Genomic DNA, 72,089 nt, shown 5'->3' with positions numbered 1-72,089 from the left:
CATCACTTGAACTAGCTTGCTTGGTAGATTTAGGAACCCACTGTTGTCTCATCTGCTTCCTAATGCTATTAGATTTTTCTTTCTTTTCATCTTTAGCTCTACCTATATTCATGCAATTCTTAGCTATATGACCAAGTTCAGTACATGTGTAACATCTTAGGGTAGTATCCTTTCTTCTCATGTGATGTCTAACATAATTTATGCCAATGTATCCATACTCTCCACAATAATGACATCTACACCAAGTATTGTAGGCCCAACCAAATATTACCTTTACAAATTATTCAGCTAGATTGAATGGTTTAGATCTGCATTCAGATGCCTTGTGACCTTATTTCTTGCATTTGTGACATTTACCTTCAAACTTTGGTTTCTCCTTGCATTCATTAGCTTTATTACCATGTTGACTACAATTGTAGCATTTTCCATTGAATTTTGCCTTTCCATTACTCCAACATTTACTATCTTACCACAATAATTGCAAGCAGGTCTTTGATTCCTTTGAGCACCTTGTTTGGAGGATTCACCTTCTTCTTTGTATCCAAGTCCTGCTTTACCTTTTTGCCTATAAATATTCTACTCATTTTGCTAATTCAATTGATCCATGTTTTCTTGGAATTTCATTATTCTTTCATTGAGTTTCTTCTCAAAGTTTAGATCAATTCTCAAACTTTCATTAATTTTCTTTTCAGTGTTTAAATCATTCCTTAACCTTTCATTTTTAGATCTCAAACTCATGATTTCTTCATTTGCATTGGAGAGTTGATTGATAAGAATTTCTTGCTAAAGGGATTGGTTTTTAATTTCATTGTTTCTTACCTCTAAGTCTTCTTTTACTTTAGTTCTCTATTTTGAGACTTCACGCAATCTTATTGATTGAATTTCTTGTTCTCTTAACAATTTCCTTACTTCTTCTTGCAGGGAGCCATTCTTTCTTTGATTGCATCATTTGCTTCATCTGAACTACTTGAGGGGAAAAATTCTTCAATCTTCTCTTCAACATATTGGTGGTCATTCATCTGATTTGCAAGTTCCTTCTTTTTAGGGATTGGGAAATATGCTCTTTTCCTTTCTTGAGTTGAGCTATGGCCATCTCTAGATCTAGTTTTTCATTGTCAATGGCTTTATCAAGTATGAATATCTCCATTTCCCTTGATCTTTTCTCAAGATGTCAAACTTTATCCTAAGAACCACAAAGCTATGATACCAATTGTTGGAAATAATCAAGACTAGCTAGGTTACTGAGAGGGGAGGGGTGAATCATAACCTCAAAACTTTTGACAAATTCAGCACTTAATAACATAATCCAAATATCATTAATAGATCTAATCTACTGTATTCATGAGAAACTAAAAGTACAAAACACTTTTAACACAATATTTGGTGACCCAAAAACCTTCCGAACAGAAAGTAAAACTGGGGTAGGGATGATACCCACAAAACTTTAATACTCAAATATAAAATTGGCCTGTTAAGGCTTACAATGATCACTTCTAATGATCTACCCTAATAGGAGCAATTAGGACTGCTAGGTCCACCTTGTTAGAGGTTTTACAAACATAGAATGAAGTATGCAATCGGTAAAGAGATTTAAAGAAAAGACTGTTAAGTCTATCTTGTTAAAGGATTTGAAGTTGATTCACTTGTTAGGATGAAATAGTAGATCTGACTTACAACTGAATTGTTGATTAAGATCTTTGAAGTACTGATCACCTCTTTGTGATAGATGTAACTTGATTGCTCTTGATTTGACCTTGCAATACACTTTGCACTACTACTGATTCACATTTGCATACTTTTCATTTCATTCACATTCACTCTTCTCAAAAAACCATTACTGCTACAATTTGGTATGATACAATACGTTACATATATTCACATAATTACAAGGTTGACCAATACACAAGTAAACACCAATAATACTAAGTTAGCCTAAACATAGAAACTCGGGTTCTAAAAATTGAGTTGGTGACTTTCTGATACACAACGTCCACTGCATTACTCGGCATCATCATGCACTCAGTAGAAGTAGAGGCTCAGTCCATACTAATCACTCAATGTAGTTTCAAACTTGGTATACACTGGAGACTTGGTAGATATTGTGTCACTTAGTAGAAACTAAAATCCACATTTACTATGCTTGAACTCAACAAACACTAATCATCCCATCACTTGGTTAACACTTGCTTCACATCACAAGAACTGATGACTCGGTAGACATTGCAAAGATCAGTAACCACTAAACTTATCGGTAAGAACTATTGGACTTCATACTACATGAATTTACTTGGTAACCATTGGAATGCTAGGTATGAACTATGAAACTTGGTAACCACTGAATTTCTCGGCAAACACTAAATATTGATTGAAGAGCTCAGTAGCCATACAAAATTTGAATAATTGTTGTCACTAATAAAAAACATAACATAATGCCAATAGAAGCTTGATAGACTATATAGCTCTTAAAATTCATACAATTATTATAGTTCACCCATAGTATTTTAGTCACCCAAAAGTATGATTGATTACACTTATAAAATGAATTAATTTAATCTCCTTGTTAGATAGATGGTTTAAAATTTGGCATACCAATGCATTCCCCTCACACTCAATGGATAATAGTTATTATTTTTTTGGCAATGGCTATTTCTAATGACCATTTTATAGAACTCTACTATGTACTTCACTATTATCTCTTTGCATCAAGATTTGGATATTTTTAGAATTCTCAACTCATTGTCAATACATGTATGTATTGAATCTTCAATTACACTTGTAAATTTAAACATATTTTTTGATGTGTGATAGTCTAAATTTTGATGATTCAATGTTGAAAAACATCATTAGAATGTTTTTGAAATTTTGACAAATTCCACTACTTTCAATTTATCGATGGTCCTCTCTATCAAAAATCATCAACATCTATGCCACATGGTAGCATTAGACAACTAGTTTGAAACATCAAAATATCAACATCATTTAGAGATGATTTGAAAAGTTTGCTATACCATCGATGAAAAATCACATTAAAATATTGACTCCCAACAGAGATGATTCGACATCACACTACATAAAAATATTGATGACAATGAGAGATGATCATTCAATGAGCTTATCATACCATCGACGATAGGCTGTATCAAAATATCAACTACATCAAGAGTTAAAAAAAAAAAAAAAATAGTCTAACTGTATATCAGGCTAATAACAAACTAATAACATCATTACTAGACATTTTTTTATTGTTCACTCTTTTTTGGTTTTTGATAGATTGTTGTTGTGCTAAAATTATAATAGTGCTATTATTGTACTATTAATTGGTCAATAATCTATTCCATGAACCAACACCCTCTTACTCTTTTTAATGATCTAACAAAACATGACTACTTGACTCCTATCAAATATTAGTAAGTTAATTGAATTTTGAACTCTATTATTTATTAAGTTTTCAATGATTAGTAGATAGTTTGATTAAGTGACACACAAATTTGATGATCTCAAAATATTAATGATATGACCGTGCTTTGTCCAATCTCAAAAAAATTGAAGAAATAGTGATTGGTGTGATCAAGTATCCCTCTAGTTGTGCTCATATGACTTTCACATCCTTTATATAATTAGTCTGTCAAATGTAGGATAACCAACAAAACCAAAATAGAAAACAATGATGGGCAAAATTTTTCTAGGCAAAATCTTCTATTACAAAGCATTGTATCAACATGGAGAACAATGTAGATTTACAATTTTAAAATATGGTATATAAGGTATTAGAAAATTTTGGGGTTAGTAATTTTTTTCATACCACACAATCTCCATTTCTATTATGAGGATAGAGACTGAAAAATTGATTAAGAAGTTACAAGTAATGCTGAAGAATTTGTAATCAAGTTTCTCCAATGAATTAGGTCATAGAATTATGATAACAGTCGTAAAGTAGAAGAACTCTATGCAATAGTGGTAGATTAAAATATTAATGTACACATCAAAATGGGCAGTGACAACTTTGATTCAGATAAAATTCTTAAAGTGATGTAACATACAAATTACACAATATAATTAAATGAGGTCCTACAATCAAAATATGAATGCTTGAATAGTAACGTAACATGCCATATAGAAATATAAGAAAATTGTTGTTGTAGTTGCAAATACTAAATTGCTAATTACTAATATCAATACCAAAAGCAATATTACCTTCATTAAAGAAGTTGATAAATAAAACATGTCTATAGATTAAATGCTAGGATTGTAGAGGGAGAGAATCAAATGGGTTCCTATTACAAAAATTGAGAAGGAATTAGAGAGAAAATTAAGAAAAGAATAATGTAGACAAAGATTACCCTTTTAGGGCAATTGGAATTTAAAAACCTCTTATTTTTACCACTTTTTGAAGCTCATACTATGTTATCCGTAGGTTAGAGGTAGATGATTGCAGTTGAATATAGCATGCAACTTCAATCTCTAGTACAAATATCAATCCCGAAAAATGAACATCCCAATAGCTTTATTGTTATGGTCATTTTAAGGCATTCACCTGGAATTAGGTCTCTTTTAGGCCTAAAGTGTAGAGTTCAAATCTTGGAAGAAGAATAGGTTTGGGAACCTTCATAGTTTGCATCCAAATGACTAAGAATAGGAGCTTGAGGGTCGACCCATGCCTAAAGTACTAAATTCTTGTTTTACTACTTAGCGGAGAGGAGTATACACTCAAGGGATAATGATCTTTGGATCTTGTCATATAAATAGTTAAGGGATTGAACTTTGAGTCTTGCAATCTAAAAGAGGGCTCTATAAATTTGTTTACATCTGAATTGGCTTCAAGAATTGTTGGGTTTTGAGTTACCATATCAAGGGGTATAAACCTAGTTGCCTGTTTAAGCATGTTTGAGGGTCCATTACTCAAGTGCACATAATCTAGTCTGATTATCTCCTCATCACTACAAATAAGAGTACATAATTTTGAAATGAGCTATATAAGAACATAAATAAGTTAAGGATAGGCTATAGTTAGGCGTGATGTGGCTATATAGCCTGAGATAGAACTTCCTGTTGGCTATGGATAAAAATTCTACCCAAAAACAAGTATGAAACTAGCCATATTAGTAAAACCACCAAATAGACATTTAGTGAGGTTTGTTATAGGACTATTGATAGTCCATTAAAAAAGAATCCATGGTCACAAATCTTTAAAACATAGTGCATGAAATATTAACATAGCCTTACTAGATATAGAAAATCTTTACTTGGAGAAAAAGCATAAATATAATCAAATTCTTATTAATGTGTAAGGAAAAAATGTTTTTTTGTATAGTGCATATGTCCAAATTAAAACAAAAATCCACATAATTAGATTATACCAACAAAAAATTGATGAGATCTCTCCAGAACTCTCAAGAATTGAAACCTAGCTTCCCAAATTGACCTTTTCCTACTAAACAACTTAAATCTTGAACTTTTTATCACATCATCATCCCAATCTGCTACTTGAATTTTTATAAACTCACTCACTATAGTCCCCATTAATGCCAGTAAGGGTAAAACAATTCAATCTTTGTTTTGTTGATAGTTTCATACCAAATTACTAAAATTCACTCCAAAGCCCTTTCTTCTTAAGCTAAATTAGATTGAGATATGAATATATTGATTAGAGCACAAATTGACTGGAAAGATTATGAACACTTGTCTTCATGATTTCATTTCTTAGCCTTCTCCACTAGTTTTGCAATCGTTATTGATGCAAGGAGGGCTGAAATAACTAGGTCCAAAGGCACACCTAGCTGTCCCACCCACCTTGTAGAGTAAACACAATGGAAGTAAACAATAGAGAAAAACCCCAAGGAGAGAGAGAACATAATACTTTATTGATTCATCAAGTAATCAACATGCATGCCCAGCTGTAAGGCCTTCTTAGTTATGACTAGATACAAAATAAAATTCTAGATCCATGATCCAACTTCAAATTCGCATTTCCAGACACATATGCATTCCACCTTTAAAACCCTTTTAGTTCTCCCTATTAACCTAAGCCTAAGCACTCTATTTATACTTGCCAAAATGACTTACAAAATATTCTAGAACATTACATCAAAGAAAGGCTGACCCCAAAATGGTCAACACTCATCCCTAAACAAGATCCTATCATTAAATTCACAATCCAAATTAAATATGCAAGTCGGCTCCCACTAAGAACCAAAACACAGACAACTCAACTAAAGAAGGAACCAAGCATCAAAAAATAATAGGCTCACTCAGCATACATTGGATAACTCGGCACACACTAGATAACTTAGCACATACTAGAACTTGGCAATAACTATAAACTAGAACTTGACAGCAACTAACACTCTGCAGCAATTGGTACTCGACAGTAATTGGAACTCAAAAATAATAGGTGGAATCAACAAAAGGTGTAGGATTACAAGGGAACCTAAGATGCTCCTGCATTAGACAACTAAGGTTGAAAGAAATGATTCTCTTGAATCATGCAAGTGCCACAACCTGAGTTGAATCAAACACAGATTGACAAATCCATGTAGCATCTTCAACTGGTCTATTCTTCCACTTCATCAAATACTTGTAGTAATCTTTTCCTCTTGTAATTTTTCCAACTCTTTGATCCAATACCTATTCAACTTCTTTAATTGGCTTCTTAGGATAATCATCTGATATAGCAACTTAATTATTTTAATCATGATACTTATACAAATTAGCAACATTGAATATAGGAAATATATCTATGTCATCACATAGCACAACTTCATAACCATCACTACTGTCAAACTTCCTCAAGATATTACAAGGTCCAAACTTCTTCATCTTCAACTTACTCTATGTTCCAATAGGAAATCTTCCTTTCATCAAATCAACCATCACCTCATCACCAACTTCAAAAATATGATGTCTTCTAGACTTATCAGCATTCTCTTTATACTTCTAATTACTTTGTTCCATCTTCAAATTTACTTCCTTATGCAAAGACTACATAAAATTAGGAAATTCTTCCCTTGCAACACCTCTCTTTTCTTCATCAGCAACGTCCCTCAAATCTGATACTCCTTTAGGTTGTATTTTTTTAACAATCTCAAAAGGTGTTTTCCCTATACTCCTATTTATAGAATTATTATATGCAAACTATGCTTGTGCCAATACTACTTCCCAATTACTTAGCTTATCTCCAACTAAACATCTTAGTAAATTACCCAATCCTCTATTCACAATCTTTTTCTGTCCATCTGTCTATGGATGGAATGTAGAACTAAACTTCAACTCAATACCCATCTTCTTCCACAAAGTCTTCCAAAAATAACCAACAAACTTACTGTCTCTATTAGAAATAATACTTCTTGATAATCCATGCAATCTCACAGTCTCTTTGAAGAAAATTTCAGCAACATGCTTAACATCTGATGTCTTCTTACATGGTATAAAATGAACCATCTTAGAAAATATATCCACAACTAAAAATATAGAATCATACCCCTTCACTGTTTTAGGAAATCCAAGAATAAAATCCATACTGATGTCACTCCAAGGTTTCTTAGGAATAGAAATAGGAGTATACAAACTAGCATTTTGACTTACTCATTTTGTAACTTGACAAACTCCCCAACTCCTTACAAATTTTTGAGCATCCCTATACATTTTTGGTTAGTAATACTTATCCTTCAATAAACTCAATGTCTTATTAATTCCAAAACGTCCAACCAACCCACCACTATGCTTTTCTTTAATCAAATTAACTCTCATAGAACTTCTAGGGTACACAACTAAATTCCTTTGAACACCATACCTTCTTGAATGAAATATTCATCATACTTACTTATGTGATCTCTTAGATTTGGTGCTCTGCATTCTCTTCATGCCTTAGAAAAATCAAGATCAGTACTATACAACTCTTTCATTTCATCAAAACCAAGAACTTCAATCTTCATCTCAGTCAATAAAGAATGTCTTCTGCTCAATGCATCAACAACTTTTTTAGTAACTCCACTCTTATGCTTGATAGCAAATGTGAAACTCTAAAGTACTCAACCCACTTCATATGTCTCTGGTTTAATTTATGTTGACTTCCCAAGTACTATAATACAGTTTTATGATCAATATACAACACAAACTCCTTAGGAATCAAATAATGTTTTCACTTCTTCAATGCTTGAACAATAGAATAAAACTCTTGATCATACACATAATACTTGCTTTTAGCATCATTCAGCTTCTCACTAAAGAAAGCAACAAGTTTACCTTCTTGACTTAATACAACTCCTATTGCACTACCACTCACATCACATTCAACTTGAAATACCTTATTGAAATCGACAAAAGTCAATATAGGCAACTCAGCAACCTTTTGTTTCAAAGTATCAAAACTCTTATCTACTCCATGTGTCCACTTGAATTCTTTTTTATCTCCCCTCATTGTCTCAATCATAGCATTACAAACATAAATGAAATTCCTTATAAACTTCCTATAAAAACTAGCCAAACCATGTAATGATCTTACCTCACCCACATTCTTAGAGGTAGGGCATTCCAAAATTGCTTTAACCTTCTCCAAATCCATGCTTAAACCATCAACTAAAATCACAAATCCCAAATACACAATCTCCTTTTGCATAAAATAACATTTTTTTAGATAAATCATCAACTTGTCCTCTTTCAATCTCTATAATACTTGTCTAGCATGTTCTTCCTTAGACTTAATGAATATCAAAATGTCATCCAAATAAAAAATCATGAACTTACCCAAGAATCTTTTTAGAACTTCATTCATCAACCTCATGAAAGTACTAGGTGCATTAATCAAACCAAAAGACATAACCAACCATTCATGCAAACCATCTTTTGTCTTGAAAATAGCCTTCCACTTGTCACCTTCTTTGATTCTAATATGATGATAATCACTCTTTAAATCAATCTTGGTAAGATACTTTTCTCCACTCAAACAATCCATTATGTCATCCATGCTCAGCATAGGAAACCTATATTTCACTATGATCTTGTTAATAGATTTGGAGTCAGTACACATTCTCCATTCTCAATTCTTTTTAGGTGCTAATACAATAGGTACAACACATGGACTCAAAATTTCTCTGATCAAACCTTTCTACAATAACTCATGCACTTGTCTATTAAGTTCTTCATTCTTTGTAGGTGTCAATCTATATGGTGCTTAATTTAGCAAACTAGCTCTAGGAATTAGATCCCACAATAATGGGTTCCACTTTAGTGGGATGAACAAAAATAAAAAAAATTGCAAAATGGGAAATTGAGTTTACCATGAGATAAATATGTTCGTGAAAACATGATTTGCATGTTCACGCGAACATATGTTCATGCGAACATGGAAAACATGTTTGCGCGAACGCCATGTTCGCACGAACATGCAAAAACACAAAAATTTTAACCTTTTTTTCTTTTTTTTTTGTTTTGCTCTTTTGACTTCCATAATTGTAGGAGAATGATCTCATACTGTAAAATAAAAAATGCCAAAATGTGCTGCTCAGAGAAAGCTTTCCAACGACTATAATTTTAATACATAATTTAATCATTAAGACTTTCAAATATGAGTTTAAGTCATTATAGGTTCATTACCGATTGAACATCAATCGACTTTGACACCTCGGGAAAATTGGTAAATTAGGTCAATTTTTTTTTGAAAAATATGGAGGCATTGGCTTATTGAGATACCTTTTTATTCAAAAATAAATAAATTGGTTTATGATAAATTGACTTCAAATTATCTGTGTCAAACGAAACGTATGTCTGAATTACGGTTCATGTCACTTCAAAACTTCATAAACTATACAATATTCAACCAAAATAAATCAAACCAAATGCATCCTCTGGATATTGATGTTACAAATCTAATGTTGAAAGAATTACTTCATTATCATTTCTAGAAAAAAAGTTATGTGTGTCAAACGGACTGTCACTTTTTAAAATATTGAATTTTATTATGTACCACTTTTCAGAGGAGATAAAAAAAATTGACATAATTTTTTTTTTTTTTTAGATTAAAAAATATGGTTACAAAGTAGGAACAAAGTACTCAAAATCATTAGTTTATGTCATCTTGAAATTATTTATAGTTTTGGAGATATAGTCACTTGAACGTGACGTTTGCTGCAAAAATATTGATTTCAGTGTCAAAATTGGTCAAAAAGTGGAACCCATTATTGTGGGATCACCATTTGACTTAGACTCCTTAATAGAGGCAAACCATCAAGTATATCCTCTGTAACAATATCTTTATACTCATTCAACAAGTTTTCAATTTCTACTAGTACTCGGCCTCTACCAGTTTCTACTATCACTTGGTCATTACCACCAAAAATCGGTCCTTTAGGAATTATAGCAAAACAAACTTGGCTTATTTTCATTTCTTTTTCAAATTGTTTCCCATTGACCATGCAAATCTTCACAGTAATACAATTAACCTCATCTGGATTTTCAATCAAAGGTAGCAATATTTTCTTTTTCTCATTTACTCAAAGAGTATGTTGATTCAATCTTCCATTATGTATAGCATATCTATCATATTGCCAAGGTCAAACCAATAAAATATAACAATAATCCATTGGCATAATATCACATAGAATGTCATCAAAGTAATGTCGAATCATGAACTTCACAATACATTGTTCACTTACCAATATCTTATGCTCATCCTTGATCCATGAAACATGATAGGGTTTAAGATGCTTTAGCCTCTGCAACTACAACTTTGTAACCAGCTCTTCTAATCCCAAATTTTTAGAACTTTCGCTATCAATTATTACCTTGCAACATTTTCCAGCCATCTTACATCTAGTTTTGAAAAGACTTCTCCTTAGGACAAGTTCCTCATCACTTCCCGTATTGCATAAGGTTATTCTCACCATCATATTTTCTCTCGCCTCAGGTCGACTTGGTGACCCTCAGTGTCTCCTTGAATCACAACATTTATGTTACCTTACCCATTTTAAGAAGATCTACATTCAAAGGATCTATACCCTTCTTTACCACATCTGAAATAATTACCACAAAATCCAACTCTAGAATATGAATTACCTCTTCCTTGGTAAGAACTAGTACCTCCTCAGTAAGAATCACAACCTATCCACTCAGTCTTTCCTTTGTCATCATTCATCCATTCAGATTTACCCTTATCTTGCATAGAATTGTCAGATCTACCACCTTCTGTCTCTTTTGAATCTACCACCTCTGCCTCTTTGTCTTTGTTCATGCTTCTTTTTCAAGATATCCTCAGCTTTCAAGTCATATTGGTATACTTCTTCCACTCCAATTTCAAAAAACTTATCTTGAATTCTAGATCTCAATCCATTTATGTACCTTGCAATTTTCTCAACATCATCATCCACATGTCTAGATCTGATGTCCAATCTATAGAATTCCTCAGTAAACTCCTTCACAGTCATGTCTCTTTATCTTAAATTCTACATCTTTCTCAACAAGCTAACTTGGTAATCAGGAGGAAGGAATTGGTTCTTGACCTTGTTCACCATCTTCACCCAAAATCTGATCTTCTCCTTTCCTCTCCTTTTTTTTATTAATTTACAAATGCTCCCACCATAGTGAGGCATGTCTTTTCAGCCTAGTAGCTACAATCTTCACCTTCCTATTATTAGGAGTGTTTTCATAGTCAAATAACTTCTCCATTTTAGAGATCCAAGCTAACACAAATTTGGTATCCAACTTTCCATCATAAGGAACAACTTCTAAAATAGGCTTTGAATTTTCCCTAGATAATACCCTCAATAATCTTGCCTCATCTTTATCTTCTTCAGGTTCTAGATTAGGGTTTGGTGAGTTACTACTTCATCACCACTCACATCATCAAGATGTGCTCCTCTCCTCTGGGCAGTCTCTATAGTATCTAATCTGGCTACAATATGACTCAATGCATCCAATACTGCATTATCAACAATTTCCTCTACCTTGAACTATCTTTTCAAATCAAATTCTTGCAAGATTATAACCCTTTGCAAGTTGTAGATCAAATCCTTAGATCTTCTACCCCACAACCAAATTCACTTAGGGTTCTACACAATCCAATCTCCATAAGGATGAACCTCAAACTCTAACACCACTTGATGCAAGGAGGGATGAAATAACTAGGGCCAAAGGCACACCCAACTATCCCAACCATCTTGTAGAGTAAACACAATGAAAGTAAACAACGGAGAATAGGACCAAGGAGAGAAAGAACAAAATACTTTATTGATTCATCAAGTAATTAGGATACATGCCCAATTGTAAACCCTTCTAGGTTACAACCATATACAAAATACAACTTCCAGGTCCATGATCTAGCTTCAAATTTGCATTTCTAGACACATGCATTCTGCCTTTAAAACCCTCTCAGTTCTCCCTTTTAACCTAAGCCTAAGCACTCTATTTATACTTTCCAAAATGACTTACAAAAGATCCTAGAACATTACAGATCAAAGAAAGGTTGTCCCCAAAATGGTCAACACTAATCCCTAAACAAGATCCTATCATTAAATTCATGACCAAAATTAAATACACAAGTCAGCTCCCACTAAGAACCAAAACATAGACAACTTAGCTAAAGAAGGAACCAAGCATTAGCAAATAACAGGCTCACTTGACACATACTGGATAACTTGGCACATACTAGACAACTCAGCACATACTAGGACTCGACAATAACTAGAAATTGGAACTCGGTAGCAACTAGCACTTGGAAGCAATTGGAACTCAACAATAATAGGTAGAATGAACAAAAGGTGTTGGATTACAAGGAAACCCATGATGCTCCTACATCAGTTACCTAATTGAGAAAATCAACGAAGTAGTAAGTATCTCCCAAACAACAGTTGAACAACCACATAACTATATTAGTGAATGAAGTTAATGAGAATTCTAATGGACATTATAATCTATATTTTGATATCAAGTCAACAAATAGACATAGGAGCTTTAAAATAGAAACAAACTATCATGTGCAAACAATAAAAGTGATATTCAATGGAAGGGTGCACAAGAAAAATTTATTTGAATGTCAATTTTGAAAATAACTTGTATCTTGAACTTAGGACCTTTATTATGACCATTAATAGTTTTTCCATCAAGTTCATTTTTTTCTTTATAAAGGTCCTGTTACAAAACAAATGATAACCATTTAGCAATGAACTACAAAATATGCACCATCCGCACTCAACAAAGAAACCAAGCATACCAACCATTATAGAATGTGAATAAATAAGTTAAAAGAATACATTAGAACTCAAATAAGTTAAAAAATGTTATAATTTTATATCAATCAAACTATGGCATCAAAAAGGAACAAAGCATACTTATGTCAAATTATTGTTGTGACATCTAATTTTATACTTACAACATGTGTCAAGAAGTGAACAAAGACAACATACACATTACTCTTTCTGGATATATCAACTCTTTCTAACTATAGCCACACACAAATATCTCAACAACCAATCAAGAAAATTAACCATTGTCAAATTTTCATTTTATAATAAATAATGAAGATAAAACTATACCTTCCTAAAATGTTCAAACAACTTTCTTAAAATATCTTCATTAGCATTGTTTGGAAGATTGTTGATAAAATAAATTTAACCTGCATTTCAAAAAGCAAATCATATCAAATCATAAACAAATGATAGTTGATACATAATTATTTGTCTCAATCATATATGAAAAGCATATAACCTAATATGAGACCTTGAAACACATAACGCAAAGCAAAAAGCCTCTAGTTCACTTTCAGCCCAGTCCACTATAGGATGCCACTTGCCTCCAATCTGAAAGTCTTGTTTTCTCCCAACTCGATAGGTTTAGTTTGAGCTTCACTTGGTTTCGAGAATCCTTTCATATTCTCTACTTAACAGGGCCAACCATGTGAAGGTGGAAGCTCATTTGGCCTCTCCCACCAACAACCCCCCCACCCCACCCGCCCCCCCCCCCGCCCCAATAATCACTCTAAATTCCCCATCAACAACTAAGTAAATATTTCATTCATTCATTTTAGAAGTATATCATTGAATCATTATATTCACATAATATTCATTAACATGACATACAATTAATTAATATGTATAAATATTCATCAATAATTTGTCAACACATCAATCATTATATTCACATAACATTCATTAATATGACATATAATTCATTAATACCAATAAACATTTATCAATAATTTTTGAACATGTCAATCATTATAATCACATAACAATATTCAATAACATGACAAAAAATTCATTAATAAGAAACATTCATTAAAATTCATCAACACATTCATCATCAAACAAGGTTTTCATCAATCATTTCTTCTTTTATTTTTTATTTTTTTGAAGATAAAGGCTAATACGCATATCGTGACTATCTTTGACATCCTGTGGTTCTTGTGGTTTTGATCTTATGACATGAGGCTTCCTCTTCTTTTTTGGAGGACAAGGTTGATGTGCCCCCACAATAAGAAATAAATGGTTTTAATTCTAAACATTTTTAAAATGTTATAAGTATTTCATTAATCTAAAGAACATAACAAAGATTTTTCTTTACCTGATAGTGCCACATCATCAACTATCACATTTTGTTTAGCCCCAACCTCAACATGCCAAACACTAACATCACACTCTACATACTAAAAAATTATCACATAAAGGTTACACCAATTTCAATTTAAGATGTTAAATTTTGTTAATAATTACATGATTAATTTTAAGTAGAAATTGAATATTTACCTATATCTGTGGTGCACAAAAATGTCTTCATCATGTGTAGGATCTATGCCTTCATCATCATGAGTAAGATCTGTGCCAAGAGTAGTAGGCTCTAGTGAAATGTCATGTGCATGTTGTTATCATTATTTGAAATTAACATCAAATAGATGATTTCTTATGAAGTTCTCAATCACTATTATTATTCATTAGGCCTATTTACCTATGTGTGAACCGGTGCAACATAATCTTTTACATTTGTTTGGCCACTAGAATCTATGTGGTGATGGGCAACCACTACTTTACACCCTTGCTTGAAGCCAATTTGTTTGTCCTCTTCTATGGGTGCTAGATTAAATTCAATGCCCTGAATTTTTGCATAATATTGTCAATATTGAATTTATTGCTTATTTATAATTTTATATATAAAAAAATGATATGAAATTTCATTTATTGCTACTTACAAGGCATGAGTGAATTTTCATATATCCACCAAAGCCAAGATGGTGTTGACCAACCTTCTCTTTCCCAGCTTGTGTCACCTTTGATGTGTCCTACAACCTATATACGTAAATGTTGAAAATGTTAGATTATATAAATCCACAATCACACTTCTATAAATATCTACCAATATTCATAGTCCAAATATACACACCATTGTTTCCATGTACTATGTTGATTTTAGGGTGGTGCAAATTGCATGTTGTAGTTTGTGCTTAATGATTCAAGCATGTTGTTAGTGTCATAAGGATATTTGATGATTGATAGAATTATAGAAATTTTGAGGCATGCAATCTACAATAAGTTTTAGTGTTTGAACAAATGATGTACTTCTAAATAGTTTTGTTAACATCTTGTGGTTGCCATCATGTTTTAATCAATTCAATTTATGACATATTTGTTGTATTCTAAATGACTAATATTATTTTTGTTATTTTACAATCACATGAGCATTTATTTGTCTCACTACTGTGAGATTTCTAACTTGATGAATAATCAAAACTCTAATCTTAAATGGGATCTTTAATAGAAGAAACACAAACACACCTTTTTCTACTTAAAGTTATGTTAGAAGGTTTTATTAGCTCATGACTAGGTGTTGGGGTGTTATGAACTTTCTTTTACAAAATCAAGTAGAGTTAAACTCATGGTTAAACAAACTTAAACTTATGGTTAAACAAACTTGACATGGAGTAATACTATGATAGTTAACCTCTCACATAGATCCAATGCTTCACATCAATGAATATCTTGTAGATGCAATGAGTGTTAAGTGAACTATTCATCTTATGAGGGGTGGGTTCTTATAGACCACTACTCATGAAATATGGATTAAAGAGTTTAATTTAAAAACTACACCCTCCCAACAATATCATAATATGATTTCTCACAAAAATATATTGTAGGTGAAGGTTTTACAAATGGGGTAGCAAGTTCATTGAACTTATCTTTAGGATAAACTCTTTAGCTAAGAATATTTTGAGTTGGAGTACTACTACTTATGAAACATGAATCAATAAATTTACCAAAATTTGCACAATTGAATTTGATAGTAATTTCATTCTTTTTTCATTACAATAGACCTAATTCCCACACATAAATTTTTTTCCAAATCTTTAACTACAACTTAAAAGACAATGTTCTTGGTTGCTACTAGCAAGTTTATGATTGGGTCGACCAGTTTATTTTCTTCCCATTTTGTAGTTTTACGATTTTAGTTTCTTTTGTTCTCATTCTACTAATGTAAGGTGTCACCACTTGTAAACCTATTTTATCTGTCCTTAAAGACTTGTGATATTTTTTGTTAAGAGTTTAAGCATATCCTAACCTAATCAGAGCTTAAAACTAAGAATATAATGATATATTAATGACAAGGACTTTTAAGCATATTTCATATCAATACCACAAGTTAAAACAAAAACATATCACAAATAACAATTTGTAACAAAAGTAAATACTGGAACATTTCGTATCATATTATACCTCCAAAATCACATTGTATGTCAAATTTTAATACCAAGGCTAAAGCAAAAAAGATGGAAATATAGATGCACTTTTCTCAAAAAATGGAACTCTTGATTGGAAACCAAAGTGAAAAAAATTACTAAATAAATAGAGATCACTAATTATATTGAGTTATTTTAAGAAACTACAATAGTTATTATAATCAAGTCAAGCATTTTACTAAATAACTACATATCACTAATTTTTGCATAATTATATTAATACTACCACATACCTATTTTTTCCAAGTGGTGGGTTAATTCCTTTAACTTTTAGTCTCATCTCTTTTGCATCTTTAATGATTTCATTCCACTCTAGTTGTGGAACCATAGGAAGACGCTCGTTCTTTGGGTTGAGCTTTAAAGCTCTTTTGTACTAGTCTCTCATAGTCTTTAGATGTTTGCAAGCCTTTTTTAGAATTTGGCCTCTATTCAAAATATTTTGACCAAAGAACTCCTTCATAGTTTTTATGAGCTGATATTTTAATTCAAAGCCTTGCTCATTCAACCTTTTACCAAAAAACAAAATTGTTAGATAAAAAAATTAGTTAAAGCTATGTACCTTAAATATATTACAACAAATGGATGAATAGAACAATGTAGCAACCAATTATATCAAGCTACATACTTTTTACATAAGTGGGCCCAAATATCTTCAATGTTAAATAATAATAAAATTCATAAAAAAAGATCATTTCCTGCAAAATCATCATAGGATCATTAGTCAAAAATGAGTAAAGAATAAGTAAACTACAATTACACTATAAATAATTACAATTTTAAAGCACTTGGAAGCTTATGCAATTTTAAGGGAATCATATCTTTCTTGGCCATCAACAATGATTCCTCCAATGATCTAATAGAAGTAACACAAGCTGCTCCAAGAAAGGCTAGTAAATTATCACCAGTACTGGTATCAGTTCTATCACCATGAGAAGGTGTACCTATCCATGGAACAAGTTAATCAGTGTATCTTGATTTCTATTGCATGCATGGTAATCCATAAATTATGTCAAGCTAGTACATTTGAATAATCATTATAGGTGTGGAATAATGAGAATGTACCAAAAAACCTTGCAAGACACATTTTTGGTTATTCAATCTAATTGATATCTACTAATGTGACAATCAGAGAATTCTATTGTAAATTCATGTTGTTTATGATATATAATTTTATCATTGGGACATGCATGTATTGTTTGATACTCGATTTCAATATCTTTCATAATGGCCAATAAATTTTGATAAGAGCGAGGTAGAATGTTTGATGGTGGTAAAAAATACTCACTTATCAACCTATGGAAAAACATTGTTAATATAAAGAACATTAATGGTACGCTAACATAGAAGATGACAAAAATAATACTATACCTTAGCATGTACATGAGATTGCTACATTGGATAAACCATTCATAACCTTGAAGTTTACCATCAATAATATAGTGAAGAGAAGTGTTGTTTTGGAGCCTTGGTACAGGAGCTCATATGCCTTTTAATTTTAGGTATATCAAGGTTCTCTTCATCATCATCATTAGATGCATGACTATCATTGTCTTCATCATCTTCATCAGTTGTGCCAATAACATCTTCAATCTTGTTCTCTAGCACATTATTAGTTGCACCAATACCAAAATCTTCAATCGTGTTCTCTTCCTTAGGATCATCTTCTCCCATGGGAGAATTACCTTCTTCTTAGATATTAACACCTCCATTTTCCACTAGTTCAAAATCCACATTCACCAAAGGATGAAATTCCTTTCCGCCTTCAATGTGATCATGTTGCGTACAATGTCTCTGAGCTATTGTGGTAAGAATTCTTTGATTCTTTAATCCCTTGCATTTTTTGCAAGGAAAATAACATTTTCCATCACCGTTTCTTTTGAACCGAGACCACAATCTACCAACTGAAGCCTTGTTTTTTTCTAGGTTCATATTCTTCACAAGCAAATATTTGGGCTATAAGATTGTATCAAATATAAACATACAAGCATTAGTAGTTTCCTTGTTACAAGACTTAACTTTGCTAGATTTCTCAACCCCCTAAGTAATTGTTTAGCAAAAATGAAAGTACACTTTCTTGATAAAGAACTCATTGTCCAATTATAGTTAAAGTATACCAATGCCAAAAAGACTATACTAACATGCCAATGTATGAAGCTTGCATATAATCTAATCCAGCATTAAGGCTCACGCATAAATAAATTAAAAAAACATTGATCATAGGATAATAATGTATGGTCACATACAAAAACTAATCTTTATACTCAACTAACAAAAACTCTTCACAAAATGTACAAGTAAATAGGGAAGGAGGAACCCACAATGAACTTTCATCGCCAATGTATAGTCATTGTTCCCATCCATTGGAGAGAAAAAGAGAAGGTATGCAAGCCCACAATGTATAATCAAATAAATCAATGTTGGATGTTCAACAAAAAAATGCTAAATAGTAAAATATGGGAAGAAAATCATAATGTATGATTTCTCTAATCTATTCTCAAATTACACAAAAGAATTCCACAACCAAATCATGTATAAGCTTAATTAATGAAGATGGCACTGACAAGATAAGGCCAAGTGGAAGCTAATGAAAACCAAGATCAAAAATGGGGTAGCGCCTATGATAGAGTCATCATCAAAGAGATAAAGAATGTCCTCAAGTGTATCAGTCAAAGCTGCAAGATGAGATCACAAAAAAAACCTATATTATCTATCAAGAATTCATCCCACTAAATTAAATCTAAAAAATTGATTAGTACTTCTTGCAAAGAATGACTAGAATCAACAATTGTTGGAGAAGTGATCTCAATGTATGTCATGCTACTAGACTACCTATCCCATGATGATGTCTCTAGAAAACATATTTGAATACAAACACCTCAAACTAAATTTGCTAATGTTTGAATGCAAGAGTTCTCGACCTTATAGTACTAACTCAAAAACAAAGAATGTGAACCTTCAAATCTAGATCATGACTGATTAAAGTCAAAGAACTATCAAGAAATGTCTCAATGTCATCACAAATATCAAGATCCGCAAATTCATAAGTTCTATTTGTGTAGTGTCAAGTGGTAGGTTATCACAATCATCCATAAAAAGGGTCATCACAATTTTCTATCTTGTTTCAGTTTTTTAAATCTAGATCAAGACTAATTAAAGTCAAAGAAGTATCAAGACATGTCTCAATGTCGTCACATTAAAACATGGATAAAGTATGTGCATATACATTAAATAACCTTAAAATATAAGAATTTTCAAAATGCTTATGCTAAATTTGTGTTATTTAGAGAGAGTTTTGTCAATATGAAGAATTTCTAGGGATGTGCCCTAGGTGTCAAAAGGAAGTCCTGGAACCTCAGGAGGAAACATCTATGCCAGAGAAGGTTAGTTTAACTCCCTCAAAAATCCTTGTGTTGGGAAATCATGTAGACAAGAGTTCGCCTTTAAACTCAAGCATATTTCAAAGATATTTCAGGCACAATGATTGGGACACCCTTGATAATACAAGCACAAAAGGAAGTGCTAATGCAAGAAGAGGAAAACAACTACTATAAGGATATAGAAGTCTCACCAAGTCAAAATCTTTGTGATTATTTTGAGGAAACAATGAAAAGCAGTAGCATGAAGGAAGCAGGAGATTCAACTCAGGAGGAGCTGGATGGGGAGGAAAATCTAAATGATTTAGGTTTATTGGAGCATCCAGGTATTTTGGATGAAATATCTATAGAGCAAACAAGCTCTAAAATGTAGAAACCAAATTTGGGGAGTAAAAAGAAAAGAGGCCTCAAATCTATCAAGACAAAACTAGAATTGGAAGGCAATGCAGCAAGTTAATCAAAACATTTAAGATCGAGAAAGGTTTAGCCTTTTCCTAGGAGCCATGAAAATCCTATCATGGAATGTCAAGGGCTGCAATGCCCTTGACAAGATACAATTGATCAAAAGATGTCTTGATCAATCGAAACCAAATTTGGTGTTTCTATAAGAAACAAAGATTAAGGAGGAGGATTTTGCAATGTTCAAGAGTAAATTTAGAAGATGGGAATGCTTGTTGACAGGGGCTTAGGGTGCTTCAGGAGGCATGACTATTTTATGGAAGTTAGAACTTCTAGAGGTAACTGTTACCCATACTGACACAAACTAGCAATGGATTAAAGTTTATGTTAAATAGTTACACTGTTCCTTTTCAGTGATAATTATATATTGTCCAAATAATAATGCTCAAAAAAGGACATTAAGGTAGACCATTGCTGATAAATTACAAGGTCTAGAAAATGAGGTGACAATTTTAGGAGGTGACTTTAATTCAATTTTGAATTTGAAAGACAAAAAAGGTGGGAAAGGGTGGAGTTCGAAAAGCCAACGAGATTTTAGCAATTTTGTAAATGATAGTGAACTAGTGGAAATCCATTTCAAGAAAGGTGGTTTCACATGGACAAATAGAAGAGAAGGTTTTGCGCATGTAGTTGAAATGTTGGATAGATTTTTTGTGGCAAGTAACTGGGCAAAGGCAAATTGGTCATGTTTTGCAAAAATCCTCCCTTTTTAGGGATCTGACCATTACCCCATCTTTTTGAGAACAAGATGAATCAACTCCGAATAGATGCCCTTTCAAATTTGAAGCTATGTGGCTAAAAATAGAATGCTTTGTATATTTGATCATTGAATGGTGGGATAAAGCTCCAGCAAGAAAAGGTAACAAAGCTTTTAATTTTTTCAAAAAACTACAATTTATTAAGGATCAATTGAAGGTTTGGAATAGAGAGCACTTTGGTAATATTTTTGATAAGAAAGTGGACTTAGAGTAGAAACTAAAATCTTTAAGCCTTTGAGTCATTGAAAATGGTATGTTTGTAGAGGATAATAAGGAAGAGAAAATTTTGAAAAAGGAAGTAGATGAGTGTATTGCCAAAGAAGAATATTTTTGGAGGCAAAAATCAAGGGAAGTATGGTTAAACGAGGGTGATAGAAACACACAATTTTTTTCATAATTCAATTAAAACTAGGAGGGAGCTAATAAAAATTTTGAAATTCAAATTCTAGAAGGGGCTCTCATACAAGATAACGAAGGGATCAATTTAGAGGTAGTAATTTTTTTCTCTCAAAAGAGCTAGCAGGAAGAACAAAATCTAAATGAGGTGAAAGAGGTCTTGGGTGTCATCCCGACTTTGATTACTAAGTCTCAAAAAAGAACACTAATGGACCCAGTCACAGAGTGTGAAATTTGTGAAGCTTTAAAAGGTCCAGGAGGGGGACCAAGCACTAGGCCCAAATGGGTTTCTTGCAATGTTTTAAAATTAGGTTTTATTTTTCAAAAAATATTATGGGAAGTGGTCGAGGAATCAAGGTAGGGGGCTTCATTCTTAAGGATTTCAACAACACCTTTATATCCCTAGTGCCAAAAAGGCCACACAATTGACCTTTGAAGACTTCAGACCAATATCTTTATGTAATACAGTATATAAGATTATTTCCAAGGTCATGGAAAATAGAATTAAATAGGTTTTAAGCTCAATCATCTCGGAAGAATATAGTGGCTTCTTACTAGGAAGATCCATTTTTGAGCCCGGTGTTGTTGTGGCACATGAAGCAATCCATACAATTAGAGCTTCAAAAAAATAAAACATGATGATTAAATTAGACATAAAATGTGCCTATGATGAAGTAGACAGATGTTTCCTTCTAAATGTTTTAAGATAGTTTGGGTTTGGATAGGAATGGTTGCAACGGGTGGAAAGCTGCATTTTTACCCCCTGATTCTCAGTGCTCATAAATGAAAGCCCTTAGGAATTTTTTGAACAAGAGAAAGGCATCAAACAAGGGGACCCCCTATCCCCTTTCCTCTTTATTATTATGGCAAAGGTCTTGGGAAGGTTAATCAATAGACAACGTGAATAGGGGTTGTGGAAAGGGATTAAAATTATAGAGGCAATGGAAGCTCTAACTCACTTGCAATTTGTAGATGACACCTTTCTAGCAGGAATAGAAAATGATGAGGAAGTAAAATCAATGAAGTAAACTCTAGAACTTTATGGAAGAATATTTGGACAGTTTATTAATTAGAATAGATTATCTTCTTCAACACCCCACAATGTGTTAAAGTTAGAATTTGTGGGATCATGAATATAAAAGTTGGAATATTACCAAGTATTTAGGGATTCCATTTTTTGAAGGCAGAAATAAAGTAGACCTCTAGAATAATCTGATAGATAAATGCTAGAAGAAAATGGAAGGATGGAAAGGAAAATGTTTGTCTTCAACAGGTAGAATCCTAATGCTCCAAACAGTAATCTCAGCCATGCCAGTATTTGCAATGATGTGTCTAGATGTTGACAAGAAAGTTGTTTGAGTTTTGAAATAGAAGATAAGGAAGTTCTTTTGGAATGGGTATAATGAAGGAGATAAAATACCCTTACTAGCATGGGAAAAGATTTGTAGACCCGAGGATAAGGTAGGAGCTAGGATTAGAAATTGGCAACTTATGAATAAAGCTTTGGCACCTAAACTAATATGGGCGATGTATGAAAACCTACAACTCTATTGGGTGAGAGTTCTAAAAGGAAAATATTTAGATTTAGATGAAGGTCACAAGATTTTCATGATGCGAGATCCACCGAAAGGATTAGCAATATGGAATTTTATGCTTTCTTGCAGGCAGATAATTGTAAAGCATATTTCTTGGCATATTGGAGATGGGAAACAAGCTAAATTTTGGGAGGACTCTTGGAACAGACATAAAGTTTTGGAGTCGGATGAAAACTTTAATGAGCTAAAAACTTACTTCAAAGAAAGACAGGAGGGTTTTGTATTTGATTATGTGGCAAAAAAGGATGGTTTGGAAGGAAAGGAATGGTGCTAAAAGGATTTCTCAAGGGAGGAGCTGACAGTTTAGTAGAAGCTACAAATGAAGAGCATCTTAGAAGAAAGAAGTTTTCTTTTGAGCTCAAAGAAGGATAAAATTATTTGGTGTGATCCCTTTTAGGCAATTATTCAGTCAAATTAGGATATAATATTATGGCTGAAACAAATAGTGAAGCTTTCATCTCCAAAGATCTCTGCTGGAACAAGGATATACTACCCAAGGCAAGAGCCTTTGCATGGTTGGCTTATAATCGTAGAATTTTAACTGTGGAAAGGCTAAGGAAAACAGGCATAATAGGACCATCAAGATGCCCTTTGTGTGAAAAAATGAAGAAACATTAGATCACCTTTTGGTTCAATGTAAATATGCAAGGAAATGTTGAGATTTGGTTCGATTTAAATTGAGATGGCAAGGAGCAAGAGCCCAAAATGTAAAGGAGGTTTTTGATGCATGGCTAAGGGAGCACAACAAATCAACCCTCTCAAGTATATGGTTAGTTGCTCCTTCACTAATTGTATGGGAATTGTGGAAGGAACAAAATAGAAGATTTCTTCAAGGAGAAAAGGAGACTCTAAGAAGATGTTTAAGTAGGATTATTAATGCTATCGAGGAGATAGTAAGTGCCTTGGCCACAAAAAGAAAGCGATCCAGATACCTTATACAAAGGAGGATAGTGTGTTACAAGCCTCATGGCCAGCGATAAGATTTAAATCACCCTCAGGAGCACTGGTAACCAAAAAGAAAAAGTTAAAGCTTGAAAGGATAGAATGGAGAGCTCGAATGGAAGGATAGGTTAAAGAAAATTGTGATGGAGCTACGAGTGGAAACCTAGGGGCTTTAGGTGTTGGGGTTATTTTGAGAGATAGTGCAGTACACATTTTATTGAAAGGAGCTTAAAAGCTACCCACGGGCACCAATAACACAACAGAGTGTGAAGTAGTTATCTTAGCAATAAGGCAAGCTAGAAAGGAGGGGATCAAAAAGCTACATTTAGAAGGTGATTCCCTCATAGTAGTGTAGACAATATCAATATTGCAAATTAGCGCCTGACACCTCCAAGCGGTAATTGAGTTAATTGTGCAAGAAATTAGTAATTTTGAGGATTTTAAGATCACTCACATAAAATGTGAAGGAAACATAGAGGCAGACACACTATCAAAATGGGCAATATCCTTAAATGATGAATTAGTGTGGATTGAGTATTCAGATTTTGGGGTAGATTTGAATCACCCGTTTCAATGATTATGAAATGTAGGAAACATTAAATAAAAATGCCTCCAAAGGATGGGTCAATCACAAAAGGGTGATGAAAGTAGATTTAATTGGTCCTTTGGCTTGTGTGGGTAGTGAAAAATGTGCAATAATAGTGGCAAATTTTGAAATCAAACGTCGGTGCATTAAATCAAGACAGAGCCACATCAACAAAGTGTGTGAAAGGCTCTTTGAATAAGAAGAGTGGACAATTCAATGGACAATTCTAAATTAAGAAAGAGAAATTGTGAAGTTTCAATGGAGCCAACATTCACCTTCAAAATGGAGAAGCAATAGAAAGCCCTATTTGGAAAGGTGGCAGATCGACGTCTCAAACAAATGGTTAAGTGCCCATCAGAAGATGTCATCCACATAATGCAAGAGACCCTAGGTCCCCTCTTCTAAGAGGTAGAGCATCAATGGAAAGTGAAGGTGGACATTGTGGAAATGTTGATTGCATGGGGATTACAAGTGGGTGATCATGAACAAAATGTGGATTGGGTAATGAAGGTTCTTTTTGAAAAGGCTTTAATTTTGGAAATGGAATCGCTTCTAGAGTGGGCACACTCGGGGTGGGCCTTTGACTTCAGCAAAGTCTATGAAGATGAAGACAAAGGGAGGAAGAAAGGGATTTTTCCCTTTGTAAATTGGCCAAGGGGGTAGATGGATAGAAAGGCTTATATCAATGAACAACGTCAAGCATGGGTAAGTCTAAAGAATGCAATATGGCTTCAACATGAACAATAGAGAAAGACCACTTTTCCAACTACTTTCCTAAAGAAAAAGAGGTTTGCAAGGAAATTTTGCAGAGCTTAAAGCAATGGAGGGCACTCTTTTTTGTTTTGAAGATAATGTAACCCCATTTTGCAGAATAGTCGATAGTGGGGGTTTTTTTGGCTGGTAGTGATGGAAGGTAGTTTAAAGAATGTGGCCACATTTTTCTAGAATGAAAGACCTGTGGAGTGGAAGACAGAGCAAAGGGAGGTCGACTGGCTATGAAAATGGTGTAAAATTTTGAGCAGGAGAATGTAGTCAACAGAAACGGTTTTTGTTTTTTGGCTTTGTGAAAGAATGTTCATTTCAGCTATGCTGAGGTCATCATGACCTATATAGTAGTAGTAGTGTTTATATAGTTTTTGAGTGTGCTTATTAAAATTTTACAAGCCTGATAAAGAGGCATCAATGTAATGGTAGTATAGGAGGGATAAGGCATATTGTAAATGATGGTCCTCAAAGATAGAGAATTTGGACCTTTTTGTTTTCCATGTAAATCATATTATATCAATAAAATATAAACCTATTACTGATCTTAAAAAATAAAAAATATAATATAAGATATATTTAATCTCGATATACAAGTTCATAATGTTATTATCATATAAAATTATCTAATAATATAAAAATCATTTTTGTTTCAATGTCTTATTAAAAAGAAATCTGAAATTATCATCTTACTAAAAAATAAGCTATAGTATAATTTAATGGAATGGAATCTTTTTATTGAAGAATGCTGGCATAAATGGCTAAAAAAGAAAACCATGAAACTTAATGGGAGATAAATGGATGAGGTTCTATTTTTTTTTTAAATATAAAATACAAACATTATAGTGGGCTGCCAAGTTTTAACAAGAAAAACAAAAGATCAAGAAGTATCAATCTGAAAACATAGGTAGCAAACAAATTGCAGCATAGGTTTATATAAGCAATACATATTAAAACACAATACATAAACCAAGTATAGATTTGTAAAAAAATAAATCTCAAGGCATATTGATGTTCGCATTTGTACTGAGTTATACAGAAATCCAATTCACGTCCAAGATGGAGAGTATGCACAATTTACCGTTTCAGCCGATTTGAGAAGAAGCAAAGAAATATAGATCGGAACATGAAAGTTTTATGTGGTTTAAAAGTATGATTGGTGCGTAGTATAGATTGGAACAAGACAAAATTGAGAAAGATGTAATTAGTGCTAATTTTCCATCGAGAAAACTTTCTTCCTGCCTCTCGTTTTCTACGATGACATAAAACTTCTGATGTTGTTGAAATACAATATAAGTGTATCGGTGGTTGAAGTGATCTTTCGGATTTCAATAAACCATTGATTGAAAATTTTTACTTCAGAATAATAAAATTTTACGTTATCAGTCTATCAATCCATAATGGTGTTGAAGCGGCCATAAGGTGAATTGAATGCTATTTTAAAGCTTCGGTATGAGATTGCCAGCGTTTCCAAAATTTATAAGGGTTATCCAGATATAGAACGTGTCATTGTATTTATTAATTGAAAATCAAAATATTAAGAGGCATCAAATATTGGAGTCAAACAATAATATGTCAATGGCAATTAGACATGTTAAAGGATTATGCGATTTTAGGTTTAGGGCTTTTGTTTGCCACTGTAATGCTTAAAGGTGATGGTGCACGAGCCTCTGATCTGAGAACATCATATACAAAAGCAAAAAATGTAAAGCTAAATTTTAACATATGGTAAACTCCAAAATTTGAGCTCTAGGACAGTTATCAAGGTGCCAGCATACTCTTTACCTATTTTAAAGTGATATCTCCAATATAGTTTATCTACATGCTCCATGACATTTTGATTAAGTGCATATACATGATATATCAATGTTTAAAAAATTAGAAAGTAAGATTTTATCATTGATAGAATAATTTAAAAGTCTTCTATTACTCTAGTAAAACAAAGACCCATTAGCATTCTAACTCTAAATTGACTGAATACAGACACCTCAAATTAACTCATTCTAGATTGAGATTCCCTCGTTCTGCAAGAGAGAAAAGAAGTTTGCTTCAAAATGTCTGGAGAATCATTCCACGCAGTAGTGGTGCCATTTCCTAGGCAGGGCCATGTCAATCCGCTCATGAATTTTGCAGAGCTCCTGGTCATGCGGGGAGTCTTCGTAACCTTTGTCACCATCAAATGGATAGATCAGCGCCTTTTAAAAGCAGCTGCTACAGATTTAGCGGCAGGTGACCACGGGGCCAAAGAAAGGGGCTCCAAATTTCGCTCTCTACCTTCCAGATGGCTTACCGCCTGATCACTGCCGAACTGCCCAGCTGGATGAGTATTTTACTGCACTACAATCACTGGGCCCTGCTTTGGAAAGTCTGTTAACAGCAGCAAATAAGTCTGCACAGCAGAAGAGGCTAATTATTCGAATCCTTCCTTGGAAAATTCTGGCACCGCAATTTTTTTTATCGGCGTAAGAATACCGAAAATCTGGACAAACCGGTCAAGGATTCCCAAGGAGTGAAGCCTATCGACTTAACCAGAGTTTTGTATAGGAGGAAACTTACATTGAAGTTTTTCTTCCTGGCTGCAATATGAAGAGGTGTGTGCCCTTCACTTATCTCTGAAAAAGTATCTTTTTTCCTAGGCTGATCTGTGTTTTCTCCGCTTTGCAGTGGCTTTTCTTTTGGATCTTTCACTTGAACCGGATCTCTGTTTCCTCCACTAGTTCCTTCGGGCTTTTGTTCAGGAGGCTTGTCAACTCCCGTGTTGACCAGATCTAATAAACCCACCTTTTCATTCAAGTAATCAACAATTTGCACTTGGCTAACTAACGCAGCTAAGTGGAGCGCATTCATTCCACGCCTGCCTGCTATTTCAACAGCATCTGGCCGCCATTTTATTAATTCTCCGACTGCTTCCAGATGTCCCAATTTTACTCCCACACAAAGTGGAGTTTCTTCATTGTCATTGACAGAATAGCAAAGTTGGGACTCAATCCCTATTAACCGCTTTATTATGTCGACATCGTTTCTGGCAACAGCTATATGCAAGGCTGTATCTCCATTTCTGTACTTCTCTTGGATTAAACCCTTTGCATTTGTCATGTCTAGTATATGGCCTACCAGATCTGTAAAAGGCGCACCCAAAATGGTTACCTTAAATTACGAAATATTTTGCTCAAGATTGTCTGAAGCTAAAAAATCCAAAGTTTATCTTTGATCAAGCAATACAAACCTGGTCTTAAATAAGAACATAAAACAGATTCAATTGTTAGATATAATTGTTTTTGAAGTAGTCTTTGTGTCAATAAAGAAGTCCTAGTCTTCAGGAGGTCGATTTGAAGTAGTCTTTAAGTCCTATTCTGCAGGAGGATCCAGTCTTCAGGGAGAACAGAGTTTTGTTTTGTTATGAATTCTAGTTACCACGTTATAGGCTTGTAAAACGTGGTTTGTTATTTCCCTTCTGTTTTTGTAAAGGCTATAAATAGCCCCAGTTAGCTGAAATCAAATAACACATTCCTTCCAGCTATTTCAAGGTTCTGATTTTCAACAATTGGTATCAGAGCCACCATAAGGGGCCTGGTTGAGTGTGTGTGAGTGATTGTGAGGAGTGTGAGTGAAACAAGTGTGAGCATGTGTCTGTGAGAAGTGTAAGTGAAACACAAGAGAAATCAAAAATGTCAACCTCAGACAAGTTTTTGAAACCATCCATTCCGTACTTCGATGGCCATTATGATTGGTGGTCCATGACGATGGAGAACTTTCTGAGAAGCAAGGAGATGTGGAGCTTGGTGGAGGGAGGAATCCCTGCTACGGCAATTGGGACATCAGCAGCAAGTGAAGCGCAGTGAAAGACCATGGAGGAGGCCAAGCTCAAAGATTTGAAGGCCAAGAACTATCTGTTCCAGGCGATTGGTAGAGATATCCTGGAAACAATGCTTGAGAAGGGGACATCAAAGGCAATTTGGTACTCAATGAAACAGAAGTATCAAGGGTCCACGAAGGTGAAAAGGGCACAACTTCAAGCCTTGAGATGGGAGTTTGAATTGCTTGCCATGAAAGAAGGAGAAAAGGTAGACAGTTTCTTAGGACGAACCTTAACTGTGGTTAACAAGATGAAGTCAAATGGTGAGACAATGGAGCAGAGTACAGTGGTTAGTAAGATACTTAGATCATTGACGGCCAAGTTTAATTATGTTGTTTGTTCAATAGAGGAGTCAAATGATCTAAGTACTTTGAGCATTGATGAATTGCATGGAAGTCTGCTTGTCCATGAACAAAGAATGCAGGGACACCAAGAGGAGGAACATGTGTTGAAAGTGGCTCAGGAAGATAGGTCTGGTAGAGGAAGGGGTCGAGGTGTGTTTAGAGGAGGACGTGGCAGAGGCAGAGGGAGACAACCTCTAAACAAAGCAATCATCGAGTGTTTCAAATGCCATAAGTTGGGACACTTTCAAGACGAGTGTCCAGACTGGGAAAAGAAAGCAAACTATGCTGAGCTGGTGGAAGAAGATGAGATTTTGTTGATGTCCTATATAGAGCCTCATCAAACAAAGAAAGAAGAGGTATGGTTCCTTGACTCAGGCTGCAGTAATCATATGACGGGGAACAAAGAATGGTTCTTAGATTTGGAAGAAGATTTCAGTCGGACAGTGAAACTTGGAAATGACACGAAAATGGCAGTGGTAGCAAAAGGAAGGATAAGGGTGCAATTGAATGACATAACCCGGGTAATATCTGATGTTTATTATATTCCTGAGCTTAAAAACAATTTATTAAGCATAGGACAACTTCAAGAGAAGGGGTTAGCCATTTTAATTCGGGATGGAACTTGTAAAGTATTTCATCCTAGGAGGGGGTTAATTATGCAAACTGATATGAGTTGGAATAGAATGTTTTATCTGTCAACTGCTATGGCACCAGGAAATTCTATGTGTTTACAAGCTGAAGCTGTATCGGAGAAAGAAGCTTATATGTGGCATTGTCGTTTCGGGCACTTGAACCACAAGGGACTGAGAACGCTTTCTGATAAGATGATGGTGGTTGGTTTACCTTCTTTGAAGTCTCCAAAGAAGGTATGCACTATATGCTTAACCGGCAAGCAACATAGAATGCCTGTACCGAAAAGGAGTGTGTGGAGGGCGTCAAAGCAACTTCAGCTCGTGCATTCAGATATATGTGGTCCTATCAAGCCAGGTTCAAACAATGACAAGAGGTACATCTTAAGTTTTATTGATGATTTCACTCGTAAAACTTGGGTTTATTTCTTACATGAAAAGTCAGAAACTTTTGCTACATTCAAAATTTTTAAGGCTTGTGTTGAGAAGGAGATAGGTGCATACATTACTTGTTTGAGGACAGACAGGGGTGGTGAGTTCTGCTCAAACGAGTTTAAAGAGTTTTGTAAATCACAGGGCATCAGTAGACAATTGACGGCAGCTTTTACTCCTCAGCAGAACGGAGTTGCCGAGAGAAAGAACAGGACAATTATGAATGTTGTTCGATCCATGTTAATTGAGAAGCAAGTTCCTAAAGCTTTCTGGGCTGAGGCTGTGAGATGGTGTGTGCATATTCAGAATCGATGCCCAACAGCAGCAATTGAAAACAAGACTCCAGAAGAGGCATGGAGTGGAGAGAAACCAGTGGTGGAGTATTTTCGAATCTTCGGATGCATAGCACATGTTCATGTACCGGATCAAAGGAGGAGTAAATTGGATGATAAGAGTAGAAAATGTGTCTTCCTAGGAGTTAGTGATGAATCCAAGGCGTGGAGATTATATGATCCAGTCTCAAAGAAGATCTTCGTCAGCAAGGATGTGGTGTTTGAAGAAGAAGAAAGTTGGGACTGGGGCAGAACGGAGAAAGAAATCAAGCAAGACACATTAGAATGGGAAGATGAAGATGATAGTGATGGAGAGGATGACCAGAATGAAGATGAAAATGGTGGAACAGGTTCAAACAGTTTGAGTAGTAGTCCGACAGAGTCACCTCCAAATGAGCCAAATTCTAATATACATGGAGAATTGGCTGAAGGGAGGGGTGTACGAGGAAGAAGAGCACCAAGTTGGATGGCGGATTATGAAACAGGGGAGGGACTATTCGAAGATGAAAACTTGAATGCAATGATGGTGACTGAGAATGACCCAGTTTCATTTGAAGAAGCAATAAAAAGCAAGAAATGGAGGGAAGCAATGTCAGCAGAGATTGAAGCCATAGAGAGAAACCAAACTTGGGAACTCACTGTGTTGCCTAAAGGAGTTAAACCTATTGGAGTTAAGTGGGTGTTCAAAACTAAGCTTAACGAAGATGGGGATGTGGAAAAGTTCAAAGCAAGGCTAGTGGCAAAAGGGTATGCACAACGCCATGGAGTAGATTACACTGAAGTGTTTGCTCCAGTGGCAAGATTTGATACCATTTGTATGATACTTGCAATGGCTACTCAATTCAGTTGGGAGGTTTTTTCAACTCGATGTGAAGAGTGCTTTTCTTCATGGGGAGCTCAAGGAGGAAGTGTTTGTGCAGCAACCCGAGGGATTTACAAAGAAAGAAGAAAAAGAGAAAGTCTATAGACTGAGGAAGGCATTATATGGCCTTAAGCAGGCGCCACGAGCTTGGTACAGTAGAATTGAAGCGTATTTCGTGCGAGAAGGTTTTGAGAGGTGTCCTAGTGAGCACACACTGTTCACAAAGTCGAAAGAAGGTAAAATATTGATGGTAAGTCTTTATGTTGATGACTTGATCTTTATTGGGAATGATAGAAGCATGTTTGATGAATTTAAAAATTCAATGATGCTGGAATTTGATATGTCTGACTTGGGGAGGATGAAACATTTTCTCGGAGTAGAAGTTAAACAGTGTACAGATGGAATTTTTATCTGTCAGAGAAGGTATGCACGAGAAGTATTAGCAAGGTTCGATATGGAGGATGCTAATGCAGTGAAGAATCCAATAGTACCAGGTACAAGGCTGTCCAAGGATGAGGGATGCGTTAGAATTGATGAAACTCTATTCAAGCAGGTGGTTGGAAGCCTCATGTATTTGACTGTAACTAGACCTGACTTGATGTATTGTGTTAGTTTGATAAGCAGGTTCATGACCAGTCCCACTATGTCACATTGGCTTGTGGCAAAAAGAATTTTCAGATACTTAAAAGGTACAACTGATCTTGGGATCTTTTATAAGAAAGGAGAAAGCAGCTTGAGACTCATGGCCTTTACAGACAGTGATTATGCCGGCGACTTAGATGATCGAAGAAGTACTTCTGGTTTTGTGTTTATGTTGGGGTCTGGAGCTGTTTCTTGGTCCTCAAAGAAACAATCAGTGGTTGCTCTCTCTACTACGGAAGCAGAGTATATAGCAGCAGCATTATGTGCTTGTCAGTGCGTTTGGCTCAGAAGGGTGGTGGAGAAGCTTGGAATTGAAGAGAAATCAGGCACTGTGATTATGTGTGATAACAGCTCCACTATACAGTTGTCTAAGAAACCAGTGTTTCATGGCAAAAGCAAGCATATTGATGTGAAATTCCATTTCCTAAGAGACTTGGTGAATGATGGAGTCATTGAGCTGAGCTACTGCAACTCTCAGGATCAGATTGCAGATATTATGACGAAACCAATAAAGCTGGAGCAGTTTGAGAAGCTTCGTGGAATGCTTGGAGTGACTGGAGTAAGCTAAGTGCAGATGCATTAGCTTAAGGGAGGGAATGTTAGATATAATTGTTTTTGAAGTAGTCTTTGTGTCAATAAAGAAGTCCTAGTCTTCAGGAGGTCGATTTGAAGTAGTCTTTTAAGTCCTATTCTGCAGGAGGATCCAGTCTTCAGGGAGAACAGAGTTTTGTTTTGTTATGAATTCTAGTTACCACGTTATAGGCTTGTAAAACGTGGTTTGTTATTTCCCTTCTGTTTTTGTAAAGGCTATAAATAGCCCCAGTTAGCTGAAATCAAATAACACATTCCTTCCAGCTATTTCAAGGTTCTGATTTTCAACATCAATACCCTCAAAAAACACAGAATCATTAAAATTTGAGGAATAAAATCATTGAGCGTCGATATTTGTTTTTCATACAGTACATCAAACAGCTATCAAAAACAGAGGTGGAGCAACGTACAACTCTTATCATTGCAAGTGAATTTTGCTTCGACTGGGGTTAAGATTTTGCATTTATACAGACTTAACTACTGATGAATTCATCCAGAACTATTCTAACTCTAGATCAACTGTTAAAAAAAACAACTGAATAATTATAACTTGAATCAACATTGATATTTATTTGATAAAAACTTTTATAATCAATCTTAGATATATTTGCTATATTTGCTGTTTTCTTTAAAATATATTTGCCGTTTAGATGCGTTTAGAATTGAAGGAGGAAAATGAGTTTTTCTAGTTTCTCATAACAGGATCTGTTTTTGGGTTTATATTTATACTTGAATAATATAAAATAAGTTTTGTATAAAGAGTTGTCTAGCTGTGTCTTATCTAATATAAATTTCGAGCTTATGGGATCTCTTTCAAGAAAACAACTTCCAACACTAAAAGTGAAATTCCCTTCCTCCAAAATAGCATTGTATCCATGATCCTATGTAAAACATAATAAATACGATTAGAAACAAATAGGCAAACAGAACCTTTAACGATTAGAGACTAACCTGAATCTCCTCTGTTTATTGCAACATGTAAGCATGTTATCTCGTCCACCGACTTGACTGATCTGTAATCACCTTCACCGTTGCTAAATCTCCACTTTCGTAAGCTTTGAACAGGGCTGTCTCCTTACGCTTGTTTAACACATTGACAACATTTTCATTTGATCCAAGGAGAGCATCCACTACGTCAGAGAAACCACCCTGAGCAGCCAAGTGCAAGGGAGTATTTCCTTGGGCATTGGTAACCTTCACAATGGGGGGATTGAGTTTCAGCAGGTGTTGAACGAGTTGTAGATTTCTAACACTTGCAGCCAAATGGAGAAGAGAGTTTTTCCCTCCGGGTGTAACATTGTCGAGATCATCAATTTTTGTACGAGGGTTACTGCAGCATTGTAAGCCGCATGATCGATCCCTCTTCTGGCCTCTTCACGCTCACTTGCCATGACAAATTTCCTTTGTTGCCTCCTTCCTCACTATCCTACGCTACATTAATATAATGCCCTTCAATAATTGGACCCACAGTAGTTCAAAGGGAAAGGGCAGCCTTGGTTCAAAGTGGGGAAAATGGACACAGCCGTCAAAAAGGCGTGGAAAAAGAAAGACTCCGAGGAGATTCCGTCGATAAAATGTTTTTGTTCTTTTTTGGTTTTGGTACCGGATGAAGTGGGGTTCTTGAATTCTCGATCAGTTGCCTTCAAATCTCTTCGCCATATCGAATAATGCTCGTGAAATATAGATGGCTCCACATAGAATAATAATAAAGTCGCATAAAACAGAACAATGGGCATCTCGTGAAACAGGCATGGAAAATATACGACAGAAGCAAAGTCCATTGAGAAAATTAACGCCAAATTGACTACGACCTGGCAAAAGACTGCCAACTATATAGTTATTGACCGCTATGTTTGGGTATTCGTTGTCAGTTGACATGACATTTTGGTTTCGCCGTCGCTTCTAAGTTCGGCACTTGTCCAGAAACTTCGTTATAATATCTCTTAATAATGTGATATACGCTGTTATCATGTAAAATGGATAGTTTTCCAGCTTAAAATATATAACCTCACTACAGAACTGGAAAATGTCCATAGCCGTCAAAAAGATGGGAAAATATGACAGAAAAAAAAAATCTGTCGGGAAAAAATAATCCCACGACCATCATATTTCTACTACAAAATTAAAAAAATGAGAGTAACATTGATAAGAATATTGAAAAATAATTGTGGTTGAATCTTGATAGTAATATTATAATTTCATGTATTATAAAAAAATATTTTAAAAATATTTTAATTATTGATTGATGAATTCAAGAAATTTTTGAATGATTTATAAGACACAACATTTAATGAAGGTGTTACAAATAGAGTAGCAAGTAAAGTGGGTTTAATCATAGAGAGAGCTCTATGTTCAAACACACTTGAGTTAGAGTCAAACTAGGATGAGTGAACTTGTAAGAATTTTTGGTGTTTCACATCTACAAGCATCACCTAGATGCAATAAGTGTCAAATGTTACATTCATTCTCATGAGAGATAGGTTCTTGCGATATTACTCATGGAACATGAGCCAATAAATTTGACTCAAAAGCTACATAATTGAATCTTAATAGAAATATCACAATTAATTCTCCTACTTATTAAAATAATATATTGTAAAGAATCTAGATGGGTGTGGAAAAAAGGAATTTTGAAAGTTTAAGTGAGGTTTAGTTTAAATAACAAGACAAGAATTCAAAACTAAAGTTTGAATATGGTTAATTCCAAACAAAGTGAATTGACAAAATTCTTAAGAAATGAGAGTTTTATCAATAAGGAAGCTAAAAGTTGATGTGATTGAAAGTTATGGTTCATTTTGATAGGTTATTTAAGGTTATGTTCATGTGGAGAAGAATGATCCTAATGGAAGGTATAAAGAGATGGCACCTTTGTATGTATAGAACTAGTCATTGGTCTTATATTTAGAAGAAATGAAAATGGTAATTTCAAGTGTAGTGTTTTCAACTTTTACCTAAGTTTGCATAAGCACAATAGAGTAAAGCATAACTATAACTAAACAATACATTTTAGAATCATAAATAATAAAGGAACGTTCACTTTAAGTCATGTTAGATCTAGATGAATTTGAAAGTGAAGCATCACTAGTCTTCGAACAAAAAGATAAGCCATAAAAAGGGAATATATTTAAATGACATGAAGAAGTTGTCAACCCATGTACAAGATTAATTGGTTTTTGTACAAACCAAACAAGATTCTTAAGTATCTCAAATTACTAACTAAATGGATAAGATGGGCTAATAGTACCCAAATCAAGATGTGAGAACCAACTTGAAGATCTTGATAAAGATTGAATAGTCAAAGTAATCAATCTCTAACTTAAGAATAATTGACCAATTGTCTAAATTTGCAATGCAATTGTCCAAAGAGGATTAAAAGTGTTTTAGGAATCGAAGAACTATACAAAAGGAGAAATGAAATTTTTATTTGTCAAACTAAATATACAAAGTATGCATTGGAAAGGTTTAGAGAAATAAGTTGTAACCCAACATCTACTCATGTACCTATAGGTATAAAACTCATTAGAGAAGATAAGGAGTCCAATTCCAATACAATATATTTAGAAAACTTGTTTCAAGATGCATCTCACCACAACTAGATTAGAATATTATATGGAGTTAGTTTGATATCTCAATTTATGGAAACACCTAATATTTCAATGTATATTGAGGTACATTGGAAAATAATATTGTCAAAAATTGAGGTACATTGCTTGACCTATGTATTATGGGCATGATTTTCAAAGTATATTGTGGTACATTGCATGACCTATGTATTATGGACACAAGTTTTTATATTGTACTTTCTTATGTATGATTACAATATGCAATAACAAAATCTTTACTTATGATCAATGGTAAACTTTCTTCGATCTTGTGAAAGGTGGGCCAATAGTACCCTCAACTTAGTCTCGTAATAGCTATTCTATTTACTAAAAAATTCCCTACATGTGGCTCATCATGGAATGCACACAAAATTTTGTACGTGTCATCCTCTCACACATACCTTCTCATCATTTGATCTAATCCAGGATAGAATACATATCCTTATCCATGAGAAATTGAAGCTCTTCGCAATAAGTAGCTTCTTTCCCTTTGGTCAAAAGTGAGAAGGAACCTTGTTGAAAACTAAATAATTTACTATATGAGCACACCAAGGTGTGTTAAATTATAAATGAAGAACAAGTTCTCATGTAGAAATTAGTCGTTAATTATTTACATATAATCATTAGTTGTTAATATAGATATAAGTTAAGAAATTACATTTTCTCTTCATTTATTATCATTAATACAAATATCAAACTATTGCATTAACAACAACCAACTTGCCAACCTTTATCTGATTAAAAGTTTGTTCATGAACTACTTGATGGTTGCAAGAATTGTATGAATATAGGTTTGATAACCATTAATGGGAGGTCTTAATTAATTTAGTTTATAGATAACTTCTAAAACATTTTCTTTGCAGTTGTGCAATATGCATTCTATTGTGCACCACATACTACATCTTACCAATCATAAATTAGTAAAAAGTTTCACTCACTTCTATGCTCTCATTGTGTTTTGATAATTTATAACCGGTCACCATTGGGTGTTGGAAACTTACAATTGAAACAATTGTTGTTTTTTCATTTAAATTCTATTGATAAGACATATTGCTAATTAATCTAAATGTCATATCTATTTGATTGATGAAGAGGATTTGAGGAGTTTCTCATAGCAATAGAACCTAGATGAAAGGTTGAGTTATGAAATGGGAGTTACAATGGACATTTAATTAGATAGAATCTGATAAAGCAAATTTATTGTTTATATGAAGAAAGCTAAGCCAAGCCAAGTAATAGAGTAAAAGGCTAAATAATATTAAGTAATTCTATTGTCAACCAAGCTATAGTTAGCATCGAGCAAACCTAGTGTTGACCGAACATTGGCATTGACCGAGCAAGATAGTTGATATTAAGCAAGAAAGCTTTACAACGACCAAGTAATTCAATGATGACCAAGTGTTAGAATTTAAATATTACTGGGTAATAGTTCAAGAGAATTTTTCAAGGAAATCATGAGATCAAGCTGACATAGTTGATTTCTTGAGAGATGTAAACCACATTGAAGATAAGATTGATGAGTTGGATCATTAAATTCAAGGCAAGGATTAGTTAAAGACCTAACATATGGATTTTAGAGAAGTTTCTAGAAGATTAAGAAGATGGACAAATACAATGAATCAAGTTGAACCCAATCGTAAACCCTATGATCTATGATGATCATGGAAAATGGTAAAGAAATAATTACCTATATAAAGAGATATAGAGTTGTGCAAATCATGTTGTGTATGTGTGCACATGCAAGTATGAATGATGCATATGAGAAAGACATACAAGTAGAGGTGGATCAAAGGCACACAAGATTGTGTCAATAAATGTGAAGCTTAAGAAGGGAGCTTGTGTAAATGATGTTGATATTGATAAGTGAATGACTTAAGAGTTGGTGAAGTGAGAAGGTTGATGTATTAAGGGTTACCAATTGAAAAAAAAATAGAGATGACAATGGAGATCTTATCAACAAATCATGGTACAAGGACCAAATAGAGATTTGAACCTACAAAATTGAGTTGTAATCACATTGATCAAAACCTACTATTTTCTTTCTATTCATTGTAAACAATTTGTATTGAAATCATTTTAATAGAGGTTGACCTAATAGTCATTTGAAAGACTTAATAGTCTGTGTGAATCCTTTAACTAGGTGACATTCTAAATGGAATGATCAAATTCCTTTGACAAGGCCACTCCTAAAAGGGTGATTAAATCCTTTAACAAGGTCACATTTTATGGTGTGTTTTGTAACCTTTAATAGGTTGGCTCCTAATAGAGCTCACTTTGAAAGAGTGAAAAAGAGTGACATGTTGGTGGTAGTTTTTCCCAAAGTGGATTTCCACGTAAAAATCCTAGTGTCAAATTTGTGATGAATTCTTTATATGTTTTACATTTGATAATGTTTTCACTAAGAAATGGAAGTTATGTTTAAGACTGTATGTTTACAATAGAGACCAAGTAATGGAAGGATAAGTAGAATAGTGAGTGTTTGTGTTCTAATATTCAAATGGCACATATTGACTTTGAGTAACTAATTCAACCACCCCCCACCAAAGTTATTCTAAATATTTCTAACAATTGGTATCAGAGCTCAGTACTTAAAGAGAAAATTTTAAAGGTACATAAAGCTAAAGAGCATGATTCATAAGAGAGATGTACCCAAGAAAAACAAGGAGAGCCTTCCTACATGGTAGACCCTGATGAGGTTTCACATATCTAGTATCAGCGAGGCTTCTATCAATTTTCTGGACAATGAATATTTAAAGGTAACAACCACTACTCTAATTGTTGAACACCTAAAATAGAAGATAGAACAAAACCAAGCAATGTTAGAGATTTCCTCAGCCCTAGAAGCTATGTCGCATTTAATGACCTAAAAGAATGTGATAGTGAAAAGAAGATGTGGAACAAATTGGAAACCATATATGGAGGTAATGACAATATCCTAAGAGCCAAATTAGAGAGCCTTAGAGGGAAATTTGATGATTGCTCTAGAATGATGACTATAATGTTTCTTAAAGATAAATCTGATTCTTTTTAGTTATTTAAGTGGTAATATCCAGAGCTGAAAAAGAAATAGGGAAGAGTCTAAAGTGCTTGAGATCTGACATAGGTGGTGAATTCATTTCAAATGAGTTCAATACATTTTGCAATGATAGATGAATCAAAAGATAGATGTCAACACCAAGGACCCCTCTTTAGAATGAAAACATTGAAAGGAGAAATAGATCAATAATGGATTGTGCAAGAACAATGATGTGGAGAAGAGCATATCAAAGATGTATTAGAGAGAAGCAATTAGTACTATTGTCTATATCCTAAATATAGTACAAGTCAAGAAAGGTACAAATACTACACCTTTTGAACTATCGTATGGTTATGCTCCTAATATCAAATATTTCAAAATATTTGAAAGTAGATGCTATATAATGAAAGATAATAAGAATGGAAAACTTGATGCAAAGAGAGATGAAGGTATATTTCTAGATTATTCCACCAAGAGAAAAGCCTATAAGTGTTTAAATTCTAACACTAACAAAATTGTGGAAAGTGCAAATGTGAAAGTTGACAAATTTGCAGAAAGAATTGACACTACATGCAAAGAAGAACTTGAAGAGTACTATACATTCATCTATGTGGATGGTGATGCTCCTAGCACTCAAAATGATCAATCAAATCAAGATGCAAATTCCTAACAAACAAGAAATGATGCAATACAAATACAAATACAAATTACCAGCAATAGAGAGTGAGTGTTGAGCAATAGAATGAAGATGTCAAGTCTTAGATAGGAAATGTCAACTATCAGATAGAAAATGTGGGGCATGTAGAACATGAACTAGAGCCTGAACAAGAAAGAGCTTATTAACTTGAGTTTAATTTTCAAGATGAACCTGGAGAAGAACCAAGAAGGAAACTACTTGTCCTAGCAAAATATGTGAGAAGACATCATGAACCTAAAAAAATCATTGGTGATGTTGAATCAAGTGTTATGACTAGAAAAAGACTCAAAGATGATACATTATTACTTTGTAAATTTGATCAAAAAATAGTAAAGGATGCTTTAGACAATAAAGATTGGATCCAGGCAATGAATGAAGAAATTAACTAGATTGAGAAGAACAATGCTTGGACTTTAGTGCCAAGACCCAAAGACAAAAATGTTATTGGGACAAAAAGGTATTTTAGGAAAAAACTCAATGAGAATGGAGAAGTAACAAGAAACAAGGAAAGATTGGTATGCAAGGGTTGTTCTCAAGAAGAAGGAATTTATTATGGAGAAATTTTTTCTCCTACGGCAAGACTTGAAGGAGTCAAAATTCTCCTTGCATTTAGCCTACAAGAATTTGAAGGTTTATCAGATGGATTTCAAATTTGCATTTTTAAATGATATATACTAGAGTAAGAAGTATACATTGGACAACCTGAAGGATTTGTAGATCCAAACAAGAAGAACATGATATGTAAATTGAATAAAGCCCTTTATGGATTGAAAGAAGCTCCATGAGCATTGTATGAAAGATTACATAACTATTCAGTGAGGATTGGTTTTGAAAGGATAGATAACAGTAACCTATATTTGAATAATGGTAAGAATGTAATGAAGTATTGTTATCTAAAATTTATTTGTTTATGAAATCATATTTGGAGGAAGAGAAACATTAAAAACAAATTTTTTGATGAAATGAAGAAGGAATTTCAAATGTATATGTTTGGTGATATCAATTTTTTTTGGATTACAAGTATGTCAAATGAAGTTTGGAATTTTTATTACTCAATCCAAATACATCAAGGAGATACTAAAGAATTTTGGTATGGAAGACTCAAGGCCAACGAGTACACCTATGTCTACAAGACATAAGCTATATAAGACTCATGATTCTACTGATGTGAACATGACCCTATACAGACCCATGATTGGAAAACTTCAATACATTGTTCACAATAGACTAGATATTGCTTTAGCGGTTGGGATAGTTGCAAGAATTTTAGCAATTCCTATAGAGAATCACATTATAGTTGTAAAAAGGATAATGAGATATCTGAAAGGTACATAAGAATATGGATTGTATTATAAGAGGAATAACAAGTTTTAACTAAAGGTTTTCACTAACTCAGATTGTATAGGAAATATTGATGATATAAAAAGATCTAGGTGAAGGTGCATTCTTTCTAGGAAAGAGATTGGTGTCATGGACAAGCAAGAAGCAGAATTGTATTTTCCAATCAACAGCTGAAGTTGAGCATGTGGTAGTTGTAGTGAACTGTTCAAACATTATGTGTATCAAGTAATTATTGAAATGTATGAAAGAAGAAATTATTGATCTAGTGGTTATCTATTGTGATAACACAATTGCTATCAACATTTCAAAGATTCCAGTGATGCACACTAAGAAAAAGCACATTGCAATCAAATATCACTACTTGAGGGAATTAGTTCAAGACAAAGAAGTGAAGCTAGAATATGTGAATACCAAGGAATAGATTGCTGACATATTCACAAAACCTTACCTAAACATGCTCATGAAAATCTTAGAGGTAAATTAAGGGTGATTCCCTTAAACAAAGCTACTTAAGGAGACAAGGTGCATTGCACCAAATGTGCTAATCATAATATCTTACACATTGATGTAATACAACTCTACTTTGGGAAATGCCTAAGGTAGATAGTCAAAGAATGATATATTAGACCAGTCATAAGATAGATGACAAAAATCAACTAGACATGGAAAATATACATAATTCAGATGTATGATGAGTTTGAAGCTCAGAGAGCTAGGTGTCTTTGGAATTGTTGTCAAAGAGGGAGAGATCACTAGAGAGAGAGAGAGAGAGAGAGAGAGAGAGAGAGAGAGAGAGAGAGAGATTTCAAAGAGGAAGAATACACAAAGATTATTGTCCAAGAGGGAGGTACAAAATCTACAAAAGAATATATATCATTTCAGAGGAAGAAAATCATAAAAAGAAAAATTAGAATGATAGTAACAAAATGTCTTCGATTGTATGGTAACTAATCTATTACTAGTATTGAGATGTTTGAGATGTTGCCCTCAAAGCCAAAGAGGGAGATTGTTGGAAACTTATAATTGGAACAATTATTGTTTTGTCATTGATGTCAAATCTATTGATAAGAAATATTGCTACCTAATCTAAATGTCATATATATTTGATTGATGAAGAGGATTTGAGAAGTTACACATAACAATAGAAACTAGAAGAAAGGTTAAGTTATGAAATGGGAGTTACAATGGCCATTTGATTAGATAAACTTTGATAAAGCAAAGTGATTGTTTATATGAAGAAAGCTAAGTCAAGTTGAGCAATAGATTCAAAGGCTAAGGAATGTTGAGTAATGCTAGTGTCAACTAAACTATACTTAATACCAAGAAAATCTAGTTTTGACCAAGAAAATGTTAGCATTGACCGAGTGAGATAGTTAATATCGAGCTACAAATCTTTACATCAATCGAGTAATTTAGTGATGATCAAGTGTCAAAGTTTGAAGATAGTCGAGTAATAGTTTGAGAATGAATTCAAGGAAATCGTGAGATGAAGTCGACATAGTTGATTTCTTGGGAGATGTTAACCACATTGAAGATAAGATTGATGAATTGGATAATTAAATTCAAGGTAAGGATTGGGTAAAGACCTAATAGAAGGATTCTACAAAATTTTCTAGAAGAAGATGAGGATGATGGATCCATAGATACAATGAATTGAGTTGAACCTGATCATAAACCCTAAGATGTATGGTGATTGTGAAAAATGGTAAAGCAAAACTTGCCTATATAAAGAGATACAAAGCCAAAAAATTGTGTTGTGTGTGTACGTGCAAGTATGAGTGATGCATATAAGCAAGAAATATAGATAGAAGTAGATCAAAGGTACACAAGAGGGCATTAGTGAATGTGAAGCTCAAGGAAGAAGCTTGTGTAAATGCTTCTCATATTGATAAGTGAATGACTTAAGAGTTGGTGAAGTAAGAAGGTTGATTGTTTGAAGGGTTTCCAAGAGAATAAAAAATAGAGATGACAATGGAGAATTTATCAACAAATCAGCACATGGACCAAATAGAGATCTGAACCTACAAAAGTGAGACATAATCACATAGATCAAAACCTAATGTTTTCTTTCTAGTCATTGTAAACAATTTGTATTGAAATCCTTTTATCAGAGGTTGACTTAATAATCATTTGGAAGACTTAACAGTCTATGTAAATCCTCTAACTAGGTGACATTCTAAATGGAATGAACAAAGTCCTCCAACAAGGCCACTCCTAATAGGGTGATTAAATCCTTTAAAAATTTCACATTTAACAATGTGTTTTGTAACGTTTAACAAGGTTGGCTCCTAAAACAACTTACTTTGAAAGAGTGAAAAAGAGTGACATGTTGCTACTAGTTTTCCCAAATTGGGTTTCCAAGTAAAAATCCTAGGGTCAAATCTGTGATGAATGCTTTATATGTTTTACATTTAATAATGTTTTCATTAAACAATACAATAATAGGATAAGCATTACAATGAGTGTTTTTGTTTTAATGTTTAGGTTAAGTACACCAAGTTGTGGTGCCATAAGGGGGGTATACATGGCCACTTTTTTCTTTTTTTAAAAAAATAAATTTATTTTAAAATATTAAATTTTATTTTTTTCTAAAATCAACAATTTCTAAACCTTGACAAGAATTTGAAGATAGTTACGCTCAAAATTTTAAGATATGCCAAAAAAAAAAGTAGTAGTCCTTTGAATCTAGTTTCTAAAGTACTAATTTTTTTTCAAAATGGTTTAGTTTTAGGTCCTCAAAAAAGGGGTCCAAAAAAAGTGGTATTATTTTTTAGAGAAAAAAAAAACATAGTGCAAAGTGTGCCCCCCCACCCCTCCCCCAAAATTTTTAATTTTTTTAGAAATTCTTTAATCACTCTAGTCAAAAGTTACCTGACACCATATAGTTTATCCCATATTTTTTGGTTAATTTTATAATGTGTATTTCTTTTATTAATTTTTTAATTGGACACATCCCAAAAACATGAAATATATGTGTACTCCCCCTAGAAATGATAGAAAACTAATCTAAAATTAAAACTTATTTTTTTCAAAGTCTATAGAATGGAGTCTAGTTTTTTAAAATTTAAGTTGTTGCGAAATTCGATGAACAAGCTAAAATCTACACCCAATTAGTACATGTTGGTTTTTTAGAGAAAATGGGCATACATTCAAAAGAAATTATAGTTGAAAGGCTTGAAATAGTTCAAATTTGAAATAACTTATATGGTTATATAGCTAACATAGAGATCTACAATATCATGTAACTTGATTTCATTGATGCTCAACCATGAGGAAACTTGAAGGAGAGCACATAAGAAAAAATCAATCATTTTTTGTATGCTTGTTGCAAAACACATCTCAGACTAGTTTAGAGATTCCAAACCTTTGGGTTGGATTTCCAAGGCAAGTCCAAGCCTTAGGCTTGATAGAATCCAAAGCTTTAAATAGCATGTGCATGCTATTTAAAGAATTTTTAAATTCAGACTTACATAGCATGGGTGCACTATAGCGCATATATGTTATAGTGTGCATGCACTTTGTAAGCCTGAATTTTAATAGAGAGGGAAGGAGAGAGGGAGTGAGGATAGAGAGCAAGAGATAGAGAGCAGAGAATGGGGAGAGAGTAGGAGATGGGAGAGGGAGGGAAGGAGAGAGAGAGAGAGAGAGAGAGAGAGGGGGGGGGGATAGAGAAAGAAAAGGGAGAGAGAGGGAGAGAGAGAGAGAGAGAGAGAGAGAGAGAGTAGGGGATGGGAGAGGGTGAGAGAGAGAGAGTAGGGGATGGGAGAGGGTGAGAGAGAGAGAGTAGGGGATAGGAGTGTGTGTGTGTGTGTGTGTGTGTGTGTGTGTGTGTGTGTGTGTGTGTGTGTGAGAGAGAGAGAGGAGAGAAAAATTTTCTCTTTTTGGTTTGTTTTTTTTTCTATTCTGATAGAAAACATCGATATGATGTTATTGGAAGCTAGAAAATACCAAATTCAATCATTGGATACACTATTTGAAGGGTTTTTTAACATTCTTTCTATAGAAAAGGTTAGTGCAGTTCTTTTGAAATATTCTTTGTTACTATAGAGAAAATTTTCATTATAATTTGACAAGTTGTTTAATATACAGTTAATTCATTGAAATTTGTATGTTTGAGTGAATTGTTATTTGGAAATGGTGGTGCACGAGTACACCTAGGATACCTCCATTATTTGAAAGATTTTTGGCTTGTACTTGACTCTAGCCAAGTCAATAGCATATATTAGTTTGATCTTACACCTTAGAAGGTCATTTGCATTGTTGGCTAGGTGAGTTAGTCATTAGGACTAAGGTCACACATATAGCCATTCTTAGTTGTTATTTTAATTTCTTAGTGTTTAGAGGTAATAGTGAGTTGGAGACTTTAAATGTGTCCTAACACATAGAATAGGTGGTAATGATGCCTTAAGGTCATTTATGTTGCTTATGATTTCCTAGAGGTGTTAGAGGTCCTAGAAAAAAGGATCATGACATAAATAAAAATATGCCAAATGTTGTCAAAAATTTGTCATGACAACATTTGCAATTTATTGAAATGTTACATGCAACTTGGTTACCTTGGATCCCCTAAGTATGAGTAGTTGAAAATCCACTAAGATGGCCTAAAATCTAGGGAAAATGAATCTACTACTTATTGAAGGCTCAATCTTGAGTTGGGAGGTTGAATTGTAAGAAGTTTTTGCGAAAACAATAGTGATTGTGACTATGATTAGTGTGTAGACCAAGAATTTTCATCTTGTGTGGTGTAATATAGATTGAAAGAATTGATTTAATGATTGTAAATTTTTCCTAGGTTAGTTTAGAGAATTTTTCATTTAGAAGACAAGTAGATTTGAATTAATCTTGTAGCTAGGGGAAAATTAGTTTAGTTTTGACAGTGTGTTGGTTATAAGAAAACAATTTTTTTCTTTCATGGCTCCCACTTAAGATTCAACCCTTGAAATTTTGAAAAAGTGGATGAATCTTAGAGTGGAGCCATTTTACATAATTTATATCAAGGTAGGAGTCGAGGGAAGTCATGCTACTATTTAAAACTCAAGCCCTAGGTGAGTTATGAAGGCCTGGTTAGAGGTTTGACAGTGTTGAATCCAATGGTTAAGTGTAGGGGATAGAAGTGTTGTATGGAATAGGTACAATTACAGGAAGGGATTAGTTATATCTTGATATTTCCTAGTCATTGAGGCCATGCCAATCCCTTTGAGTGGGTTTCCAAACAAGTTTATAGTCTAGACCTAGAAAATAGGCCTTTTAGCCCTATTAGATCTAACATAATAGGAATCACCTATACAAACAACTTAGGAGTCTAAGACCTAAAAAATCCTTTAGGAAATGAAAAAGGGTGCTCAAAACTAGAATTTTTTTACTAGGTTGTTTGGAGAGTTTTTTCAAGAAAGTAAATTTAGCCATTTTTAAGGGCTAATTGGTATTAGGCGTAATTAGGCTACCTAGAGACAAAACCTTAAAATTGTTAAGGAAGAATTATAAATATCTTTCCAAATGGACCCAAATGTATGAAAATGGAGTGATATCATGTCTATCGATGACCTTGCAATGAAGGACGAAGTTTGTGAGCAAGTTGCATTTAGAGCTCTCTAAGTGTGTGTGGAGAAGAGTACTAAACTAGAGTGTTAGTCTTTTGAGGGTAAGCACAAAGGATCAAACTCTTGGAGAGGATTTTGGATTGGTGTTAGTTAATAACCTAAGCTTATCAAAGACCTATGTGGACTAGGTTCCTTGAAGAGACAAGCTAGGTCTCTTGAAGAGTAGTGCAAGCGCTCCTTGGAACACTCACACCATATTGGTACAAAGCAAGTGTTTTGATCAGGTTTGTGGTGGATGTTGTAGTCTATTGAATAAGTGGGAGAGAATACACCAAGTGGAGAAATAGGAGACAAAACCATGGTGAGTTACATTGAGTTAGCTAAGAAGGTTGAAGAAGAAGAAGATAACAAGTCACTAAGGGAAAGACTAGCTCAAATGGAGCAACTCTTGGGTGAAGTCCAAGACAAAAATGATAGAGGCCAAGAGAAAATTGACCAAAAAGAATAAAAATAAGCACGGGAGAAGGAACTAGAGTTGGAAGACGAAGAACCAACACCTAACCCTGTTCTTACTGAAGAGCCATTCTTAAAGACATTAAAGGCATTTAGTGGAAAATCTTTAGAAGGAGTGCCACTATTTAGTGGCACATGGATCTAGATTCAGTTGTGGATTGGATTGACAACATTGAGAACTATTTTGAATGTGATGGTATCTCTGAGGCACAATAAGTTATGGTGGCTAAGTCTAGACTAAGAGGTTCAGCTCTTACTTGGTGGAATTTTGTGCAAATTGAGAGAGGAAAGGATGGAAAAGGTCCTATAGCTACATCAAAGAGTATGGTAAACAAAGTAAAGTAGACCTATCTTCCTGATGACTATGAAGTGCAAGTTCATAGGAGGAGACAAAATCTTGGAAAAAAAGATTTGGATGTCCAAGCATATACCGAGGAATTTCAAAAATTATGTTTGAGGTCCAAGGTAGTTGAAAATGAAAGCATAAGGCTAGCAAGATACTTGAATGGCCTCAAATGGTCTATTCAAGAAGAGATGAGCCTGGAAAAATTTAAATCCATTAGGCAATGTTACGAAATGGCCTTGAAGATAGAATAGAAAAGTAAGAGGAAGCAAGAAACCTCTAAAGGAAAAGCTAATAGAAAGGATAATAGAGGTCAAAGAGGTGGCTATGGTGGGAAAAGTACAGATTCAAGGGCTCAAGGTGAGCTAAAATTTAGTGAATAACAAGAAGGAAGCTCAAGTAGAGGTGGTTGAGGAAGAAAATCTAATTCTAGAGGAAGGATTACTAGAAAAGGAGGAAGAGGAAACTACTTTTCCAACATGAATTACTACCATTGTAATCAAATGGGGCACCCTACTTATAAATACCAAGAGAAAGGTGGTTCATCACAAGGAGGTAACAAGAGGACAAACTTAGTTCTAGATGAGTACAATACAATAGACAAGCATGTTGAAGTACCACTAAATTTAGAAGTAGGAGAGAACCTCATGATAAGGAGAACTTTGATCAAAGAGCTAGTGAAGGAGGAGCCAAGCCAAAGAAGATCTTTATTTAGGATAAAGTGTAGAATGATGGGTAAAGTGTGTAGAGTCATCATTGACTCAAGGTCTACTAAAAACATAGTGTTAGAGGAAGTAGTCAACAAGATAAAATTGATAAGGATATCCTACACTAATCCTTATAAGGCCACATGGCTAAACAAAGGCCAACATGTGTTAGTAAATGAGCAAGCATGGGTGGAGTTCTCAATTGAAAGGTACAAGGATAAAGTTTTATGTGATGTGTTACTTATGGATGCATGTCATTTGCTCCTAGGTAGACCATGGAAATTTGATTTCCAAGCTATCCATGATGGAAGAACTCTTATAATTTTAAGAAGGATGTAACTTTCAAGATACAATAATTGTTGGAAGAGGTTGAAACAAAGACAATTGGTCCAAATGTACTCATAGCGAGTAAAAAGGAGTTCCTACAAACCATGGAAGAAAGTGAAGGTGTAGGCTTCACAATGGTGTTGAGACCAAAGGAGGGAAATGAAGGTAAGGAGACTAAGAGGACAAAGCAACCTAAGGAGATTTAAGGAATATTGCAAGCTTACCAAGGTATTATAAGTAATGGAAAACCATCAACCTTACCCCATAAAAGAGCTATAAGCCATAGGATAGACCTTATCCTAGGAGCTACCCTACCTAAAAAAGTAGCCTACAAGATGACCCCTCAACAAAATAAGGAAATAACAAGACAAATACAAGAAATCCTAAACTAAGGCCTAATTAGGAAGAGTATCAGTCCATGTGTTGTACCTACTACACTTGAGCCAAAGAAAGGAGTAATATGGAGGCTTTTTACATGTTCAAGAGCCATAAGTAGGATAACCATTAGGTAGAGGTTCCCTATTCCTAGGATTGAAGACCTAATGGATTGTCTAAGTGAAGCCAAGTACTATAGCAAGATAGACTTGAAGAGTGGTTATCACCAAATAAGGATACATGAAGGAGATGAGTGAAAATCAACCTTCAAGACCAATGAAAGACTATATGAATGGCTTGTCATGCCATTTGGATTGTCTAATGCCCCCTCCACATTCATGAGACTCGTGAATGAAGTTCTCAAGGACTACATAGGAAAGTTTGTAGTTGTATGGGATGAACATGCTAACAAGAGCTTTGAGTTACTGAAGGAGAAAATAGCTACTCAACCTGTTTTAGTGTTGCCAAGGTTTGAAAAGCTTTTCACTATTGAGCATGATGCGAGCAATGTGGTAATTGGGGTTGTTTTAAGCCAAGAGGGAAAACCAACAACTTTTCATTCTGAAAAGTTGAGTGAAGCCAAGGGGAAATACTCATCCTATGACCTAGAAATGTATGCATTGGTCCAAGCTCTAAGAAAGTGGAGGCATTATTTGCTTCCCAAGGAATTTATTGTGTATTCAGAAAACCAAGCACTTAATTTCTTGAATTCACAAGAAAAGTTAAGTCACAAGCACATGAAGTGAGTTGAATACCTACAAGCAGATACCTTCAATATCAAGCACAATAAGGGAGTTCTAAACAAGGTCACAGATACATTGTCCAGACAGGTACTCACACTCCAAGAAATTTAGTTGAAGAGTATGGGGATAGATCATTTCAAGGATCTATATGAAAATGATGAGGACTTTGCTAACATTTATAAGGTATGTGTTGAATACAAGAATCATTTTCATAGTAGGTATGTTGAATATACTTCACAAAGTGATTTTTTGTTTAAAGGGAATCAGTAGTGTGTCCCTAGAGGATCTATTAGAGAGAATTTGATACAAGAAAAGAATAATGGAGCTTTGAGTGGTCATTTTGGGATCACTAAGACTCAAGACCTTGTTTCAAGGTTTTACTATTGGCCTAGAATGAATCTTGGAGCTAGAAGGTATGTGGAAAGTTGTGTTATATGTTAAAAAGCCAAGGGCACTTCTACAAATACTAGTCTTTACCAACCACTACCAATCCCTACTAGGCCATGGGAATGTTTAAGAATAGATTTTATAGTTGGGTTACCCAAGACAAAAGGAGGCATGGATAGTGTGTATGTGGTTGTAGATAGGTTTAGCAAAATGGCTCACTTTGTGCCATGCAGGACCACTAGTGATGTCACTCAAATAGCCTCTCTATTCTTCAAAGAAATTTTGATAATCCATGGGTTACCTATCAACATCATGTTAGATAGGGACACTAAGTTTATAATTCATTTTTGGAAGACTCTTTGGAAAATATTGGACACCAACTTGTCTTTTGGATCAGCTTACCACCCCCAAACTAATGGTCAAACCAAGGTTGTTAATAGGAGCCTTGGGAATCTTCTAAGATGTTTGACAAAGGCATACAAACAATAGTGGGATCAAATAATTAGACAAGTTGAATATGCCTAAAATGACACCATAAATAGATCAACAAGAAAGAGTTCATTTGAGATAGTTTATAGACTACATCCTAGGGGTATCTATGAGTTGAGAGAGTTGAAAGATGGAGTGAAAGCAAGTGGGTGTGTTGATGATTTTACATATTCCATGAAAGTGGTTCATGAAATAGTGAGGAAAACATTGAAAGAGAAGGAAATGAAACATAAAGCAAAGGTGGATGAAAGTAGAAGGGTAGTTGAGTTCAATATTGGTGACTTATTCATGGTGCATCTTAACAAGCCAAGAGTAAACAAGGTAATCCCTCACAAACTACAGATGAAGAGAATACTTGATCCTGTTCTATATTGGCTAACTATGGTCATAATGCATTCACGGTTGAACTACTAAAGGATAGTGGACTATCACCAATCTTCAACATTGCAGACTTAGTCCATTATAAAGGACCACAGCTAGAAGTGGATTAGACTCTTCATGAAGTGGTTAGAGATGTAGAGGATCTCCAATTACCTATTGCTATAGCTATAGGACTAGACAACATACTGGACAAAAAAGTCTATAAAAAGACTATAACAAAGGAGTACAAGGAAGTAAACTTGATAAGGAGGCATGAACAAATGGATGTTGATGCAATAAGGATAAAGGAAATGGAGTTCAACAAGTTGGGAATTGTTCCAAATATCCTCAATCCAAGGATCGATTGATCTTTTCATTTTGGGGAGGATGGTGCAGGAGCACACCTAGGCTACCTCCATTGTTTGTTTTTGTCTTGTACTTGACTCTAGCCAAGTCAAGAGCATAGATTCATTTGATTTTAGACCTTAGAAGGTCATTTGCATTGTTGGCTAGGTGAGTTAGTCATTAGGACTATGGTCACACGTATAGCCATTCTTAGTGGTTATTTCAATTTCTTAGTATTTAGAGGTAATAGTGAGTTGGAGTCTTTAAATGTATCTTAACACATAGAATAGGTGGAAAAAATTCTTTAAGGTCATTTGTGTTTCTTATGCATTGACCTAGAGGGGTTAGAGATCCTAGAAACAAGGATCATGGAATAAATTCAAAGATGACAAATGTTGTCAAAAAGTTGTCATGACAACATTTACAATTTATTGCAAATATTGCATGCAACTCAATTACCTTGGATCCCCTAAATATGAGGAGTGGAAAATCCACTACAATAGCTTAAAATCTAGGGAAAAGGCATCTCCTACTTAGTGAAGGCTCAATCTCGAGTTGGGAGGTTGGATTCTAAGAAATCTTTGTGAATACAATAGTGATTGTGATTGCGATTAGTGTGTAGACCAAGCATTTTCATCTTGTGTGACTATGATTAGAATGCTTATTTCCCTCTTTTAACAAATATTTTCTTATTAGACTTTAGTCTTTGAAATCAGCTCATACCTTCTCTCAAACATTAAACTACTAGCATCTTTGCAACAACTAGACTCTAGCTTTACAAGCTTACTTGATCTGCAATCAACTAAGCATTAGAAACTCAAACCAACACATATTTTTCCTTCACTCAAGCTCTTTGGGCTCTGATACGAATTTGAAGGTAAAGAGAAAGACAAATATACACTGAAATAAAACTAATCTTATTGCCTTACTACCTTGCCGAATACATTACATAAAGCCTCTATTTATAGAGGTCTAAGAACTAGCTAGACTACCAAACATATTTATTACATGTATCAAAATATATTGTAATGTATCTAATACGGGTGGCTAGGGAGGATAGGATGACTAAATTTCTCTAATTGAATGATGCTAAACAATTGATTGCAGGCTGTGACGATGGGTTGGTTGGAGAAATTGATTCCACCAATGTGTTCAGTTATTCATGGTCAGTTAACATGAAATCTGTCAATACTTTTCTAGTTTTTACCTACATTGGTGGCCAAGATGCTTCCTTATAATTTTAAATCTATCCGGCCTTGTAGACGAGAATATGTGGCCTCACCATCAAAAAGATATAGGAAGTGATATGACAAAAAGGTGATTCACCCATGAAAAAAATATTTCAAGGCTGCGACAATCCTAAAAAGGAGGAGTTGGTTGTTTTTTTAAAATGAATAGGGAACTTATCTAGTTGTTGTCTATGTACACATTTACATTAGTTCACTTTCCAATTATTGCTACCTTTCCTCTCTAATTATCACCATCAAAAGTCTCAAAAAATTATCACACATGTACTAATAGTCAATTACACATGTAGTAATAGTTGATTTTTTTTTATTTTCTTGGTTGCTAATTGGTCCATTTGTGCAAAAAGTTACTATTTTTTGGGTGAGTGGTTATTGGGGGGTCTTAGGGGTGGTTAATGGGCAAACACTTTAAAATTACATTTTTAGACCACCTCACACTCTATGAGTTCTACAAAGAGCTCTGTAAAATACAAGACAATCAAAAGGTTAGCTTTAAGCTTTTCACTAACCTACAAAAGTTGATTGGAGAAATTGACAAATTTTGTTATACATATTAGGAATTGTAGGTGTGTGAAGTTAGGTTGGGTGACTACTAGGTCATTTCCCGCAATAGCTTTAGTTTATAAATTAAAAATATTATATTATATCGTCAAAAAAATGGGTAGATGGGAAAAGAAAAATCCAAAGCTCAAGCGAGGTTGACTTTAATTAAGAAGAGAACAATTTAGAAATAATGTTTAATAGGGATGAAGTTGATTAAAATGAATCAACAAATTTTTTTAACCTATGAGAGATATGTATAAGGAGGATAAAGAATAATGTAATTAAATTTTATGAATTATTTTGATAAATTATTTATGTCTATGTCTATGCTCACGTGGAAGAGTATGATCTTAATGGGAGGTAGAAGAGAATGACTCTTTGGTAATATAACAAATAGTCATGGCTCCTATATTTAGAAGTGTGCAAACAAATGTGTAGGGCCAAGTGTGACTTTATTAATTTGCACTTAAATCTATAAAAGCACATTATAGAAAAATATAACTAGAAGCAAAATAATTATATCAACAACATTAATAGTAAATATAATATGAAAAAATATAAATTCCAAAAGAATATTCACTTTAAAATTACACTAGATCTAGATAAATTTGAATGTGAAGTGTCACCAATCTTCTAGCAAAACTATATGCCTTCAAAAGTAGGTATCCTTAAACCCCTTGAAGAAGTGCTTCCTTGGCTTTGGTACAAGCCAAAACATACTTGATAGTCTTAGGTTGTTCACATAATGGAGTGTAGGTGTTAATAATATCTAGATCAAAGATGCCCAAGTTAAATAGAAGATCTTAATAAATATTGCACTAGAGCAATCAATCTCTAAGGTGAAATTGCCACAACCACATATGATCAAGCAAGCCCCAAGAATGAACCAAACCAGCTTGTGAGCCTTGCGGTCAAGCATGGCACGTATATTGTAGCCATGAAGCCATAGGGAGTAAAGGCAAACATTGCACAAAATAATGAAATCGGCTATGTAGCTGAATATTTGCATCAGCCTTATAGCCCGTGCCATAGCTATAGCCTGACATCTTACCAAACATCCTGCCAATGTAAAGTACTTGTCAGATATAAAAATTTTATTACTAAATTATTAATTTATATTATTTCCATAATTTTTTCCTCTCAAACATTGTCTTTCGATGTAATTAGCCATGCCAAACTACTTTGTCTTATGTCTTTTTTATATAGATTTTTATATTATATTGATATTAATTCTATACTTCATATTATTATTGTTTTAATATAATATTGATTATTAGGATTATATATTTTTTATTTTTTATTTATACATATAATATAATTTTTTAAATTTAATTTAAATTATTATATCAAAAAATTATTTTACTATTTAATATTTTATTTAAATGTAATATGAAAATTTATATTTTATTTTATACATTAAATTAAAAAAATCAATATTATATTGATTAAATTAATATTATATATTTTTTAGTTAATAATTTTGAATATGATACATAATATTTTAATTAATTTTATAGTTGAAAATTTATTTTATTTTGTAATTAATTTATTTTACATTTATGTGTACTTTGAATCTAATTTTATATCACTCCATCTTCAAAATATAATGTGGTATCATAAATTTTTTATTATATATATATAATTTATATTTAATACTAAACATAACTTATTTACTCTATATATTACCACTGATTATTAATATTATATATTTTAATTTATATTTTTAAATATGATATCAATTTTTAATTCAATTTATAATTATTACCTTACAATTTAATTTAATATTTAATATTATATTAAATATAATATGAAATATTATATTTTATTTCATACCTCCAATAAAATTTATTATATACCTTATTATATTATTTAATTTAATATTTATTCTATCTCCTTCTCCATTCCCCTCACCCCTTCATCTTACCATTGAAGAGGCTCTCTTCCATCCCCACATTATAGATTTAGGGAGGAGATTGAACTATGGAATGCTTGACAAAAAAAAAAAACATCACAGTCATTAGATTCTATTGGATATTAAGTACACTAAATTTAATTCTACTTAAAATAAATACTTCAAACATAAGAAAATAAATAAATAAATAATCATTTTTATTTTCCTATACTTTAAATTTTAAATTCTTAGACAAAGTGTTTTTAAATTTAAAATATTGTAACCATATTTGATTTTTTTTAGTATATTTATGTATTATGACATATAATGTTTAGATTTATTTTTTATAATTCATTTGTATATGGTCACGAATATTATAAATTAAATAGTTTGACATCAATATACAACATTAATAGTATTGCACATTAAAATCTAAAGTAAAATAAGCATAAATATAAATTATCATTAAAATATAATTAATTTGATTACACTTTAAAAATAAAATACAAATTTCTATATTACATAATAATTTAAATTAAATTAAAAAATTATATTATATTTATATATATAAACTAAAATATATATAATCCTAATAATCAATATAATATTAAAATAATAATAATATGATGAAGTACAAAATTAGTAGGAATATAATATAAAAATCTATACAAAAGTTTGTGATTGCAACCAAACAAATATTGTGGAAGTCACTTCAAGTCTCTTTAATAAAATTGAAGCATTCTATTATAACACAACAAGACTCACATTGCCACTCATTCTGGAATTGTATTCATGAAATTAGAATATATGGCATAAAACATTGAAATAGACATATTGGTCAAAAAAATGTGGCAAAAATATAAAGAATATGTGTTCTATGACTATGACACTTCCCAAAAGTGGAAGTAAATTATTTTAGAAATTGATCTAAGAAGATTTTCTATAGAATATTAGTACTATGACTATCACACTCCTCAAAATTGGGAGTAAAATGTTTTAGAAAATGAATTATCTTTTTATTATATATTATGAACTAGTATTTGTATTATAAAGGAGATGCTTTATTGATCACCTCAATTATCTTGGTTTCATAACAACTCGAAGTTTTAAAAAAAAAAATTTATTGTATTATTTTTTTCTACAGTTTATTTTTTTCAAAAAAATAGAAAATTAATATATTAAAGAATATAGATATTATATATTTTATTTTGTAAAATATTTAAAAATATTTATATTAGATAATTTATAATGTAGTGTTTGCCCCTAGTTTGCATTTTATTACTATTGCCAAACTCTTTTAGGCAAGTTTTATACTTGATGATTAGTAGCATTATTTTGAGACTGTCAGATATTGTTTCAGATTTAGTTGATTATATGATGAGATTACTTGGTATTCTATACTTCATGTATGCATGATCATTGTTACAGTGTTTTTAGTTATTGATGATGATTAGTTAGATGGATTATCATATGTGTTCTCTTATGGATACTTACCCTATATTGCATGTGTATGGTGTGCGTGTATGTTTTCTTTATGTATGGTGTTTCTGATGTGGTTAAGGAAGAGATTCATAGTCACTTGCTAATCTAGATCTACACAATGCACCACTTCTTGCCATTGTCTATTTAGTTTAGTATATATGTGTTTGTATATGTGTGGATTTTATGCAGATTGCAGGTACCATGTATTGACTTCCCTCAATTGCTGGGATGAATGTACCCTATCACATTATCTCAATGGCAAGAGGGGAGATAAATTCTTAAGTCCAAATCCTAACCTTTAACCCATTTGTCCTAAAAAAATAGGATAAATATTTGAGTTGATTACCTTACAAATGCATCATATGACGTTAATTCATGATTATAACCCTTTAGTTTGATCTTGTATGTGTTTTTTGTATGATGAGTTTTTGTATTTTTTCCTGTAATTCTTTGGTGATTTTTCTATTAATTAAGTCAAAATTAAATGATTTAATTTAATGGAATATTGTTATGATATTTTTAATATTTAATTATATTTAATTAATTGGAGAATTAATTAAATAAAAAGAATTAAATTTAAAGATAAAAGATAAAAGTTTAATTTTAGAATGTGATAATATTTATTTAATTTATTAACAATATATTTAGAATTTATTTTTAAATAAATCTTAAATACTATTATTATTTAAGTTAATAGATATTTTATCATTTTACGTTTCAAAAATAAATTAAAAAGTGAAAAAAATATTAATTTATTAAAAGTTTTAAGATTGCATAATGTGTGCATGAGATTAAAATTTAATAAATTAATTAAAAAGAGAAGTCAAGTGAAATTAAATAAATTTATTTTATCATTCAATAATTGTGCATGAAAAAAATAAAGAAAATATTATAAAGAGTTAAACTATGGTGAGCAAGGAGTCCTCTTGAGTGATCACACAATTAGTGCCCCAATTTTAAGAGAGAACTTCATATCAGAATTTGAGGGTTCATTTTTGAAGGACAATGAATTTTGGAAAGAAAATTTTGGTAAGGAAGGTTTGAGAGGAAAAATTTCTCTTACAAATCTTTTTGGGAATAGCGATTTAGCATCAGAGTCTAGGTGGATTCTTGTGATTTATTCGCACAGTTGATTACACTATTTCTTTTCCTATCTTCTTCGTGTTTGTGGATTGATTGTCTATGTTTTACTGCGATGAATCTTTCAATCCTGTAATTTGGAATTTCTAGTATGCATGTTGATTTCATTTGTATATGGGAAGATTAAAATATCATTACAATCCTCCTTCCATAGAATTAAAATTTGAAAATTCAATTGAGACGGGTTTTGAGAGAAAATAATTTTTTTTAATTAGAAATTTGAATGGTTAATTGTATTTTTCCTATCAGACTAAGATTGAAAATGCTTATTAAAAAAACATATATTTAAAATTATATTAGAAGGGTATTGTTTGAAGTGAATTGTTTTAAATTTAAATAAAAAATATATATATATATATTAAATGGGGAGGCAGGGCCGTGACACCCCCACCCCCCCCCTCTGCCCACTACCTTACCTTCCTCCATATGGAGGGTTGCGCTGACTATAGTGGAGACCGCGGTAGTAGCAACATTTATTGTTGTTGCAATCATAGGCCCACTACGGCTAGTAACACCTTAATGAAGTCGTACGGCCTTCTTAAAAATCGAGCGGGCTTTAAATGCCAAAAACGTATGTTATAAAGTTTTTTTTATATAATGTAATTTATTTGTTATTAAATTTTTCATAATAATTTTTATACATATATATATAATTTAATATATAATTAAAATTATTAAATTTTAACTAATTTAATAAAGGTTTTGTTATTTTCATTGTTAACTTATTAATTAATATAATTAATTAAATTAAATTGTTATTAGTGTTTTAATAAAATTATTAATAAAAAGTGGCTATTCTATTAATAATTTAAAAATAAGTTATTAAAGATGTTAATGATAATTAATTAAAAGTTTTAATTATTTATTATTAAAATACTTTTGGGGGAAACAAAATTGATTATTGAAATTTAATAATATTTAACTAGAGTACTTAATTAAATTATTATTAAAATAAATAGAACAATAAGTTGTGAATGATTAATAGGTGAACTTGAGATTTTATTTCCTAGTTGGATTTATACAAAAAAATGTAATCTTGAAACCTATAGTAAAATTATACCTTTGTGTCTTCGAAACGTAATGTATTGAGTAAGCTACATTGTATGTTCTGTATGCGAGGTATATCTTATGATTTGGGGATTTGAGGTTTGACCTAGTGTTGACCAATCTTAGAATGTTACCAGAAGCTTGGGAGTTTTGCATTTGTGATGCTATGATGATTTGACTTCGATCTTTATACTTAACCATGGTAATGTGTCTGGTATGCTTTATGATATGTGTTGTTCTATTGATTGTTATTGCTTTCTAGTGTTCTCTTGTGAAACTAATATGAAAGGTGTTGACCTATCTATATATAACCATTTTGAGTCTTTGATCAGTTGTATTTGGATTTCTTTCTAGTCACTTTTATAGGAGTGAGGTGTTTGGTATGATTTGTTCTTGGTGATGTCATGTTATGACATATTTGACTTAACCATTTTCAGTCTTCGATCAATTATTTTTGGGATGCTTTCTAGTTGCTCATTGAGAACTAATGTGTTATTATGAATTATCTTTTGATGCTTTCTAGTCACTTGTATAGGACTGAGGTGATTTTATATGATTCTTTGATTTATACTTTTATGAGCCTAAGGTAGGTTATCCATATGTAATGTTAGGAAGTGGCTTGCAATGGAGGTCAAGGCCCTAAGTGGTTGCCAGGGTAACCCATTGTAAGTTGTTTAATAAGTGAAAACACTACACTAAATCAGAATAAAATGAACCTAATAAGAGTCTTTTTATGTTCTCACTCATGCCTTGAGTGCTAGTACAGACTAAGATGGGAGTAGAGAGAACGCTTGGTTGTGACCACACATCATTAGTATGCCTTGTCAGTACAAGAGGATACTAGTGTCACATAGGGATCACTAGGGGGTTAGGGTCTTGAGAGACTGCCAAGGTAACTCTAGCATGATTCATGCAATGAAACTTACTCGCTTACATAGTAGGTTCCCTACATGTCTTTATGTGCCTCTGGGTATAGATGTTGAGTTATCTTGGAACCTTTGAGTTAGATTGCTTATAGGGTTTCCTGGACTTAGAGATTACTTTTGATATTTGGTTTGATATCCTATTTGGGACTTGAGACTATCTCCTTAGTGCAGTGGGAGTGGGCCTCTTTGGGTTATCACGCAATCAAGTGGTAGTGCTTTTTACTCTTACCATTGAGATCCATCTATTGATACTATGGCTATAGTTTCCTTGTCTGCATTTCCTTTCATTCTATTCTTGTGTATTATGATGGATGGTTGTATCCTTATGATGGATGGTTGTATCTTTATGATGGATAGTTATATCTTTATGATGGATGGTTTCACTTATTGTATTATACTTTGTATCATGGATCCATGGAGGATGAAGTAATCTATTTTTATAAATATATATTCTTTTAGCCTTTCATACCTTGTGACATGTATAGTGGATGATTGAGTATTCCAAATTTTATTGTCAAGTGACATTCAGAGCAATTGTATATTATTTAAATGGACTTTGGACTTTTAATTATTCTTTCATGTGGATGTGTTATTTATTAGACTTAGTATTAATTAAAATTTAAATGTGATTCAACATCTTGGGATCCTTAAGGAATGTAATATGTTATGTTTGCTTCTATATGATTGTATGTTATTGTTTCCACTACTTTATGTTTGATGTGTAAGTTATTCTTTCTATATAAAAAAAAAATCTTTGGCAAACTTAGTAAAACTTTAGGTTAATTCTTTTGGATCCCTTGGCGGGGCATTACATATAACATGAGTTTTTAATATATACATGTATATATGTATTTATCAATAAAAGATAATAAATTAATTAAACTAATCAAACTAACATACAATTGTAAAAAATTTAAAATATATTATTTAAAGTAACATTTGAATTTAATAGTGATACTTGTGTATATAAACTATCTAACAAAGCATAAATCAACAAAAAAAGATTCAATATTTAATATCAAAAGATATAGATAAACTAGGACAAGAATTTTATAGTTTTTTTTTGAAAGCCAAAATTATTCATACATTTCTATGAATTTTGTGCTAACCCTTCAAATTGAGGGTATAAAGTTTAGAATAGGATAATTTTATTTTTAAGGTTTGATATATTCATTTTGCCTTTGTCGCTCATGAAGTTTTAAATGTAGGAGTAAATCCTACTATTGTTATCCTTCAAGATTTTATTAATTTTTCCTTTCACCTCCTTAATTTGACATGAGATAATTTCATCCCTTATCTAGATTTTCCACCATATTTTTGATGGAAAGGATCTCATTATAAGCCAATGTGTCAAAGGAAGTAGTAAGATTAGTTTTTTCCTTAATTTTAGTGAAATTGTCACTAAGTTTCATAGATATATTAGGGTTGATATCCGCTAAACCCTTCATTTCCACTGCAGGTTGAATTTCCTTATAATTTGAGGCAGAGTATCCAACAATATTGATAGTGAGACTCTCCTTCTTGTTATCATTTTTCTTGTTCTTGGTGCCTTAAGACAAATTTTCTTCACAATCCAATTTCCACATTTTGGCTACAAAGGGATAATCTTTCTGTATTTTAACAATAGGAGTCTCTTTACTTTCATCCCCTATTTCCATCACATCCTCATTTTCTTCCCACAAATCCTTCAAAACCTTATCATCTTGGGAGTTAGCCAAGGTGGCATCCTCCTCATCCCTTAAGGTTTTAATATGATTTGTTATGTATGTGAAAATAAATATTTTTTTAATTTTTGAAAAAATAATTCATTTTTTAGATCTAATGTATGTAAATTCAAAATAAATTAATTACTATAATAATTTTTGTAAGACTGATAATTGTAGAATAAAATAGTAAGAAATGATGATAAGAAATCAAGAACACACTAATAAGCTCCAAAATAAAATGATAAATGGTGTCAAGGAATAGATATAATATAATATTTTTCTTAAGGAAAGTTTCGTCATATCAATCATATATTTGTACATCTACACATGATACTGTGTAGAAATGAAACATAGATATCTCAATCTCAATGAAATTTGAGCTTGGAACATTTCGTTTAAGAATACAATTTTTCTACCACTACACCAATTAAATATAAAATTGTTTAATATTTAATAATAAAAGCTCACACAATAATTTACAGTAAATATAACATTTACCTCAAATATAGTCACAATACTATAATAAATTACCCCTTACATTGTACCTTCCACACACCACTGTAATTTAGCTATTGTTTCATAAGCTTGTCAAAGAAGCTATTAAAAACTATCAAAAACGATTAGTAACTTCAACTCTCTCTTACTTGTCTTAACATTAACACGATTTTCAAGCTTCATCTAAACATTATTGTTAGATCCGTAAGACCCACTTTTATTTGAGTGTTATCTTCTGTATGGCACTTGCACTTGAAAAAGACATCACTCCACCTGCATTTGCAGCTGCGTAATGAATCCAAAGGCCCACATTTTTCAAGTATCTTCCACACCGACTCGCCGACCCGATCAGTAACATAAGGAAATAGACCATTCAGATAATTGAATCTCACCTTCGTCACCCAAAACTTGGCAACCATGTAGAAGGTGGTCAAATTAGCACAGGTGCAGATGAACAAGCACGACCCAAGAACCACCCAACCCAGCTTCGGAGCTTTCTCAGCGAGCATGGCATAAACCGCAAGCATGAATCCGTACGCCGTAAAGGCGAACATTGCGCAGACCAATAGATTAGTGACACATAGGAACAACACCTTATCTCCCGTTGTGATAGGTGTACTCATCTGCCACATCAGCATAACAAAGAGCGACAAAAAGAATGCCACGCAATCAAAGATGAGAAAAAGTTTGAAGGTGTCCAATCCAAGTAGAAGCGTCGACCCTTTTTTGTCGTCGAAACCGCCCAAAATAGTGAAAGCCGCGGTGAATGACATTGTGGCTAACAGAACCACCACAACTAACTCTGTGTTGCGCCTGTCATCAAATGTTTTGTCCACCATCTTCACTGCAACCTCGTGTTTCTCTATACTCACCTTGGGAGCGCTGTACAGGAATGGCTTGTGCCTGGCTGGATAACTGTGAAAAATCTAACTATTGCAGTCACTGATTATTAATCTCCTATCACAAATGATTATTAAACTGCTGAAAATAAATTCCTAGCTAATATCGAAGAATAACACAACTGCAACTTCACTTATAAAATACAGAAAGAAATGCGCAACACAATAAACACAATATTTTTGGACAAATTGTCCCTGGAAAAACCCCTAAGGGAAAACCAGTTCTACAAATGAGGAATTATATTAAACTTCAGCAAATCAAGAGATACAAAATTCCTTGCCTCTCACTGGCAGAACTCTGACAACCTCCTAATTTCTCCCGCTGATATTCCTCATTGGTATGCCTGCGCTAACACTGTGCCCTTGCTAACACTGCAAGACTGTTTGCTAACACTGCAAACTGCTTCTCAAAAATTTCTTCCCTACGCTAACACTGCGCCCTTGCTAACACTACAAGATTGTTTGCTAACACTGCAAACGTTTCTCCCAAAGCTTCTTCCTGTGCCCTTGCTAACATTGCAAGACTGTTTGTTAACACTGCAAACTGCTTCTCCAAAAACTTCTCATCACATCCAAATGACCCAATGACCCCTTTCTATACTACTCCTCTTGGTAAACCAACGACCAAGATTAAATCTAACCAACGGCTGAGATTAAGACAACTCGACAGCCAATAATAGAATTAGTTGCAAAGTGTCCAAAAGGAATCACTAAAATTAGTAAATAATAACCATTTACTAATTTTTGGCAAGTGGACAAACAGCTGTCCAAACCACCCATAAATACAACCGCTATTCATAGATAAGGACGAACAGCTATCCAAGCTACCCATAAATAGTGCTGCTATTTCCAGGTCAGAAATAACAGCTGTCCAACTAACAATAATTAACACTCCCTCTTAGCGAGGAAGCTATTCTGCATGACACCCATCTTATCTCTGAAGAAGATAAATTTGGCCTTTCCCAAAGCCTTCGTCAGAATGTCTACTACCTGCTCATCTGTAGGTATGTATTGTAGTCGAACAACTCCCCTTTGTACACAATCTCTGATGAAGTGATATCTGATATCTATATGTTTAGACCTATCATCAAACACTGGATTTTCAGACAACTTGATGCAACTCTGATTGTCACAATGTATCACAGTAGTCTCAACCTTCTGACCAAACAAGGCTACTAACAACTTCCGAAGCCATATAGCTTCACATGTCGCCATGCTAGCTGCTATGTATTCTGCTTCTGCTGAACTTAGAGCCACAGACTTCTGCTTCCTGCTGAACCAAGATACAACTCCTGATCCCAAGCTGAAACAACACCCTGATGTGCTCCTTTTGTCTGTTGTACTTCCTGCCCAATCTGCGTCAGTATAGCCTATCAACCTGATACCTTCACCTCGAACATATCTGATCCCATACTCGACTGTACCACACAAGTAACGTAGCACATGCTTAGCCGCTATCCAATGCATTCTCTTTGGTTCAACCATGAACTGACTAAGAGAGTTTACTGCAAATGCTATATCTGGTCTAGTGTTGACCAAATACATAAGCGAACCAATCAATTGTCTATATAAACTGGGATCTACATCTTTCTCCTTAGATGTATCTACCTTCCTCCAAATCGTGATCATGGGTGTAGACATGGCTTTGCAATCCTCCATCCCGAATTTCTTCAAGATTTGAATGCAATATTTCCCTTGACCAAGGAAAATCTCCCCATCTGTCTGCCACACTTCCATGCCTAGAAAGTAGTGCATAAGTCCTAAATCCTTCATCTCGAAGTCTTCTGCAAGGTTCCTCTTGCAATCCACTATGAGCTCTAGTGAACTTGTAAGAAATAGGTCGTCCACATAAAGAACAAGAATGAGAATCTCACCCCTAACCATCAAGTAGTAGAGGTTAGCATCTGCTTCACTCTTCACAAAGCCCATTTTCTGCAAGTATGTATCAATGCGCTCATACCACGCTCTAGGAGCCTGCTTGAGTCCGTACAATCCTTTCTTCAATCTGCACACGTGGGTCTCTTTGTTGTGTGCTACAAAGCCTTCTGGTTGTTCTATGTATACCTCCTCCTTCAACTCACCATTGAGGAATGCTGTCTTGACATCCATTTGATGGATCTGCCATCCCATCTGTGCTGCAAGTGAGATTACAGCTCGTATAGAAGTATACTTGGCAACTGGAGCAAATGTCTCCTCATAGTCTATTCCCTCCTTCTAAGAGAACCCCTTTACCACAAACCTAGCCTTGTATTTCTCGATGCTACCATCTGCACCGTGCTTTATCTTATAGATCTAGCGTGATCCAACTACAGCCCTATCTGTTGGTCTAGGTACTACCTCCCACACATCATTCTGCATTATTGAAGAATATTCCTCAACCATAGCATCTCGCCATACCTGATGTTCTGCAGCTTCCTAATAGCTAGAAGGCTCACTATCTACCAACTGACTAACTAATGCCACATAGTCATTGAACTTGGCTGGTTGTCTTCGCTGTCTAGTACTCTTCCTAAGAGATCCCACAAACTCCTGAGTATCCCTTTGTGTATCTGGAACCACATGGTTCCTGCTGCCAACTGTAGAGGATGAAATGTCAACCTCTAAGTCTTCCAGATGCATTTCCTGTTGCACCTATTGCTCCATACTCTGTGAATCTTCACTAACTGAGTCTACACTCGTACTGGTAACTGTAATTGAGCTTTGATGCCCTTGACTTGGTCTTGGAGCTTCTGTTGGCTGCTCACTCTGATCATCTGTTGGCAAATCTCTGGATCTCTTGAATGCCTTGTCCTCCATGAACTTGACATCCCGTCTGACAATAACTCTTTTAGTCCTCGGAATGAAAATCTTGTATGCCTTTGAGGTCTCACTGTACCCAACAAAGTACCCCCTCTCTGCAGTCTGATCTAACTTTGTACGTGTATCTCCAGGAATATGACAATATGCCAAACTCCTGAATATCCTGAAGTGACTAACATCTGGCTTCTTCCCTGTGAAAGCCTCCTCTGGTGTCATCTTCCCTAGCACCTTGCGTGGAACTCTATTCTGAATGTAGACTGTTGTATTACACGCCTCTGCCCATAAGTAACGGGGCATGTCCTAGTCATGTAGCATAGCTCTTGCTGCCTCTGATATAGAACGGTTCTTCCTCTCAGCAACTCCATTCTACTGTGGATTGTAAGGAACAGTCCATTCTCTCTTGATTCCTTCTTTGGTGCAGAACTCCTGGAAGACATTTCCTTTGTACTTGCCTCCATTGTCTGACCGAAGAACCTTTATCTTCTTTCCTGTCGAGTTCTCCACAAGAGCCTTGAACTCTTGGAATCGACTGAAAACCTCATCTTTAGTCTTCAAGAAGTATATCCAGGTCTTTCTAGAGAAGTCATCAATAAAAGTAACATAGTACTCATATCCTCTGAGAGATTTCGTTGACATTGGTCCACAAACATCTGAATGTACTAGATCAAGAACACCCTTAGATCTGGTGTCACTCCTTGGAAAAGATGCTTTCGCAAACTTCCCCAACACACATCCCTTACATACATCGTCATGCTCTGTGCTCACCTCTGGAACACCTATCACGGTCTCACGAAGCAATCTAAGTGCTCCATGATGAATATGGCCCAACCTCCTATGCCATAGCTCTCCAAGATCTCTAGGATTACTGTTGCTCATAAGTGCCTTAGGAGTGTCAAACTGCAATCTATAAAGGCGACCACTCCTAACTCCAATAGTTATGGGTGATTTCCAATCCTTGTGCTTAATCAACACATGTGTCCCTCTAAAGAGTACATTATACCCCCTATCCTGAAGAACAGATAGAGAAATCAAATTCATACCTAAGCCCGGCACATATAACACATCATGAAGAGGAATTATCTTTCCATTCTCCCTCTGAAACTGAACAATCCCTTTCCCAACAGGGTTGAGTTTGGACAAGTTTCCCATAGAAATCTGGATGTTGGTGTCCTCCTCCTTGTAACTAGAGAAGTACTCTCTAACTCCTGTCATATGAAATGACGCCCCACTATCTATATACCAAACACACTGTGAGGTTGAGCTAACCATACAAGCTATGAGTGCAAACTCATCTTCCATTCTGTTGGAGAGTTCTTCTGCACTTGCTGAAGCTGCCACCTGCTTCTTACCCTTTTTCCTCTCTGGGCAATCACTGACATAGTGGCCAAACTCGTGACATCCAAAGCACTTGACCTTAGAAAGGTCCTTCTTCTTCTTTTCACTTTGTGAATTTGATCTTTTGCTAGATCCCTTCTTTGCTTTCCCTTTACCCACTAGGGCAATGTTCTCTTGTTCCACCTCATTTTTCTGACTCTTGTTGGCCCCATTGACAAGACTTAGTCTAAACTCCTCTTGAGTGAAATCAATCCATAGTCGATCCCAACTCGGTAAAGTATCTCGTCCACTGACAACTTGAACAAAGACACTCCATTGTTTAGTAAACCCATTTAGGGCTATTCTCACTAGCTCATCATCACTAGGCCTATCTCCAACAGCTGCTAACTCATCCTTGACAAGTCTGAGCCTGGTGAGGTAACTTGTGACATCTTCTCCCTGATTCATCCGGGTATTCTTTAGCTTCTCTTTGAGAATCAACTTCCTGTTAGTGGTAGCATTCTGGTACAGATTTAGAATGGCGTCCCACATCTTCTTTGCTGTATCTAGCTCCGAGATATGTGGAACAATATGATCCTTGACACCATCAAGGATAATCCTCCTCGCTTTGGCATCGTCCTTCCTATATGCTGCAAGCTGTGTTGCATCCATTGGTATAGGTACACCACTGGTAGCATAATTCTTGATACCATTCTCTTCCAACAATAAAGAAATTCTGGCCTTCCAGACACCAAAATTTGAGGCACCATCCAATCTATCCTGATCTCTCAAACTAGCTGAAGCCATCTCAAGGGTTTAAAGCAATAATAAATCTAAAGAGATCAAAATTTCTTTCCTAGGGCAAAACTCTTCTACCCTTAACAATGCTTTGATACCATGTGAAAAAATCAAACTATTGCAGTCACTGATTATTAATCTCCTATCACAAATGATTATTAAACTGCTGAAAATAAATTCCCAGCTAATATCGAAGAATAACACAACTGCAACTTCACTTATAAAATACGGAAAAAAATGCGCAACACAATGAACACAATATTTTTGGACAAATTGTCCTTGGAAAAACCCCTAAGGGAAAACCAGTTCTACAGATGAGGAATTATATTAAACTTTAGCAAATCAAGAGATACAAAATTCCTTGCCTCTCACTAGCAGAACTCTGATAACCTCCTAATTTCTCCCACTGATATTCCTCACTGCTATGCCTGCGCTAACACTGTGCCCTTGCTAACACTGCAAGACTGTTTGCTAACATTGCAAACTGCTTCTCAAAAGCTTCTTCCCTGCGCTAACACTGCGCCCTTGCTAACACTGCAAGACTGTTTGCTAACACTGCAATCGTTTCTCCCAAAGCTTCTTCCTGTGCCCTTGCTAACACTGCAAGACTGTTTGCTAACACTGCAAACTGCTTCTCCAAAAGCTTCTCATCACATCCAAATGACCCAATGACCCCTTTCTATACTACTCCTGTTAGTAAACCAACGACCGAGATTAAATCTAACCAACGGCTGAGATTAAGACAACTCGACAACCAATAATAGAATTGGTTGCAAAGTGTCCAAAAGGAATCACTAAAATTAGTAAATAATAACCATTTACTAATTTTTGGCAAGTGGACAAACAGCTGTCCAAACCACCCATAAATACAACCGCTATTCACAGTTAAGGACGAACAGCTGTCCAAGCTACCCATAAATAGTGCTCCTATTTCCGGGTCAGAAATAACAGCTGTCCAACTAACAATAATTAACAATAACTAGCCAGCACTGAAATGATCTTGTAAGATTCATGATACTGTGTGTTCTCTCTCACTATGCCGACGGCTGTTAAACCTTCCTTATTAACGGCCAACTTGTTTATTCCCCTTATACCCAGCAAGGAACTCACCATCTGCAAAATGCACACTGTAATTCATTACATACAAATTGACGCTCCCATGGATTTCGTATTTTTCCTCAATAAGTTTCAGATCCTATATCCAGAGTTAACACTTTCATTCATTTCGCTTTACTTGTATCTACTTTAATATAGTTCACCGGATCCAGTCAAGAAATCTTACATTGACCCAGAATGTAACTACTGAATAGCTGGTTTAGAAATTCTGTTTTCGTAAAAGCTAAGATTCGTAAAGGAAGAAACTTACATTGAAGTTTTTTTTTCTGGCTGCAATATGAAGAGGTGTGTCTCCTTCGCGTATTTTGAAGAAAGGATCTTTCTTTTCAGTTGGATCTGTGTTCTCTCTACCCAGCTCTTCCTCTGGAGACTTGTCAATTCCTCTGTTGACTAGATCTAATAAACCCACATTTTGATTCAAGTAATCAACAATCCGAACTTGACTAACTTGGGCGGCTAGGTGTAGAACGTTCATTCCACAAATATTGGGTATTTCAACAGCATCCGGTCTCCCCTGTAATAACTCTTTTACCGCTTTCAGATGCCCCAGTTTCGCTGCAACAGAAAGTGGTGTTTCTTGGTTGCCATTAATACTGTAGCAAAGTTTGGGTTCAATCTCTTTTAACCGCTTTATTATATCCGCGTCGTTTCTGCGAGCAGCTATATGCTTAAATCCTTAAATCCGTCGTATCTCCATTTTTGTACTTCTCTATGCTTAAATCCTTTTTTGTAAACCGCCAGTTCTGTAAAAGGGACACTCTAATTAGTTACCTTGAATTAGATAAGGTCTCGTTTCAAAATAGCTAAAGGTAACGAATGCCTAGTTTACCAGTCACGTGGAGAAAGGTGAAAACCCTCTAAACTAAAAACATAAAGCAGCCCTAATCCCTTAAAAACAAAATCAGTATATCTGCAGGACATGAAACGGCTATCAAAATAAAAGCTGAAGAACCAGTGAATTATTTATAGACTGAAATTTCTGGAGCTAAGAGTTCAAAAATAAGGTTATCTATTTTCAAAATTTGTATCTAGTACATGTATATTAAGATTTAGCACTCGTTGAAGATAGAATCATTCATAACTATACAGTTTCAGAGTAGAAAACAACTGAATCTGAATAGACATAGGAAAAAAAAAATATTTAACTCAGGTAATATTAGCTTGTTAGATGGGTATCACAACTCCAACCACTAATGAATAATGACATTCCTAGTCTCAACGGAAGCATTGTATCGAGGATGTTAACCAAATATTTTATATCGACCCAGAACTTAACGGACACTATTAGAAATTAATACGCCAAAAAAAAACCAGAAATCTAAAGAGACTGACCTGAATCTCCTCTGTTTATTGCAACATGTAAACAGGTTCTCTCGTCCGCCGTCTTTTGACGTAAACTTGAAGGATGTGCGTCAAATAGCATCTCCACTGTGTCCTTATCGCAGCTTTCGCACGCTTTGAACAGAGCCGTCTCGTTACGCTTGTTGCAGACATTGACGCCACTTTCTTTTGTTTTGAGTAGAATTTGTACAACATTAGAGAAACCTCCCTGAGCCGCCAAGTGCAACGCGGTATTTCCTTGGGCATTGGTAGCCTTTACAAGTTCGTGATTGAGTTTCAGGAGCTCTTCAACGACTGGCAGATTTCCAACACTTGCAGCCAAATGGAGAAGAGTTTTTCCCCCTCCTGGTGTAGTACTCTGCAGAGCTGCTTCAAGTTTGGACTTCTCAAATTTTAATCCAGAGCGTAGTACGACATTGTACGTCTTCTGATCGATCCCTCTGCTGGCCTGTTCTCGCTGAGTTGCCATGGCAAATTCCCCTGTTGCTTCCTTCAAGACTGTCCAAGTTCACTGTCTTATACGCTGCATTATGATGTCGTTAAATAAGTACTCGATCACGGTGTCATGGCGTCTCACTGGAGGAGGAAAGAGCAGTCCTGGTTCAAAGAAATAGGGAAAAATGGAAAAACAGGCCCGTCAAAAAGGCGTGGAAAAAGAAAGACTGTGAGGAGATTCCATCGATAAAACAAATCCAAATACGAGAAATGCCTTCTCTTTTTTCGTTGAAGGGGGGCCCTTGAATTCACGGTCACTTGCCCTGAAATTTCTTCGCTGTTGTCATCGAAGTTTTATTTTATATAATAGAACAATATCCTTATTTAAAATTTCGAGGTATGAGCACTCTTACTTTCTCCCAACTACCTCTCTCAGCTATTTTGGTTTTTTGGGTGAGGCTGCATTTTTAGGGGTGGCTAGGGTATTCATAAACTTGTACCTCGTGATTCATCATTCTACTATAAAAATATATATTTATATTGGGCGCTGCCTGATCTCTACACAAATTGTACTAAAAACAAAAAAAAGTCAAACAATTTTTTTTAAGATTCACGAAAATACAGTGAATTTTTCTCAAAGTTTTTGTTGTTTTCGATCACAAAATATGCACATCATAAAGATTAAATGCTGAAATTTTCAAAAAAATTCACCCTTTTAAAATATTTTTGAAATTTGCTCAATGGTACATTTTGTAGGGAGGATAGTCGTGTCCCTTTTATTGATCATTGATCTTGCTACATTTAACGATAGGAAATCAATATCTCTATTTTATATAGCATTAAATTATGTG

The 72,089-nt window shown here is 34.0% G+C and overlaps 1 protein-coding gene across 1 annotated transcript; it reads right to left on the bottom strand.

Annotated features, from left to right (window-relative positions):
• Window positions 1-27,464: 27,464 nt before the first annotated feature.
• On the bottom strand, window positions 27,465-71,447 carry LOC149546348 (uncharacterized). Its single transcript, XM_089793961.1, is given in 10 exon segments — window positions 27,465-28,705; window positions 29,297-29,384; window positions 34,298-34,604; window positions 34,793-35,085; window positions 54,742-54,908; window positions 62,748-63,462; window positions 69,337-69,459; window positions 69,713-70,144; window positions 70,146-70,221; window positions 70,791-71,447. Coding segments are annotated over 10 exon segments (3,348 nt in total). The 5' UTR covers window positions 71,273-71,447; the 3' UTR covers window positions 27,465-28,040.
• Window positions 71,448-72,089: the final 642 nt, after the last annotated feature.

The sequence above is a fragment of the Cupressus sempervirens genome, chromosome 7 (genome assembly GCF_028749045.1).
Source record: "Cupressus sempervirens isolate cs-2001-9-10 chromosome 7, ASM2874904v1, whole genome shotgun sequence".
Lineage (NCBI taxonomy): Eukaryota > Viridiplantae > Streptophyta > Pinopsida > Cupressales > Cupressaceae > Cupressus > Cupressus sempervirens.
This window is presented reverse-complemented; position numbering and strand designations above follow the sequence as displayed.